This window comes from Berghia stephanieae, chromosome 3, assembly GCF_034508935.2.
Source record: "Berghia stephanieae isolate SIO BIC M18660-M18661 chromosome 3, UCSD_Bste_1.3, whole genome shotgun sequence".
NCBI classification, from domain to species: domain Eukaryota; kingdom Metazoa; phylum Mollusca; class Gastropoda; order Nudibranchia; family Aeolidiidae; genus Berghia; species Berghia stephanieae.
The window spans coordinates 67205822-67263321 of NC_088362.1; the positions used below are offsets into that span (position 1 = coordinate 67205822).

Here is a 57500-nt window from a genome sequence, read left to right on the forward strand (position 1 = left end):
CATTTTAATACAAAAAATGTTTTTTACCCAGACACAATATAACAGTACCTGATTCTCTTCAGAACTCGTCAGGTTAACGTAATAATTTTTTTTAATAACACTGACTTTGATTCACTTTTTTTAAAGGTTTGATTATGAAAGTATTTAATTTGTCTTGAACTGATTGAAGGGAGCATTTAAAGAATCTGTACTATTGTGTCTGGGTAACTAATTTTTAGTGATCTTTATTTTCACTCGGGTATGGAAGATACCGCTGAACTAAACGCACTAAGTATGCCTGTGAAGAAAGTCAGTTTAAAGGTGCTTTAATCAATTATAAAACTTTTATTAAAGTTAACCATTGCCTCCTCTTTTACCATGGTCATCATGTTCACTTGAATTCTTTACTGTTCTGTCATTTTAAAATCAAATATCTATCCCCGAAGGCAATATATTCAAATGATTTGTGCTCAAGCAAATATTGACATATCAAGACCAATCTCAATGAAGGCAATAAAAGACGGCTGGTTTCTCCCATGACCCGATATTTGTCCAAAACTTGCTATGGAATATGTGCCAAACTGGTATTGACTCACATAGCCTATACAGCCTATACAAATAATTTAAAAAAAAAAAAAGAAAATAAAGTCAGACTTATGGCCATCCCACACTTTTTGACATACTGTGTTACTGATACAAACTGACCTCTGCCTCTACTCTCATCGGACGATGAGAGTAACGTTATTCTACAAAAAGGCTCCTTAGACTCATGACATTCACAAATTTACGCCCTTAACTCCCATTCAGGTGAAAAAAAAATAATGCCCCCACCCACGACACACATACAATTCAAAATCATAACAGAAAAATTGATTAATTCTTTGCAAATAGAGCAGACTCAATATGTTAAACAACAGATCACGATTCAATTAACAACAGTACTATAAATGTGTCACTATAGTATTATCATTCGCCATAAACAACACACTGAAATTAATTTCATTTCTATCTCCACCAGCTACAAAACACCACAAACAACCATCCTTCAACATTGCCCTATGAGACATATTTAACCAGTTAACTGTCGTACTCTAGAAAGACACATTTTTAACAACTTAGCCAGAAGACGCATCCTTTAAATATCGATCGATTTAATTAAACCTCATCTTGGCAAATACTCACAACCCTGGGACCTCGTGAGATCCCAAGTTTGAGAGTTTTTGCCAAGATGAGGGCAAATGAAGTCGATCGATATTTGAAAGACGAGTTTTCTGGTCAAATGTTTAAATGCGTGTCTTTCCAGAATATAGCATTTAAGTAGTTAATAGTTCATAATGTGGAAACGATCATAAAAACACAGCTTTACTCCGCCTGATAAATGTATGTCTGTCAAGCATTAAGGATGTAAATAAAAGATTTCTTCTTTCAAAACTGACTTGCCGTCGACCTATAAAAATGTACGAATGTTTCATAAAAAGCATGCACAAGTCCATCAAAAAGCAATTTATATTTATGATGATCGATGACCTTGAGAATGAAGGACGTGATTTAAACTTGTCTGTCATTTTGATGGACCATCCAATAATGCGTTACAATAACAAACAACTTTTTTGTTCTTTGAGACCAGAAGATGACATGATGAGATTACCCCTATTCTTATGAATGAGAAATTCCGATGAGGTGAAAGACATCAATCCGAAAATATTTTATCCACGTTATATTTCTTTTTCAAAATCTAAAGCCCCCCCCCCCCCCCCAACCACACACACACACACACAAAAGAGGCTTTTAAACATTTGAAAAACTATGGAAATAAACTTGTCAATAAAAATAACTAAATCACTTAAAGAGGCGGTTTAGTGATATATTTCACTTGTAGACAAATTTTGGATTTAGCGCAAGTCACAGAAATTCGAAAGATTTCGCATAATATTCGCTAGTTATCGGCGTGTCTATCATTCTTAACCAGTTAGCTGCCGCAATTTAGAAAGACACGTATCTAAAAAATTGGCTAGAAAACTCGTCCTTCAAATATCGATCGATTTAAAGGACCCACACCTTGGCAAAACTCTAAAACCTGGGACTTGGCGAAGCATTCTGGTATTTTTAGATACGTGTCTTTATAGTACGGCAATTAATTGGTTAAGCTGTCTCTCTGAAATCATTAAAAGTGAAATAAGGATTAGGAATTGTGCTAGAATAGTAAAACACAATACGGATTAAAGGTCTTGAAAAGTACAAGGGTAAGGTCTCGGTAAAACGTATACAGCCATGCCATTCACTATCATTTTTATATGATACATTAGCCGTGTAAAATCCCAAGGGAAGGGGGGGGGGGGGGGCAATTCTTTCGATATAATATAAGGTGGTAAGGCGGTAAGGCCATTGGGATTGTCAAGAAATTGCAGATTATGACAAAAGGAAAAAGTATCGATAGCATTTTGAAATGATGTCTTCCGTTTAAATCTTGTTTTAGATTAACCGCTTTCGATATACTCGATTTTAACAGTAAAACTAGACGTTTTGAAACTGCGCCCATCATGTAAGCGTTCGAACACGCCTTAAATAGGCGTCTTGTTGTGCCAAGCTGACAGATAAATGGCAGTTAACATTCCAGGTTACCTGCTAACAGTGGTGGATAAGACGGGGATCATGACAGATGAACAAGGCCAGTTAATGTGCTGTCATTAGCGTCATCATCTCGCCATGTTCGGATGAGACATAGCTTGAACGTTAACAAGATTAACATTTTGCCTGTTCATTTTATTTTTTAGAAGCTTTATAACACCACGAGTAACAAGGAAATAAAGGAATGTATAAACGATTATACATCTATAAACAACAAGGGGAACAAGCGGTCCAAATACAGATTGAACGAATCTATTTGTTTGATTACCCAGTAAAGAAAGTGAGTGTAATCAAAGACATTAATGGTGACATCGAGTGGGGAGGGAACGTTAATCAAACATCCCTGGTCTTGACATTCTGTTCTTTGAAAAATGAATGAGACACCCAAGTCTTGACAAACGGGTGGACGGGAGAGAGTGACGGACAGACTTTTAGAACAAAACGGTACGAAATGGAAATTTGCTATCACTCTACCTGCTGAAGTATTATAGACGGCAGAGTAAAGCGCATTGAGCATTGCAATGAGATGCCTCAGTCAGTGTACCGTGCGTGAGCAATCAGTATATCTTCAGCTGATCGAGCTGTCCATTGTGGTATGGAGGGGTAATAGAAAAAAAAAAAAAAAAACTCAATAAAAGTTGACATATCATAGAATATCGCGTGCCAGTCAAAAAGCCAATGGGCCCCCGAAAACAAATATATCTAAATAATAATCATAATTAAATAACGAAAGCGTGAAGTCACGAAAACGACGGTTGGCAATTCTGTCAAAATTGACCAAACTTTTTGCTTACATTTTGGCCAGAAAATGTTTAACTCAAATATCGATCGATGAGATGACTCCCCAACTTGTCAACAAATCTCAGGGTTTGAGATTTTTGACAAGAGGGGGAGGAATGGGGGTGGGGGCAACTTAATCGATCAATATTCGAAGTAAAAGTTGCTAGCTAAACTGATAACAACATTATGCCTTTTGTTAGAGTGTGCACAATGTGAGAAAAGTAGTTCAAATGCAAACATCGCAAACAGCTGTTACTTACAGTGGGTGGTAGGTGAATGAGTGAAAAGAGAATGGGATAAAACCAGAACGTTCATCAGTCTCCATATAAATATAATATATAATGCATTTCATTTGTTCGAAGATATTTCTCATTAAAGCAATTAATTGTCAAAATAACCCACATCATGAAAAATATTTTACACTACTCAAATCCATCAATACAATTATGGAGTTCGTCATTCTAAATTCTAAAAGGTCATAGGTTCTCAAGCAAGAAAATGGAAACGGTTGCCACAACAGATGGCATGAGTTTAAGTAAACACAAATTCTGCCCGCCAGATCTATTATACCGACACAGAAAACTATGTGTAATTATTAGTGAGAATTCAACACCCAAATGGGTGTCTAAAACCAATGACAAACATCATAGTAGCGTCATCCTCGTCCAAGCCGTGTGTGCCTCCCAGCACCGAGAGAACCATCCACAAAGCCCATAATGGGACAGCGTGGCTCATCGGTACGGACTTTGCTTGGTACCCGAAAGGCACCAAGTTAGAATACCCGCCGTGCTGTGTGGCCTTGAGCAAGTCATCGCGCCCTAACTCAGCTTACGCTTGAGCTGTTCCAGTCTTCCCTTGGAGTTGACCCTAAAAACAAATTTCCCCTATGGATGATGAATAATGGGAATTTTATTTATTTATTTATTTTTATTAATAAAAATCACGAGACGAGTGACCTATATAATTCAAAAGAAGTAGAAGAGGAGGAGGAGGAGGAGGAGGAGGAGGAGGAGGAGGAGGAGGAGGAGGAGGAGGAGGAGGAGGAGGAAGAGTAGCAGCAGCGGCTGGAGAAAAAGCAGAAGACAAAGAAGCACTCCATTACAATCTACAAAACAAACCAAAAAAAAGTACAAATTAAATGGCGTTGTAAATCAGTACCAAACGATCATTATTATTATTATTATTATTATTATTATTATTATTATTATTATTATTATTATTATTATTATCATCATCATCATTATTATTGTCACACATTATTATGACAAAGATCTTAAAAGAAGTCCATAACTAGGGGTTATAATACCGAAAGCCTTATTATGAAAGTATTTGAAATATTTATGAATTATGAAGAGAAACTGAACGATAACGATAAGCTCCGTGTAGTATGTCCTTAAAGGCATCGTAAGCCGGTCGTGGTGTGTGTACACAGCAATAAATAAAGGGAGGATCAAACTAACAATGGTGATCCATAATGGCATTCTTGAGACTTAAAGCCCTTTGGATAGCATGTTGACAAGTGACAATCCGTTTAAGACCGTAACTTGATACGAGGGTAGGGGGGACGGAGATGTATCCCACCAAAGATGTTGGATGTCAGATCTAAATGAATACGAAATAAACATGAAAATGTATCTCTGCTATACCAAATTATCTTCACGGCGATTACTAACAAAAGGTATACGATAATATATAAACGATTTAAAAATCAAAGTGAACATTTTGGCCACAGATCACACAGTATCTAGGCAACCAATAAACGCAGAGAACCGTTTTTCTGTTGGAGAAGGGATATGGATCCCCCCTCCGATGGTTCAGCAAGCGACTCTCAGAGCTATGGGATTGATATTGGTCTCCGATGCAGTCGTTATTTCTTTTTTTATATGACCCTAGAGCTGGATGTAGCCGAAGTTTGTTTGTTTGTTGGGGGGGGGGGGGGGGGGTTGTTGTTTTTTTCTTCTGATCATACCGCCTATCCAGCAAAAATTGAGTAGATGAAACTGTTACACCTGGTGGAAAGTAATTTGCAAAGAATGGTAGTGAGTTATTGTTGAGATAAATTACAGGTTAATGCACCTCGTGGCTCCAAAGAATGTGTATAAAATAAAACCGTGTCTTGGACACTGTCAACACAACAATAAATTCTTTGGTAAAAGTATAGTACGTTGTTCTGAAAAATAAAAAGGACTGCGACGAATTGCTTAGTATTTTTTAATTAAATGTTGATGAAAGCAGAACTGGCAGCACACGCCATTCTGAGGCACACACGGATGAATCGCATGTGTGTGTGAGAGAGAGAGAGAGAGAGAGAGAGAGAGAGAGATAGAGAGAGAGAGAGAGAGAGAGAGAGAGAGAGAGAGAGAGAGAGAGAGAGAGAGAGAGAGAGAGAGAGAGAGAGAGAGAGAACTTAATTTGACGCACAGGAAATGATGTGTAGCCTGTGAGGCGCTAGTACAATTCCAGATGAAGTAAACGTTGCTTTATAATGGAGTGATATACAAATCCAACGTCCGTTTCCTTAAAAGAAGGAAAAATAAATGTGTGCAAAACGGCTGAGTCGCGTCTAAAACCGCAGAGCTCCACGTCGTAGTGACACCACGAACTGGAAGAAATTGCAATAAAGTAGACCTAGTGCAATGAATTGCAATTAGGCGAAGCAATGAGAACGCTGTCCTTTATCAAGAGGCAACAGCTTCCAATGGCCTCATACGATGATCTATCCAGGCAGAAAATCGTTGCCGCACACATCCCGGTAGCCTCGTCACGACAGAACGTTTAACTAAATGCTCTACGGTGCGAATTACCGGAGGGAGAAAGGCGGAATGAGGAAAAAGTAAAAGCAAACGGCAACTACCGCACTACCATTACGTCAAACACTACCGAAGAACCTCTGATGGTATGAATAGGAAATAGCCAAGATGATGGGTCACAGTGAGGCGCTTGATAAGGCGGTGGCCAGTGTCAAATTGTGACGGAATGGCGCAATGAAACCCATCAAAACTGGACACCACTGCCACAGTCAGCTGTCATCGCCATACATCATAATCAACCATTCGGCCAGGTAATAGAAATACAGCCGCACATGGACATAAAAAAAATCTTTCTTCCTCTCTCTCATTTTAGCTAAACTCTAGAGATCAATGATCCCACAAAATGTCAAAAGGTGCTAGGAAATATCTGAGGTCTCTGGTTTGAGACTCTTTGACAAGATATCTTACTAATTTATGGAGATATTAACTTTAAAAAAGCTAATTGTACCAGCTCATATCAGGAAAAAGGATGTTTTGTCAGAGAACGCTATCACTATAGCAGTATTACTGTAATATAATGTGGACAATTAGTTAAGGAGACACAGCAAGACAGATGAAATACTACTTAATTCATTATGAATATGAAAACAAAATAAAAGTTGCGATTCAAAAAGAAGCATCTGATCTATCCCTTAGCCTGTGTCGGAATCAGTCTCATATTGAGCTCAGGAAAATGGCTTCTAGTTGACTCACAAATTTAAGATTGACCTTCCTTCCAGACATAAATTACATTTACATTTGTCGGCATATGTGTCTCTCGACAATCATCCTTTCTCCCTTAATTATGAGCCAACTTTGAAGGGTCTACTTTCATTGCCTTAACTAATGGTTACTTAAAGTCAGTTATCTAAAATGAAACTGATACAAATTTAGGATTTCCACGTAAATTCATGTTAAACTCTTGCATTATCATAAAAAAACTAAATTTAATTCGCATTATATTGATCCAATATAATTATCCCCAACTTGCCTAAATATCACAATGAAAAATGTAGACGACTTGAGGATCATCTCGTTCTAAATGATCGATATTCGAAATAAAATTTCCCTGTCCAAATGTATATTATATTAAAAAGTGTTTTGTCAGAATTCCCTAAACATGTCATGCAGCACAGTTAATTTAATTAAATTACAAACTTTATCAAGTGTATTTTCGTATCCCTTCCCACACAGCAAGTCCCCCCCCCCCCCCCCCCCCCCCCCCCACACACACACACACATTGTGGCGACAAACAGTCAAGTCTCTAGCTTAATTAAAACAAGGCAGACGACAAATGGTATTGCAAACCATTTTTTTTTAAAAGGTGAAAGAGTTCCAATTTATGAGTTGAGTAAAATTAGGGCAAACATTTAAGAGCTCTATTAGTGCTGGTGTATATATAAACATTTGTGCAAAAATTAATTTTAAAAAAAAAAACAAAAAACGAATGCACATTCATGACCAGCTCTCTTTATTATAGCTTCTGATTCAGAGGACCTCCAAGTTTCAAATTTATGTAACAGAACAAATTTGACATCAGAATTCAATATGCAGAGCTGTGTGGAGTTTGACGTGACTGTCGATCTCCAAACAAGGGTTAAAGGTTATTAAGTAATTTGTAATTTAAGCGCTTAGAGTCTGGTGTCTCGGAGTTATAGCGCTATATAAGTTTTCAGCATTATTATTATTATTATTATTATTATTATTATTATTATTATTATTATTATTATTATTATTATTATTATTATTATTATTAAAGGTAGCAAAAGATTGGTGAAATAAAATAATATTTTTAAAAAAAGAGCCTAATTTCAAAATATCAGTGAAAATAATCAAAATCAAACTTGAACTGAGAACATTGGATGGGCATGATGTGTTTGCCATGTAATTTATTTGAAATTCCATGGAATTCAGCAGTCTGGTATCTTTTTAACTCCTCTCATTCAATGTATTTATAAAATCTATACATGCAGAGATCAGTTGACATTCACATGATCTTTTGCAGTGGAAATCATGAAGTATAAAAATCAATAAATTAAATCTATCCAAGTGATTATCATTTAAATTTAAAAGTACAAAGAGTTGCAGGAATTAAAAAGTTATTGATATCACTGACACAGCCTTGTAATTAATATTCGGCATTCAGCATTGTTATTGTCTCCACTCTTAAAGATTGGTGTGATGTTGGCATCTCTCCAGTCTGTCTGAATTTCGCTTTGGTCTAGGGATATTTGATTAGAGCAAATTCTTTGTAAATTTAAGTATATGTTTAACAGAAAATACTTTCTGATCCCACAGCATTATTTTCCTACAGATTAAATGCAGCAAAGCCCACTTATAACAACATCTTCACTATAATGACATGGAGTTCCCATTTTTTTTGCCTATGTAATAAAAAACTCACAATAACGACATTATACAAAACACCTTGGATAGCGACATCAATATGGGTTAAAATAATCACCAATTTCAAATTGACAATCAATGCAAGATCTCTAATCCAATGAAAATGCATGCTTTCCAACTAAAGGAATCCCGTAGTTATAGCCAATGAAAATGCTTCATTGGCCGACCAATGCTATCCGGTCCCTTCTAAGCCAATTGACGTGGCTATTTTCCATAAAAGTGAGACCAAAAAAAAAAAAACCAAGATAACCTGGCACTTTGAATTGCACAAAAGTTCACTGGTTGGTCGATGACGTGTCACAAACCAGCACCAAGACAGTCGAAGTCATTATTAACTCCCCTTTCATTTTTTTGGAAGGACTGATATATCGACATTTTGCCTCACAGTCCTGATGTGTCGATATTCCATGTCGATATACACAATATACAGAATGGAAGTGTCAATTGCCAAGGAGTCAAACTGGAACTCTTCAGCTGAATGCAGTGATTCAAGTTGAGACTCGATTTGCGCATAAATGCAAATCACTAATCCCGTCATTTTCTTCCAATCATTCATTCCTTGTCAATCATTGTGGAAAGTTTTCAGTCTACACTCGTTGGCATTTGTTTTTAATTTTTATAAGTCTTTTCACAAATTCTAAGAAGAGTTAAAATCATATCAAAACAAAAATGATTGTTGTTTTCTGATTCGGCTGAAAAAAAATAGAAGGACGAAGTGGCAACTCCCTGCCAAGTATTAGTAATGCTCCATAGATAAAAAATAAAGGTAGGATTTCCTTTGTTTTAAAGGAAAATATACTGCACATTGTCATAATAAGAAAATTTCACGTAAATATTTATGCAACAAGATCAATCCGCGGCCGTTAATAGTAAATAGTTGGCGATTTACCAACTGAAACTGGCGAGGTTCATGACAAAAAGTGGAAAAATGAATATGAGAGAGAGGGAGAGAGAGAAGAAAAGGAGAAAATGAATAAATGAAACCGAGATGGAGAGATAGAGGAAAAATCTGATAGTACCAATATTAATATGAAATTATCACTCCATACTCCAAGACAGTTAAGTGTTGCCGATTTACCAACTGGCATGGTCTGAGGCAAAAAGAGGAAATGAGAGAGAGAAAAGAGAAAATAAAAGAAAGAAAGAAAAAGAGAGAAAGAGAAGTGAAAATGAGAGTAAATACTAATTGATGACACTCTGTGGCAATTAATAGAGTAGATAGTTGACGATTTACCATCTGGCACGGTCCCTGGCTAAAAGGGGAAATGAGTGAGAGAGAGAAAGAAGAAAATGGAAAAAAGAAAGAAAGAAAAGAGAAAACGAGAGCATTATTAATTTTAATAACAGTGAGAAAAAAGGAGAAAAAGACAAGAGAAACACACAGATAGAGAAGAAAATGACAGAGATAGTGAGAGAGAGAGAGAGAGAGAGAGAGAGAGAGAGAGAGAGAGAGAGAGAGAGAGAGAGAGAGAGAGAAAAGAGAAAATGACACACAGAGAGAGTGAGAGACAAAAGTGATAAAAATAAAAGAGAAATGACAGAGAGATAGAGAAAAGAGAAAATGACAGAGAGAGATAACGAAAAAGAAGAGAAATAGAAAGAGAAGAGAAAATAATAAGAGTATTAATATCAAGGAAGTGTCTAGGGAAACCAAAATCTTCGTCTCCCTAGCCAAAATGGACAATACAATGGTCCATTTTGTCTAGAGGGAAACCAAGGTTTTGGCTTCCCAGCATAAAACCGTATTTACGTTTATGAAACTGTTTCTTTCTGTTTAAGAGAAGTTTTTTCTTCTATTTATTCATTGCTTGATTGTTTTTTTCTTAAAAGCTTTGACATATTATTATCATGCCTCCCCCCCCCCCCCCCCCCCCCACACACACACAACCACCATCCCCCCAATTGTCAAAGTCCTTGGCAATTGACGCTATCCGTCTTCTTATACTGTAATTTAATTTTTTTGTTTTTGTTTTGTTTTAATGTAAAAAATAAGTCCTTTGCTTTTTTGAGAGAACATCTATTTGAGGCCCACCTCTCTAGTACTAGAACTCTACTAATGGCAATGGCCACTCAAATTTAAAAACTTTTGAGAATGAAATTGAAAATGTTTTTTATTTTCATTTATCGTCAGCTCATGTTTTTTAAACAGTTTCCCTCCTCCCAAACCCCCTACTAGAACACTATAAAAAAAAAAAGAAAGAAAAAGAATACTGGGGATGTAGGAGCTTTAACTTTAACTTTAACTTTAGGAAGGCCTCCCTCAATGTTTCTTTGGGTTATTTTCATTGTGCTGAAATTTACAAACTTAGACTTTTTTTTATATAAAAGGCAAAACATGTAAACACTTACCGCGATTCAGATTATTAATCCCAACTTTACGAAGACGTGCCTTTCCAAGTTCCATGTTTCATCAACTGTCAACAGTAGTGACTGACCACTGACAGTACAGTCGTAACATTCAATTACAATTATGTCGAGTTCGAGAACACACTCTCACTCACCACACTAACAACGATCGAAATCCAAAAGCAAGAAAACGGATCGAAAACATCAGGACCACCTTTGTCATAGCAAACAAAACAAATTTGAGGAGTTTTCAATTAAAATTGTTGCTGACGAGTAGATACATCAAACACTCTGCTCTCTGACCAAATTGAAACTGGACGACAACCGACAGGCGACAGTCCAGAAGCAGGAAAACGAAACAAGCTCGAGAGCGAGTTGGACGGGTTCGACTGTCAACTGTCAACTGTTGACCAACTGTTGGTTGTGTTGTTGTGATATTTCGTAGTGTGAAACATCGAAAAGGTTTATATCGAATCGGTTAGATATTGGTTGTGGCGTTTGAAAATATTCAAATTTCAATTTGATATAAGATAAAAATTAAATTCCCCACTTAGAAGTGTAATTTCATTAATATTGTTATTTGCCATTTTAAGTCGAATAAGTATGTTTTAAAAATAAATATTTATCAATATTAAATATATCGATATTCATATTCAGTAGATTTCAAACAAACATTGTATTGTAGTAATTAGCAGTAAACACATTTTAGCCATTCCGTATCATTATTCTTTAGAGTTTTTATTTTTATTTATTTTTTTAAAGATACATTTGGAACAACATCATCATCATCATCATCATCATCATCATCATTATCATCATCATTATCATCATCATCATCCATAGCAACAGCAACCCATTTCCACAAGTTGCAAAAACATCTACCCTATTCTTCTCAGTATAATCATCCGTTCAAGTGTAGAAAAATATGAAGAACAGGGCTTCTATATTTTCTATTTTCAATTGAATCAAGTTAAGATTAAAACAATGGCATCCTATAGATGCAAACTTGAATGAAAATACTGCGATTCGTGTGAAATATTGATTATAAGGATTGCATGACATTTCGTAACAATAATCCTTCTATCACACTTGCAACTCTGATAATCCATATTATAGTATGTATGTAATAAATATTTCATCTTTGTCGATATATATATATATATATATTTATATATATTATATATATATATATATATATATATATATATATATATATATATGTATGTATATATATTTATGTGTATATCTCGTATATATATATATATATATATATAAGTATCAATCCACTATTAAGGTGACCACTGTGAAATGCACCAATTGGTGGACCAAGCATATGTCTTGTTCAAATTGATTAAACTGTTCAATCTTTGTTCAAATGAGTATAGTTTGATGCCCTACAATGATTTATGAACACAATTCTGATGCTTGATGATCACAATGGTATATAGAAAATTACTCGGTCCCCTACTGTTTTACTAAGTGTTTCTGTAGCTTTAAGGAGACATTTGGTAAAAACATGTTTTTAGGGAGACCACATTAAAAAACCCTTTTAGGGAGCCCAGTATATGTTTATATATGTGTATACCTAAGAGTGCATTTTCAAGTGAGCTACCACCAAATTGTCTAAAATAAAGTAAGTCCTTAAGATTAAGAGCTTCATGGCCATAGTGTCGAAGCTTATCCCAGTGTGCGTAGAGTGAAATGGCCGAGCAACGCATTTACTAACTCCTGGGAAGGTCCATCCCTCAGAAGGGGCGCTCAGGGAAATAACCTGGGACTCAAACACGGCAAAAAATATTCCCAGTTGCTCCGTGCGCCATTGTTTTTGCAGTCCCCGACCCCTTTAGAAACCTGACGACCCAGGTTAAGATCAGAGATAGAAGGGACCAGGCAGAGGAGTTTATTTGTTGTTGTTGTATACCACTGAATGGACTTGGTTTGTTTTGTTTTGTTTTTAAGGGTTTTACGGCGCTTGCAACACATTAAGGTCATATCAGCGCCAGTAAAAAGGAAGAAAATGGGATAGTAAAAAGTTCTAGAACTACAATTAGAGCACCCAAGAAAAAGTAAGGCAAAGGGGATTTGTTTCAAATAGGAAACAGTAGATTCCAAGAGCCCACTATCAAAGTACTTAGTTTGAGATCACCTAAAAGTCTCATTCAGACACAAGCACAGGTCCCAACAAAGAGGGATACACTCAAATGTTTACAAAGCATAAATAATATGTAAACAAAACAATAAAGAGCATAACAGACAGATGATTTACAAGGGAAAAATATAATCTCCCAAAACTCGAACTATACATTTGACTGTTTCCCTCCTAGCCAGGTCCTGGACAAAACCAAGTAATCCCATCCCGAGACAAAGACAGAAAACAAGTTGGAAAACAGACATAGGGGGATAGAAGACGCAACGAGTACGTCCCTGCCCATTATGGGAAGTCGGGAACCCCACCCAGTGAATGGAGTTGGATGGATAGGACAGCAGATCTGATGGACACAATGAACGGCTTCAATCAACATCTCATTCACTTTAACTTGCACAATGCTTGCTTTGGTTTCGTGGTAGACAGTTCGTCTGACGCCCGAGTTGCCAGGGTTCGAATTCATATTTGTGGCGATGCAGAGTCATTGTAAAAGTCTCATTTACAGTCTCACTTGTGTTAATTGGAGTACGTTACTGAATTGTAACAACGTTGTTCGTGTCCATATAAATGTACTACCACTACCAGCTGCACGTTGAGCTCATTGTGGGTTTTATGATACATCAAGCTCGTGTAAAATTACATTTACATTTGACCGAAAAATGATACATAACGATAGAAGTCTACAAATCATATTGCAGGTTTATTTCAGTTCCAAAAGCCATCACAAACATTCATCCACTGTATCACATAAGTCTTTGGTCACCAAATAAAAGCATGAAGTTTGTTGTTTGTTTTGTTTTTAAGGGTTTTACGGCGCTTGCAACACATTTAGGTTATATCAGCGCCAGTAAAAAGGAAGAAAATGGGATAGTAAAAAGTTCTGAAATTACAATTAAAGCACCCAAGAAAAAGTAAGACAAAAGGGGAGCTAGGAACAAATAGGGATCAGATGTAGAATCCAAGAGCATACCACCAATGTACTTAGTTTGAGATCACCTATAAGTTTCATCCGGACACAAGCACAAAATCCCAAAAAGAGGAATACACTCAAATGCTTACATTATACATTTAAAATAAATACAATGATACATAACAGAGAGATGATTTACAAGGAAAAAAATATCATCTCCCAAAACAATAACTATGCATTTGACTGTTTCCCTCCCAGCCAGGATTCCGGCCAGTGCCAGGACAAAACCAAGTAATCTCGTTCCAAGACAAAGGCAGAAAGCATGTTGAAAAACAGATATAAGGGGATAGAAGACACAATAAGTACCTCCCTGCCCACTATGGGAGGTAGGATCCCCACCCAGATGAAGTTTGTTATGTGTACAGTGCAACATAAAAGGATAGAAACAGTTTTACTGATAAAACCCTCAAATGATAACAAACCAATATGTTGTTGCTGGTAAGTTGCTTAATTGCATTTGTTAAAAAGCATAAACTGTGAAGCAAAAGTGTTGAAAATCGTTTGAATAAAGTTTAATGCAAAAAAAAAAATTCTTAAGCACTTTATGCCGTTCTAAGCTGTCGTTGCTGCATTTTTTTTTTTTCATTATTAATTATTATTATTCTGATTAAGGAGGATGAGGGGATAAAGAAAGAATGAAATTAAATGCACAGAGGTGTCATTTCTTGACAGTCACCTCTAAAGATTGCAACTCTTAAAATTATCATAAAAAGAATAGTGAAATTTTACATTAGGTATCTAGACAATGCTGAACATAAAGCTACATTGGCCAATTAAGTTAGGGTTAGTAGAAAGACTTTTTATTCTGCCATATCTGATTCTTTCAGATAGTTCTACATAGCTGCCAACTTTTCAAAAATAAAATAAGGAACGCTCATTTGGCCCGGGATGAGGGGCGATGTGTGCCGAAGCCCCCCCCCCCCCCCCCCCCCCCTTCATCGAATCGCAACATATAAAAGTCAGCCTTTTTAATTACTATTACTAACACTAACAAGTTTGAGATGACAGAGGCTAGTCCAAATGTTGCTCAATTATCGGGTTTAGTACCAGCACATTTGAATCGTTAAAATGACACTTTCCACAATGATTGTTGTTTTGTTTTTAAGGGTTTTACGGCGCTTGCAACACATTTAGGTTATATCAGCACCAGTAAAAAGGAAGAAAATTGGATAGTAAAAAGTTCTAGAATTACAGTTGAAGCATCCAAGAGAAAGTAAGACATAGGGGAACTGAGGGATCAGATGTAGATTCCAAGAGCGTATCACCAATGTACTTAGTTTGAGATCACCTATAAGTCTTATCCGGACACAAGAACAAAATCCAACAAAGAGGAACACACTCAAATGCTTACATTATACATTAAAAAATAACAAATATAGTAATAATACATAACAGAGAGATGATTTACAAGGAAAAAAATATCATCTCCCAAAACAATAAATATGCATTTGACTGCTTCCCTCCCAGCTAGGACTCCGGCGAGGGCCAGGAAAAAAACAAGTAATCTCATTCCAAGACAAAGACTGAAAGCATGTTGGAAAACAGATATAAGGGGATAGAAGACACAGTGTGTACCTCCCTGCCCGCTATGGGAGCTTTCCACAACGAGATCAAAATTCAGAACGGACAATATAAAGAAAGAATTCAACTGCCTCAACTTTGATAAGGACCAATACACAAGAAGCACAATTGTAAAATAAATGAAATAACTTAAGATGGTTAGAAATGCATAACTACCAACCTGGTACATCACTTGAGAGGGCGTTTTGGGGTAAAAATTAGGTGAGTTCAGATAAAAAGTAGACGATAGCATATATGTTTTCTTTCATGCAACATAATGGTCTTTAAGTAGTATACTATAATAGTAGTTATAGTAAAATGCACCTCTAAATATTAGAGAATTCCTACTTCTTTACTTTGACAAGATAAACACACCTAAAAATGGAGTATACTTATTTTTCTTGAACCTAAACCGTTACAAAAGCTTGCTTGAAAAAAAAAATTAAAATCAGATGAAGATGTTTTTAAAGGGATTAAATTTATATATTTCATAAATTAATAAAGGGAAATAATCATTGTCATCTTTAATCAATATAAGCAATTGATTTTCTTATTGAATACCTTCCAATCAAAAAGGTGGATTTAATTTTATTCTTAATTAAAATAATATTTGTAACAAATAGTGAAAGTATCAATACTGTCTTAGAATATTCAAAGTATATCGAGGCTAACATCCATATCCTATGCAAATCTCCAATACATTATGAAAGGTTTGATTAAAATACAGGCGTCATATAAACGAATGGAACTTTTTTAATTGTTGAAAATCATTTATGATAGAGGCATAATTCAAATTAAAGAGCTACACAAATGGAGATTATGCTCTCACTAGACACCAATAATAATGATAATAATAATAACAACAATAGTAGTAGTAGTAATAGTAATAATAATGGATCAATAATAATAATTCATTAGGCTCACATGGCTTTTTTACCACAAATTAGTCAAAAATTACAAAATACGGATTTTGAACTAAAAATAAGCACTTACGGACTCAGGAAGTCAAATACGGAACAAATCCGTTTTTAACAGAACGGTTGGCAGCTATGGTTCTACAAAGCATTTGTCTCTCAAGCTGAGCAAATGAATGTTCATATAATATAAAAAAGGATATTGCAATGATGAACAGATTGTACTATATAAAGATAAAACGTTTTTGTAAACCCCAAAATATGTCAATAACACTATACAAAACAATGAATGTAATACAAATCAAATTCATGATTGTCATTACACCGATTGAAACGCTCTTTCCCTTCTATATTTATTTCTTTCATTAAAAATCTTTGTCTTCACCAAACTAATTAGTGTACCTTCAGGGATTCCTTTTTGTGAAAATACCCTGTGGTGTTTTAAGAACAGAATAATTTCAGACTTTCTAGGTAATGATCCCCTTGAACCATGTGCTGAAACATCTTCGACAAAGTTTTTAAAATATGACTTGACTCTATCTGTATCCTCATCTGACCATGACATGTATCTCCGATTTTTGCTTGAATTCCTCTTGGGTTCAGTTTGTTTTGAAGAACACGTAAGCTGATTTGGCACTCCTGCTTCACCATCAAATATTTCTTCTTGATTTGCAGCTGTTACTATGGATGTTCCAAAATTTGCATTTGAGTCTCTATTCACTACAGAGTCATTTGTTTCAATGTTACAATTTCCTTCCCCAGTGACCGATGCTGAGTTATCAATTTGACCCAAAAAATGACCAACTTCTGTTATTTCTCGTATTGCAAGTGGACACTGATAAATGTTTTGATTGATTGATTCACTGTGTCCCATATGTCGATAGAAGACATCTCTCTCGTGTTGTGGGACATCAAGTAAGGCAAATAATGTCGAAGCTCGGTGCCTGAATTTATCAGCTATTAACAACTGGGGTTTCTCTAAATCCTTTACTAAGGAAGTGACATATTTGATGGCAATGTAACCACTTACATGATCTTTGGATATTCCTGTATTTGGAAAAAGAAATGGGTTGTCTGAAATATCAACAGCTTTACGCTCCTGTGCAAGTTTCCTTAAAGGCTGAATTGTGTCATTGGGTATCAACACAGGGACCAACATCTTGCTTCCCTTTCCAGACTGATAGGCCAGCTTATACTTCTCAAGTAACGCTTTTTCCAGAGGATCAGTGACATGTTGTACAAGCTGGGGATCAACCCATACACCTGAATCTGCATCATTCCAGTCTTTTAACAACATCCTTGCGGGTTCTCCGCCTCTCCTCGCATTAAACATTGTAAGCCTAGCTACGATGACATTGCGAAGCCTAACAAACATATGTGAATCAAATAATTGATAATCATCCTCACAAATACAGACCATCTCTTCAGTAATAAATTGCCGTAGCTTCTTTATATCATTCTCTAATGGCATCTCTTTGGGTTTTCTCAAATTTGTTCTCTTTGCTTCACATTGAACTCTGGCTGTAAAAAAAATACTATCCCAATTATAATCCAGGACAGCTTTGAACAAATCTATCTCTGCGGATTCTTCCATTTTGTTTTGCATTATATATTCCCCTTTTAAGAAATTAATTAACTTTTTCAATATAAATCCAATTGAAAGCTTCAAGCCTGCTTTCAATGTCCCATCCTCTTTCAAAGTCATTTCAGAAATGGTTTGCGATATTTCATTAAAGTTACAACGCTTCACCACGTCCTCTCCAGAGAAAGAAGGTTGATTTGTTCTCTTCCTAGTTTTTAAAATCAAATTTCCTAAGATGCGTAAATCACTCATTATAACTTTTCTCTCCTTCTTTGAACTTTTACTCCACAATTTTGTTCCTAACAATACTATAGCTTTGTCAGATCGACACAAATTTCCCACTTCATCATTCCGAAATTTGTCAAGAATATTCTCCTTTATTTCTTTACTTGCATTGGGAGCCACGGGATAAAATTTTACAACCCCAGTACACAGAGCATGCTCAGTACTACATTTCTTTTTGTGTTCATAAACCCTTCGTCCAGAGTAAAACCCCTTACAGCCAGCACACATAACAACTTCATGTGACCCTTGTGCTCTCTCACGCATAACTATTGAATTGTTTCTAGTGTTTGAATAAAAAATGCCCTTTTTCTTGAGATAATCCATTGTTCTATCCCTTTCCTTTACAGGCTGTTTCATGGCCTCTGTAACTTCTGTCTCATCTTTGTGTTTCCTCATCAAATGCCTTGAGAGTTTTGTTTGCAACTGTCCACAGTATGGACAGGGTCTCCTTGGCTTTTTGTATTTCTCTGGAAAAAAAAAGAAGAAAATAAAGCACATCATGCTATGAACTATGAAAATAAATCAATAGACAGATCGTATGCACATCAGCTACATGACAGCGATAGAGAGGAATAGCATTCCAAATATTTAAGGCCTGGACAAGTAACTGTCATAATTCCTTCTTGTTATATACTTTTCTACCATCTATTCCTTTGGAAGAGGTATGTTAGATTTGTGGAGACCTCTGCCACATAACAAATCCAGTGAAAAGACGCCATATTTTTGTTTTGAAATAGAAATAAATAGATCAATCCACCCACTTCACTGGGTTCAGGGTTCCCTCTTCATTATAATCAAAATATGAACATAAATCGGAATAGTAACACATTGAAGTCTCATCTGAATACATAGATTGTCCTTTGTTGTTTCAGCGAATAATCAGACAGAATGTCAAAAGAATTTTAGGTTTTTCCCCAACCACCCCTTGGAGGTATCAGTATCAGCGGAATGTTTTTTACGTTGAGCAACAAAATTTACTCCAAATGCTTCACTCGACCCAGGCGGAAAAGCAATCAAGAATAGACCCAAGTCCTATCCAAAGACTAACATTTCATTTAAGTTTATTGTAGGCCCTTGGTCCAATCGACAAAATTCAATTCACATAAATTATTTACAACAATCAGAAATTAATTATATCAATAATAGTAATAGAATGCAATGAAGGCAATATCATAATAATAATAATAATAATAATAATAATAATAATAATAATAATAATAATAATAATAATAATAATAATAAATAATAATAACAGTAGCGGCAATAAGTAACAATTAATATAGTAACAAAAGTAATAATAGACTATAGTTCATAGTCATAACAATGACTTTCTTTGTCATTGAGGGAGTGAGAAAACATCACCGGCTGGCAGAACAAACAGCCGACATCAATCAAACGTCCTCCAGACCGGTTGAGCATCGGCTTCATTAATTCCTTAAAGACTTCCCCCAACTGCCTGAACGATGCTGATGCCCAGACAACTTAATCCTGATTTATATTTTGTGGGAATGAAATATGACATGTATATGCCGGAAATATTTCAATAACAAACACACTGTTCAGATAGAAAATATTTGAGTCTTGCCTTTGTTAATTGACACAGGTAAGTTAGGAAAATAAATGCTAGTAAAAACGATCAGCAAGTTCGTGAACACTGCTTCTCAACTCGAACATATGTTTTCATCAAATCTACACACATCATGTTGTGAGCTGAATTTTAATGATCTCAGTTGTCATTGAAAGGAAACCCAAGAATTTTAGAATAAAGAAAAATATTGAACCTGGAAGTCAAAAGGGTTTGTAGCACAGCAGACATTATCAAAGTATAATTTTAGTACCGACAAATTAAAAAGAAAATGTGCTTTTCTTTAAATGCTCCCAATCATCATATACTGTTTAGGTTGCAAGATTAATAAAAATGTTATCTACTCTGATTCTCGTTAAGTTTCCAGCTGGTCTGTGAAAAAAAGCCTTAAGCATCATAGAAATACAAAGAAACAGTTTTAATATATAGATGGGTTGTAACAAAAAAACCATTTTAACACTTACAATACAAACAATTTAAGTCTATTACAGACAAAAAAAACCCCAATAAAATAAACATGAACATTTTTATGGCTGGTTTCACTGATATCACTCACACATTGGGGTTTCAGATTCTAAGATGTCCACCCTATCAAATTTGGATTTGTGCTTGTTATGTAAATGGTAGCGTATTTTGCGACGCAGCACTGCCAAAACAGAAAAAAATGCAATAACACAAATGCAGCACCATGGAGGGGGTGGAAGTTTTCTTTTAAAAGGAATGGGTAAATTAAAATTGATCCCACAAATATCAAAGGAGAAGAATGACAAAAAAATGACTCACCATTGCACGTAACACGTTGGTTTGCAAGTGTATAGCATTCGGGTTGAACCTGGGTCCCAGACTGGCAACGAGGTTCAGTCTGTGATAGTTGTGGATGAGGCTCTGACTGAGTTGGGGAATGAGCACTAGGTTCCAAAGACAATGATGTACTCAGCATTGGGTACCTCACAGAGTACGTAGAGGAATCAGACTCGGAGTCAGCAACAAAATCGGGACCCTGTATATTTTGTGGAAAAGATGACAGATCAATCAATTTATTCATGTTGACAATAAACATGAAGAGCCATTGTTTAATAATCCAACTAAACAATTAGCTGGTTAATAATGCAAGTATAATAAAAAAGAGTTGAGAAAGGCAGACATATTGTCTAAGTATTTAATATGTTCAACTGTGCTTGGATAAATATAGATACACCAACCAGGGTTTCAGTAAACCGTTTTTAACCAACTCTTTAAATCCTACACCAGGACCAACAACTACAAAACAATTTTTTATATCACTACGATTCTGGACATATAAACGGTTGTCATTGCAACAATATGAACTTCCTAACCTTGCAACTGCAATATAGTTAACAAAAAAAGTTGATAAACATTACGATGCAAGAGAATTTGGACAAAATGCGAGATCAACAGTATAATCCCAACAGAAGCTATTTTAATTTTTCCTGGAAACGCATCATTTTCACATTTTGTCAAATAAAAAACAAACGACTTCAAATGTGAATGGCTCATCAATGAATATCACTTCAAAATATAACGAGGAAGGTTTAAAATAGTGTTATTGTTGGCGAAGTCCACTGCAAAGAAAAATTTTTAACAACAAAAAACTAGGAGATCTCACTGGTGTAAAACAGTGTTGTCCTTGTCCTGAAATATTGTATTGCGCCTAACAGACTGCAGGTCTCATCTTTTGTGGCAAATGTGTTTTGTCCACCACAAAATATGGTGATGTGAAGCATTTTGAGCATGGTGCCAACTGTGGATAAACGCTATACAAATGTTATGATTTTATTTTAATGTACAAACTTACCACAAATGAATCATGTGATATGGAACTTTGTTCTGCATCACTTTCAGGCTCTGAGTTGGAGTCTATATAGAAAATAAAAACAACAAAAAAAAGCTGAAGACTATCATGTGCAAGTTTTTCTCTAAACTCTTAAACAAAAAATCATGCCATCTTGTGCTGTAAAAGGATTTTTTAAAATTATTTACCTTATGACTATTGTCCTTTGGAAAAAAAAGAAAATTAAGTCCGAAACCTTCTGGCTATTTTCTTTTAAATTTCAAGAACGTCAGAGTTGGCAAGGGAGGACGGAAATATAATTCCAGAAACCAATCTGTCTATAATCATATCCATATGATAGTTTTTCGTTCAAGATTCAGGTACAGTCCACTTAGGATAATCGCAATACCTTGGGATCATCGAAAATGTTGGGATTAACCGAAATTCAGTTTCCTGTCCACTATTTCAACATTTTACACATTTATTGTCAACTCAAACCAGTAAATAATATTCTTAGTCCACCACATACAGAGCAATTTGATTGAAACAAAAACCATATGGCAGCCCCGTGTAGATTTGTCAACCAAAAGCAGCTATGAAGCAAGCCGACATCTTATTCAGATTGGAAGAAGTTTCAATCTTTTTTCTCAACAATTCAACATTTGTCAGAGTTAAAGAGATTAGCCTTAATGAGAGACAATAAGCTCTCACCAAACTCGTTGGTCACAATGCACAGTTGTTAATCCTAAAACAAAGGATATCGCTCAGTCTCTCTTTATAACTGTCATTTATAACCTGTTGTCAAGATTATGACCAGCCCCACCCCTCTTCTATTTAATGGCCACCGATGACGTCACAAACCCATACTGCAGAGCCCCGCCCTCTTTCGACTCTAACAGAGTGGTGACACACTACTGTAGCATTAAATCCTGCTCACTCTCGATTCTTCAACCTGTCACGATTTCATCCATGATGAAATTTAATCATGATATACTGTTTGATTTCTTGAATTTACCACTTTTTAAAAAACCGAAGTTTGTTGCAATTAACCAGTGACTTTTATATAGAATTATTTCCATTGCTTAGGAAATATTGTGATTAACCGAAAGTTGCGATTAAACGAGTTGCAATTATCCGGAGTGGACTGTAATAGTATTAAACATCATGACTCAAAAAAAAAAAAAAAAAAAGCAAACTATGTGTACCTAAATGTTATTCATTTCCTCATCAAATTACATTCTTACCATTAACATCATAGATCACATCAAAAGGGTTGTCTGGATTGACAGCAAGACATTTTTCAGGATTTTTAAAGCTCAAATCTCTCTGATCTGAAGTTACAAAAGAAATAGCATATTCTCAACATTAAACTATGATTTTGTGATATGGCATACTGTATGCATAAAGCAAGATGCAAAGACAGGTTTAAGTTTAAATTATTTTTTATATTCTTTTCAAAAATCCATTCTAGTTTTGCCAAAATAAAATAAACACGAGAAGTGTTGAGTTGGATAGCGCTAAAACTAAAAGTAGTAGTGGTAGTAGTAGTAGTAGTAGTAAACGACAGATCTTACTAGTGTGAATCTACAGTCTACAGAAGTTCCCGAATTATCTGACTCCACTTCCAAATGACTGACTGACAAGTGACAATCATCAATCGGTGTGTGTGTGATTAGGTACTTTGGTAAACGTCCATTTGGCCCTCCAGCAGGGAGCCGATAAATGGCCTAGTGGCTGTGACCCGATTTTTTGGACTTTTGAGTGATGGGTCTCAGAAAAAGTTCCATAGATTTTTTGTTTATGGATGGATTTTAATGATTTATGTCTTATTTTCTTCAGGAGAAATTACTCTATCGTTTGGTGTAGTTTATTTTAAAATCAATGACAATTTAGTATAACTTTTGATTATGGATAAAATAGGGTATAATTTAGCTTTGGATAATTAAAAGATTAGAACTTGGTAAATCAAAATTTCATGCTGGCACGTTTATTTAACATCTTAACTTTTTTATAAAATTAAATTCAGGGCAAAGTTGTATACCGCATCCATGAAATTCGTTCCAGTAAAATCCTTACTCAAATCTTAGCGGTCATTTTAGACCAGTTTTGAAATCCAAATGGCGGTTACTACCGGAAATGCAACAATTTTCAGGTCACAAAGTCCGTCAGTAAATAACAAAGGCAAATAGAAGACCATTTGTCAGCCTTTAAACTAACACAACTTTTTTTCTGCTTATCTGATTTTCACAATTTTGGTATCATTAGAATCGTGTTGAAAAGCACTTTAAAATGATATAGGTTTCATTGAGCTCAATCCAATTTGAATTTTTTACCAAAGTACCTAGTGTGATGTCTACCCTATTGAAAATCTTAAATCAACAGTGATGTAATAAGAATGGCCAATAACTTACCATTTAAATTATCTCGGTGTCTCTTCAATGATGCCTCCAGCATCAATTTACCCCACGATGCCATAGACGTCTAGTTTGGAACTCAGCAAGTGACGAAAAAATACTTGCGGCTATAGAGAGGACGTCCGTCGGCCACTCTCTTCGCAAGTCAGTTGTCAGTGGTTATCAGATAATCATTGGTTCTTGAAAAATATAGAAACACAGCGGTTCATTTAAAAAGACTCTTTTGTAGATCAAGATATAATGTTAGGTATTGCACTTTAAAATCTCTTCAGACATAGAACGGGTCAACTTGACGTCTAGACCAAATCATTTCGAAGATCGATATGGCAACAGCAACGCCTGGAATGGAGGATTTAAATGCGGCATCTGACGATTCTACTGCTATGACAGAAGATGCTCCATTTCACGACGTCGAGATGGCTTCAACTGGCATCAGGCATCAACATGCTACTCAATAATGGGTTTGATGAAGCGTTTGACTAAGAATTAAAGCTGATAACTGATAACCACCTACTACTGACTTGCGGAGTGAGTGAGTGCCGAGTGCCTCTTTATGCGCGAAATTGACTAAACATACGTTTCACGAAAAAAGAGTTACTATGTTTGCTTGTCTCTTGTCACCAAGATAAGAATCCGGACCAAGATTCGATAAATCTGTTTCTAAAAATAGATTATAATTCGTATATCTTGTTCATTCCTCAGTTCATCAACTTTCACACAATTTTATATTAGGTTTTCATTACTATAAAAATCCATATAATGCTCTAGAATTTTAGAGAAAATTTCGGAAAGATATATTGCCTCACTATTGAAATATATCGATGAAAACACTGGTACCCCTATTGTACTTTTTTCAGGCGGTCACCTTATTGACCAACGTGAAAATTTAGGCATAACTCTTCTTACTGTGGTGTTTAACAAATAACTTCAATACTATGATTTACAATTATATATCCTTGACGGTTGGGTTGACAACCTTAAACTAAAATCAGAAAAGTGAATGTGCTAGAGGTCAAATCAATAGGGGGACCGGATTTTGGTCTCCCTATTGGTAAAGGTGAATTTTTAATTCAGAAAAGTGAGTGGAGCAGGCACTTATGTTGGTAACAACAAGATATGAAGTGAATAGAAAAGTGCCAGAAGACAATAGAGAATAAAAAATTTTTCGCGGCGGTGGTGGGGTTTGAACCTGCGACCTTATTGGTACGACAACTCCGCCTGGCAGGTGAGAGTGTGGCTCTACCGTGTGAGCTATCCACGAACACAAAATATTCGTTTCAAACTCAAAGTCATTACTAGATCCCTCTCTCACCCACTTCTTGAGACCGCCGATTCGTTCGTACACCACCATCGCGAATAATTTTGACCAGCAGTTAAGCTTAATAGCCAATATTCTCAACACAAACATATAACATAGAAACGATTAAGACATTGAGTATGCTCCGGTGTATGGGGTGAATTTTTAATTCAGAAAAGTGAGTGGAGCAGGCACTTATGTTGGTAACAACAAGATATGAAGTGAATAGAAAAGTGCCAGAAGACAATAGAGAATAAAAAATTTTTCGCGGCGGTGGTGGGGTTTGAACCTGCGACCTTATTGGTACGACAACTCCGCCTGGCAGGTGAGAGTGTGGCTCTATCGTGTGAGCTATCCACGAACACAAAATATTCGTTTCAAACTCAAAGTCATTACTAGATCCCTCTCTCACCCACTTCTTGAGACCGCCGATTCGTTCGTACACCACCATCGCGAATAATTTTGACCAGCAGTTAAGCTTAATAGCCAATATTCTCAACACAAACATATAACATAGAAACGATTAAGACATTGAGTATGCTCCGGTGTATGGGGTGAATTTTTAATTCAGAAAAGTGAGTGGAGCAGGCACTTATGTTGGTAACAACAAGATATGAAGTGAATAGAAAAGTGCCAGAAGACAATAGAGAATAAAAAATTTTTCGCGGCGGTGGTGGGGTTTGAACCTGCGACCTTATTGGTACGACAACTCCGCCTGGCAGGTGAGAGTGTGGCTCTACCGTGTGAGCTATCCACGAACACAAAATATTCGTTTCAAACTCAAAGTCATTACTAGATCCCTCTCTCACCCACTTCTTGAGACCGCCGATTCGTTCGTACACCACCATCGCGAATAATTTTGACCAGCAGTTAAGCTTAATAGCCAATATTCTCAACACAAACATATAACATAGAAACGATTAAGACATTGAGTATGCTCCGGTGTATGGGGTGAATTTTTAATTCAGAAAAGTGAGTGGAGCAGGCACTTATGTTGGTAACAACAAGATATGAAGTGAATAGAAAAGTGCCAGAAGACAATAGAGAATAAAAAATTTTTCGCGGCGGTGGTGGGGTTTGAACCTGCGACCTTATTGGTACGACAACTCCGCCTGGCAGGTGAGAGTGTGGCTCTACCGTGTGAGCTATCCACGAACACAAAATATTCGTTTCAAACTCAAAGTCATTACTAGATCCCTCTCTCACCCACTTCTTGAGACCGCCGATTCGTTCGTACACCACCATCGCGAATAATTTTGACCAGCAGTTAAGCTTAATAGCCAATATTCTCAACACAAACATATAACATAGAAACGATTAAGACATTGAGTATGCTCCGGTGTATGGGGTGAATTTTTAATTCAGAAAAGTGAGTGGAGCAGGCACTTATGTTGGTAACAACAAGATATGAAGTGAATAGAAAAGTGCCAGAAGACAATAGAGAATAAAAAATTTTTCGCGGCGGTGGTGGGGTTTGAACCTGCGACCTTATTGGTACGACAACTCCGCCTGGCAGGTGAGAGTGTGGCTCTACCGTGTGAGCTATCCACGAACACAAAATATTCGTTTCAAACTCAAAGTCATTACTAGATCCCTCTCTCACCCACTTCTTGAGACCGCCGATTCGTTCGTACACCACCATCGCGAATAATTTTGACCAGCAGTTAAGCTTAATAGCCAATATTCTCAACACAAACATATAACATAGAAACGATTAAGACATTGAGTATGCTCCGGTGTATGGGGTGAATTTTTAATTCAGAAAAGTGAGTGGAGCAGGCACTTATGTTGGTAACAACAAGATATGAAGTGAATAGAAAAGTGCCAGAAGACAATAGAGAATAAAAAATTTTTCGCGGCGGTGGTGGGGTTTGAACCTGCGACCTTATTGGTACGACAACTCCGCCTGGCAGGTGAGAGTGTGGCTCTACCGTGTGAGCTATCCACGAACACAAAATATTCGTTTCAAACTCAAAGTCATTACTAGATCCCTCTCTCACCCACTTCTTGAGACCGCCGATTCGTTCGTACACCACCATCGCGAATAATTTTGACCAGCAGTTAAGCTTAATAGCCAATATTCTCAACACAAACATATAACATAGAAACGATTAAGACATTGAGTATGCTCCGGTGTATGGGGTGAATTTTTAATTCAGAAAAGTGAGTGGAGCAGGCACTTATGTTGGTAACAACAAGATATGAAGTGAATAGAAAAGTGCCAGAAGACAATAGAGAATAAAAAATTTTTCGCGGCGGTGGTGGGGTTTGAACCTGCGACCTTATTGGTACGACAACTCCGCCTGGCAGGTGAGAGTGTGGCTCTACCGTGTGAGCTATCCACGAACACAAAATATTCGTTTCAAACTCAAAGTCATTACTAGATCCCTCTCTCACCCACTTCTTGAGACCGCCGATTCGTTCGTACACCACCATCGCGAATAATTTTGACCAGCAGTTAAGCTTAATAGCCAATATTCTCAACACAAACATATAACATAGAAACGATTAAGACATTGAGTATGCTCCGGTGTATGGGGTGAATTTTTAATTCAGAAAAGTGAGTGGAGCAGGCACTTATGTTGGTAACAACAAGATATGAAGTGAATAGAAAAGTGCCAGAAGACAATAGAGAATAAAAAATTTTTTCGCGGCGGTGGTGGGGTTTGAACCTGCGACCTTATTGGTACGACAACTCCGCCTGGCAGGTGAGAGTGTGGCTCTACCGTGTGAGCTATCCACGAACACAAAATATTCGTTTCAAACTCAAAGTCATTACTAGATCCCTCTCTCACCCACTTCTTGAGACCGCCGATTCGTTCGTACACCACCATCGCGAATAATTTTGACCAGCAGTTAAGCTTAATAGCCAATATTCTCAACACAAACATATAACATAGAAACGATTTTATTCTCTATTGTCTTCTGGCACTTTTCTATTCACTTCATATCTTGTTGTTACCAACATAAGTGCCTGCTCCACTCACTTTTCTGAATTAAAAATTCACCCATACACCGGAGCATACTCAATGTCTTAATCGTTTCTATGTTATATGTTTGTGTTGAGAATATTGGCTATTAAGCTTAACTGCTGGTCAAAATTATTCGCGATGGTGGTGTACGAACGAATCGGCGGTCTCAAGAAGTGGGTGAGAGAGGGATCTAGTAATGACTTTGAGTTTGAAACGAATATTTTGTGTTCGTGGATAGCTCACACGGTAGAGCCACACTCTCACCTGCCAGGCGGAGTTGTCGTACCAATAAGGTCGCAGGTTCAAACCCCACCACCGCCGCGAAAAATTTTTTATTCTCTATTGTCTTCTGGCACTTTTCTATTCACTTCATATCCTATTGGTAAAGTACTGTAAAATGAACTAATAGGTGTACCAAAAGTCTCCCTATCCGGTATTAATACATATATATATATATATATATATATATATATATATATATTATATATATATATATATATATATGTGTGTGTGTGTGTGTGTATGTGTGTGTGTGTATGTGTATGAGAGAGCGAGAGAGAGAGAGAGAGAGAGAGAGAGAGAGAGAGAGAGAGAGAGAGAGAGAGAGAGAGAGAGAGAGAGAGAGAGAGAGAGTATGGTATTCCCGAGTTGAAGTCTATATATTGAAAAGAGCGATCACCAGAAGATTTTAGCTTGCTTTTTGGTACATTTAATAGAGTGGTGTTGTATGATAACCGAAGGCTTCTGGTTAAGGTTTATTTGTTCAGAATCATAAAGATGGGTTAAATTGATAGGCATTTGAAGATTAATAAATCAATTTTGTAATATTTTATTTTGCGAACAATTAGTCATTGCAAATTTTCCAAATGGTCGAATTTTCTTTTCTTTCTTTCTTTCTTTTGTTTATTTTTCTTTTATATGTTATGTGGGATGCTAAATTTTGTACACGTTGCAATTTACCAATTATAATAAGTGGGAGTCCTATGGTCCTTTCCAAGTCCCGTGCGCACTAAATAATATGGCAAATTCCGCCAAATTTACGTGACGTGCACAAATCCATCAACACACTTATCGAAGACAAGTTGGTGCCCAACAACTCCAAGATATTAACTCTGGCACCCAGCGAAATCGGCAATCTCTGTTTCTACATTATGCTCCCTAAAATACATACACAAAATGAAAAATGCCACGGATTTGCCCCTTGGAAGACCCATCGTTTCGGCCGTTTCCTGCCCCACAGAAAAAAATATCTCTCTTCCTTGACAACATCATCAAAAAATCGTCATCAATCTTCCCACATATATTAAAGATACCAATCACGCCCTTCATCTACTCCGCGACATCAGCTTCACACAACCCGACAATAAATTCATATTTACGATGGACGTCCATGGCCTCTATACCTCCATTCCCCATCAAGACGGATTACAAGCCATCCGATACTTCATCGACAAACACCCATTACCCGAATTTAACGCTGAGGCTATCATTCGACTTACAGAGTTAGTCTTGACTCTCAACTCTTTTGAATTCAACGGCCAATTTTTCCATCAGATCTTGGGAGTGGCCATGGGCACCAAAATGGGACCATCGTACGCCAATTTATTCATGGGCCACCTCGAGTTTAAATTTTTCTCCCAATACGACGGCCACCAACCAGCTTTTTATAAAAGATACATCGACGATTGCATCGGCGTTACCAACATGACTAAAATGCAACTCAACAAATTCATCACTGCCCTCAACAACTTCCATCCGGCAATAAAGTACACTCATCAGATATCCACCACTCACGTAGCCTTCCTGGACATCGCAGTTTCCCTCACCCAAAGTGGACTCAAGACGTCTATCCACTACAAGGAAACGGACAGTCACAGCTACCTTCTCTACCCGTCCTCACATCCCACCAAATGCAAGGATTCAAATCCATTTTTACAGCTACTAAGACTAAGACGTATCTGCCAGGATGATGAGGACTTCACGGTAGAAAAGGATAAAATGCATGACTTTTCCGCAACGGCCATTATCCTGAATCCATATTAAAACAAGCGGTTGACAAAATCCAGAACATCTCCAGGGAAGCTGCCATGAAACCAGTTGACAACAGTGACAGCAAAACAGACAGACCCATCCTAGTCATCACCAATCATCCACACAACAAGGAAGTCATCAAAATCTTAAAAACCAACTACCGTCATATTCTTCAGGAGCATGTAGAAACGAGGGATGTATTCAACAAACCGCCGTTGATCGCCTACAGACGGGACCGTAATTTGAGGGACATACTAGTTAGGAGCCGCTTGACAATGGATATGGCCGGTAATCAACGTAAGACGGAGCCTTGTGGACGTTGCAGATGCAGGACATGCCCATACTTATTCGTGGAAAATTCCATCAAATTCCCGGATAAAGTGTGGTACATCCGACACGCGTTCACCTGCACGGATCGTAACCTAATTTACGCTATAATTTGCAAACGTTGCCACAAGACATAAGTGGGAGAAACTGGCAAGAGACTAAGCGACAGGTTTGGACAACATCTGCGGTCTATTGAAAACGACGAGGACAAACCTGTCGCCCACCACTTCAATGGGTCCAGTCATCGAGGATTGCACGACATCCAAGTTGCCGTCCTTCAGTTCTGTCACACCACTAAACAACATAGAAAATATAGGGAGGCAGAACTGATACTAAAACTGAACACCCTTTCACCTCAATGCATGAACTCGAGACTGGACCTAATTTAAATTTTATACTACCTTTGTCTCGAACCCATGAATTTCCGATCCGAAACCGATTGTCATACCACAAGACCACATAGCCGCAAAATGCCGAAGTCCTTCGACCTTTTCATCGTTTGCAATAAAACATGACTCAAATTTTAACATGTTTACAATAATGATGTATTGGATTTTCTTTCCCGTGGGGAAAATGATCGTAAAAAAGTTGCATCCAATGGCGTTGTTTGGCAAATAATATTGGGTTGTTTCAAATAGTGTAATAATAGTAGATATGATTTAAATAGTTGAAGAAAGGCTAACGGCTTATATAATTAATCTCTTCCCAGGTGGACAATGAACATATAATATATTGGACGCCACAAGCACCCCGCTCGTTGCTGATACATTTTTCGGACAATGACAATGCTATAAAAAAAAAAAACAGGAGGGATCCTCCGAATTTCACTCCGTCTCCGATAGGACGAGGGAAGTTGTGTGAAATGCCTTTCACAAAGACAGAACACCCGACCAACTGTTGAGCAAGAAAATTCACAAAGTTCGCACAAGACATGTCACAGAAACCCACTGGGTGTGTAGTTCTGACGGAGAGTACAGCCGTGCTCGAGGCCAGTGGTCGATGTCAAAAGTGGCCAAAAATAGATCCTGACTTGGGCAAACAATACTAAAACTCTGATTTCTTTGGAAAACAATATTCTCTGTGTGGCCAATTTGGCCAAATTGGCCAAGCTCATGGCCATCTTGCAGCCGGTAAGAATCTCATCAATAATTGATATATTATCGGAACTGAGAATTGAAATCTATTTCAGGGGATTTCGTACAACTCTCAATCAAGACTTCCAGAGAGTAATTAAAACGCTGTAAATGATATATGATAAAGCCGTTGAATTGCCATAAATTAAATCGATTAAGGTAACAAGTATAGACGATTTTTGGTCCCTTTAAAATTTATTTCCGGTGTTCTGAATACACGCGTGTGTTTTTGGTCCACTGGTGTACGGAATACACAGGTCCCATACACAGGTCCTTCATATGCATAGAGAATAGAACAGTAAAGTTTGCTGCCCCAAACGTAAACAATGGTCGAGAAGCACATGGCAAACCACATGTTCCTGTCTTGACAGCTCACGTTCCAATGTAAATAATAGAAAGAAAATAACCTTTAAAATTTGGCTGTTAGGCGGCAAAAGAAACACATATTCATAAATACTCGATCATGCATCAAATAATGTCTAGATATGGATATTTTATGGAACAAAAGGTAAAATTTATCAAAAGTTACGTCTATCTATTTTTAGACCAGAGCAAATTATTGCGCTGGTATGAACAAAACGAGAATTATTCGGAGCCTGATTTTCAGAATAATTTAGTCTTATATTATTATTTCTGCAACTGTTAGATTTTATGTAAACATATTTTCAATACTGAAAGTGTATTGCCTACAACTCAAACTACAAAATTGGGAGACCTATATTGTGCGTAAATTATTCCGGTCCCTAACGGAAATCACTAGCAACTTGTTATTATTTACGTTTGGGGCAGCAAACTTTACTGTTCTATACGGGACGAGAGTAGGGGAGGGCATCCGGATCACCAAAAGGTCACCGATGCTTTTGGTTTTGAGAAGTCAGGTCATCGAGTATTGAGAAGGTCCCGACCTCGACTTAGTTCTCGATGCTTTTCTCGTCTCGAGAATCTTGGTCATCGATGCTTCTCGTATTGAGTCCCGAGTCCCGAGTCTCGAGACTATACTGCGCGAGCGACGCACGCGTTTCTAACAATGTGTACTATCTGCATTGTTCACCCCTCTCTCGTCGGCGTTGATTCCAGCGAAGCTCGAGACTTTTGTGCGTCTCGATGCTTTTTTGAGTCTCGAGACTCAAAAAAGTCTCGAGCATCGCTCTAGTCATCGGTGCTTTCATTCAATACCTAGTCATTGGTATTGGGTATTGACGTTATATCATATTTTAAACAGCTAACAAAACACAAACGTCGTAAATAGATCAAAATGGTTATAGGTATCAATGTTTTATTATTATACAAAGTGAATTTATTTAATGTATTTTAAGTTTTAATACAAAAAAAGCCATCCAAAGCTCAGTTGAAGTGCTACTTCTCGGGAATTCCCGACTTTTCCTTGGTCATCGAGTTCGGGAAGTTTTGAGTGTTGGTGGCCGATGACTTGAGGTATCATCGAGACTTCCGCTCGACACTAATTACCAGGAAAAGGAAAGAGCAAGCAGCAAGCGTTCTAATATCTATAGCAATTCCAAGGAAAACAAACGTATACCCAGCGAGATATATCTAGGTAAGGAACTGATTTACCAATATTCATCTTAGTCAAAATCATATTCATATTAATCATCACATATTATTGGGAGGCAACCCCAACGACGTTTAGATTTTATCTTTTAAACTTTAACATTAACATAGTCAGATCTCTTCTTAAGTCTTTGCCCAACTCTAGAAGTAAAATAGTAGATACTTCAAGATACTTCTTCTTCTTCTTCTTCTTCTTCTTCTTCTTCTTCTTCTTCTTCTTCTTCTTCTTCTTCTTCTTCTTCTTCTTCTTCTTCTTCTTCTTCTCTTCTTCTTCTTCTTCTTCTTCTTCTTCTTCTTCTTCTTCTTCTTCTTCTTCTTCTTCTTCTTCTTCTTCTTCTTCTTCTTCTTCTTCTTCTTCTTCTTCTTCTTCTTCTTCTTCTTCTTCTTCTTCTTCTTCTTCTTCTTCTTCTTCTTCTTCTTCTCTTCTTCTTCTTCTTCTTCTTCTTCTTCTTCTTCTTCTCTTCTTCTTCTTCTTCTTCTTCTTCTTCTTCTTTCTTCTTCTTCTTCTTCTTCTTCTTTTAATTAATTAATTATTATTATTATTATATTATTATTATTATTATTATATTATTATTATTATTATTATTACTATTGTTATTATTATTATTATTATTATTATTATTATTATTATTATTATTATTATTATGATCATATGCTTCAACTATAATGTTTGTTCTTTTTAACTGTCATTCAATTAATATGAATATGGAACATGACACTTATAATTAGGTTTTCAATTAATTTTGCCTATCTCTAGATATTTCCGAATTACATACCACATTGCACTAAATAATCAATGAATCTGTAAAGCTTGTTTTATGCAAAAATGAATGCAAATGTTATGTCTGATTGGAGAAAGCAAAGAGTGGTGATTATCCTGTGAATATTTATAAAAGACTTTTATTGCAATGCTACAGTTCATTCCAGCAATGTGAGAAGGTGGCTCTTTGTGACCGTATCCTCTGTGGGAGACAGAAACCAGCAACAAGGATGGAGTAGCAATGTCATGTTGAATTAATCAAAGGGACTCGACGAATCTCACAGTGTGAAATTTCACAAACAGTATTTCTACATCTACCACATCATTAACAACTTATTAAGTCTGTGGTAGTTGGGTTCTATGAATGCTCTCAGAAAAAAGATGAAACATGGAAAGAAAGGGTATTTGTAAAGAACTTTTAAGGCTGTATCATAGAGAAGGTGAAGATTTTTTTGCGCCAAATCACATTACACAATGTGAAAGCTGGGTACATGATATTAGCCAGAGAAAAAAACTTCAATCCAAGGAATTAAAACACTTGGATTCACATCTCCCAAGAAAGTCAACCTGGCAACATTTCTGAACAGGTTATGTTAAACGTTTTCTTACAGTTTGCTGGTATAATTCACACAGAATTTTCACCAAAGGATGTCAACATCATTTTGGATTATAAAAAAGGGACATTACAATTCTTAATGCACTTATAAAAAGATTAAAGCCTTACAACGCATCCATTCCTCCTGACAGTCTGTGCCCACACACAAGTGTAAAAACCCAAAACGCACTTGAAAAATTATGTTTCAATGAAGTTTTGCCACAGCCCCATTATAGTCTTGACCTTGCTCCCAGTGATTTTTTTATTTTATTTGCAAGACTTGTGAGAAAACAGTTGTGCCAATGATGATGAAATTAGTTCAGCAGTGGCTTCCTTGGCTCAGGTCGAAGTCCTCTGATTTATTTGCCAACAGAATGCGACAACTATCTAAGCATTGGTGATATGCATAGACATGAATTGGGATACTTTTGAAAGTGAATAAATATTGTGAAGCTCAAATCCTGAACTTTCATTTGGTATATGACACGTATGAGTAGGTACTGCCTTTCATTGTTCATACATTTTTAAAAAGATATATTGAACAACATAATTGATTTTCAAATTATTTATCTCTGTATTTCAGATTCTTCTTAACTATCATGCCTAACAATTTAGTGTTCCATTAAACCTGCTATTGACTGCAAATACATCATTATGAATTACAACAGAGAATGGCATGAATTTCCATCAAATGCGTCAAAGGCTATCAAGAAGTTTATGAAACACGGTATTGCTTCAAAAGTCACCAGAGATGAACTTTTCTACAAATATAGCTCTGTTTTGCCCAGCTCTCAGAAGGAGACACCAAGTTGGAATTATGTTGTTGATACTGATAAAACTGCAGAATTGGAAAGGCTTGGACTTTTGAACTGGTGGCAAATGGCAACAAAATTACACGTAATCAAAATACCACGTGAGTCAAAATTTTCAGCAGTTTTTTGTATTTTTCTTAATCTATGAGATAAGTTTTAGATAGTTTATATATATTCTGTAATTTGCATTATAGAAGGGTCATAAAGCATGTTAAAAAAAAAATTAATATGGATTTTGTCCAAATAATTATGACTGTCATTAGAATTTAAATATATATGTGTGCTGTCGATTGCTATAATTATAGTAAGATATGATTAACAAACAGAGAAGACATATGCACCAATGACAGACTATGAACAAGAATAGTATCATACTGTCATCACATTGGCCATTCAACTGCAAATGAATGTCTATAATTTTCAAAAGTAGTCTTTCAGAGTTCTAAGACCTTTGTAGCTGTAGTTGGTCCCCACCTCTGTTACATTAAATGGATCTAGCAGTTGCCTGCACTCTTTATTAAGGATACTAGCCTATTACAAATTAATTTCTAACTGGCCCAGCCACCCAATCATTGTTAGGTTGACAGGTGGGGGAAGAGAAAGTCCAACATCATTCATTGGCTTTGAAATTATGGAGATATGGAATATGAAACAAAGCACAGATTCTTTTATAATAATTCTATTCATTCCAACTAGACGATGGGAAATTGTTGAGACATCCCAACACTGTTAGAATAATTTTCAATAATGCCATAAAATAATAAATTTGCTCTTTCTTGTCTCGTTATTTTTTTGAATATGAGTTTAGAACTGAAATCAGCAAAAAACTGGTGTGGGCTGAATGAGCAAACAAAAACTGTACTGACCAATAGGTGCCAGCAGTACTGACCAATATCCCTGGCCTTTAAATATTACACAATCTTTATCTCTTTCCCCTCTGACAATTATCACTACCACAGCTACTACTACTACTACTACTACTACTACTACTACTACTACTACTACTACTACTACTACTACTACTGCCACCACTACTTCTACAGACCTGCTGTTCATACCGATTTTAAAGACCATTTTAATGTGTTTACATGCCGATCAGACCGATTTCCCCAAGTGATTATCCTCCTCCACCCCTCTTCCCAGGAAAGACATTAGCACATCATGTCATCATAATTGTAGCAGAATTGGGTGAATAACCCAACCAGCAGCAGGGTCCCCAGTCGGGAACAAATGTAATATTTTGGAAGTAATATTTGGTTGATTGGAGCCAGTTTGTGATTAGCCAACTTAAGTTGATTTTTGATAATTTCTATATAAGATGTCACTTGTATATATGACACCCTTTTTTTAGTAATACGTTTCATAAGATTATGCATGTAAGCGTGGAATATATTTTACTTGTTCTCATATCTTTTTCATCATCATCATCATCATCATTGTCTTTTTCACCCTGGGTCAGGGTATAGGCCACAGACAAACAGTTTCCATCCTTCTCTATCCCGAGCTAACTTTTTGATCTCATTCCAGGTCTTACCACTTCTCTGTATATCAGCTTCTTTAATTCTTCTCCATGTTCCTCGTGGCCTTCCCCTTGATCTTCTGCCCTGAGGGTTCCAGTCCAATACTTTCTTTGTTATAGTGGAGTCATTTTTAAGCGTGTGTCCAATCCACCTCCATCGTCTTCTTCCTATTTCCTCTCCCACTGGTTTCTGCTGTGTTTTTTTCCATACTTCTTCATTTTTTATTCTATCCATCCATTTTATTCGGAGTAGCTTACGCATGCACCTGTTTACAAAAAATCTGTACTCTCTTTATACATGCCTGTGATGCATTCCAAGTTTCACATCCATACAGTAAGACAGACTTCACGTTTGAGTTGAAAAGTGTCTTAGCTTTAGTCGAAGGGAGATATCTTTAGTTCTCCAAACTCTGTTCAAAGATGTGAATACAGCCTGTGCCTTTCCTATTCGTGCTTTCACCTCTGCTTCCGTGCCTCCATCCTTGTCAATTATACTTCCGAGATAACAGAAAGTGTCTATATCTTCGAGTTCCTGATCTTTTACTTTGATCTGCTCCCTTTGATGCGTACCTATCCTCAAGACCTTTGACTTTGCAGGGTGAATTCTTAGACAAATTGATTCCGAGAGGCTGTTTATAATTGTGGTTTTTGCTTGCATCTGTTCCTGGGTGTGGGACAAAAGAGCCAGATCATCTGCAAAATCCAGATCATCCAACTGTGTCCAGGGGGTCCACTGTATGCCATTTCTTCGCCCTTTGGAGGTTTCCTTCATTAGCCAATCAATGGCAAGGATGAACAGGAATGGTGAAAGCAAGCATCCCTGCTTGACACCAGTCTTAATTTCAAAGCTGTCAGTAAGCTGATCTTCATGTACAACCCTGCAACTTGATCCTTCATACATTTTCTTAATGAGGTTTACTATCTTTTCAGGAGTCCATAATGTGCCAGAATTTTCCACAATGTTGCTCTGTCAATACTGTCGAAAGCCTTCTCGTAATCCAGAAAGTTGACAATAAGAGGAGAGTTCCATTCTATAGACTGTTCCACTATGACTCGCAGAGAGGCAATCTGGTCGGTGGTTGAACGGTTTTTCCGAAAACCTACCTGTTCGTCCTGCAGTTTAGCATCTGTTGCATTCTTAATTCTCTCTAAAATAATACGGTTGAAAACTTTTCCTGGGATAGAAAAAAGAGTGATTCCTCGATAATTATTACAATTACTGAGGTCCCCTTTCTTTGGAAGCTTGATAAGATGTCCTTCCTTCCAATCCTTTGGGAATATCCCGTCATTCCAGATTCTCTCAAATAGTGGGTGCAGGGCCTCAGCATTTCTTTCAGCATCAACTTTTAGAGCCTCTGGTGGAATCTGGTCTGGTCCAGCAGCTTTCCCCCTTTTCATCTTGTTAATGGCACCCACAATCTCTGCTATTGATGGTGGATCACAGCTAATTGGTAGCTCATTCCTTGCAGGCAAAATTTCTAGCTGGTTGTCTGGTGGTGGTCTGTTCAGAAGGCAGTTGAAATGTTCCCTCCATCGTTCAGATTGAGCCTCTTTTCCAAAAATAGTTTTCCCATCTTTGTCTTTGACTGGTACCTCTGGTTTCCCATATTTTCCAGCAAGTGTCTTGGTAGTTTGATAAAGGATCCTCATGTGTCCTCCTGTCGCTGCTGCTTCTGCTTTCTCTGCAAGTCTGTTCATGAATGCTTCCGTGTCTTTCTTCACAGGTCTTTTGACTTCCTTAGCTATGGCTCGGTACTGCTCTTGTGCATCCAGTCTTGAAGCCCTTGTTCGGCTTGCATTCATTTCTTCCTTCCTTGTCCTCTTTTCAAGGTGGTTGGACTTATCCATAAAAAAAAAAAAGGAAAATTCTTTTTAATTTTTTTTTTTATTTGTTAAAATGAACATTTCGTCTGGTAATCAGTTTCAATTTTAGGAGTTGACCTTTTTGTTTTGTTTTATTTTGTTTTTGTTTTTTAGTTGGATGACAAGACCTAACTCATAATTTTTGCAGGATTTTTGTTTTTGGCTGACATTTGTAACACTTAAAAAGAAAGCAGATTGTGGTCTTAAAGAAGAGAAAAGTAGAGTTATTGGAAAATGCTACCTATTTAAGGAAGGAAATGAAAAAAATCTGATAAAGCAGAGAAAGTCACTGGGCTTTATTCACCTCTGCAAATGCCTTAAGAAAATGAGCAAAGGAAAAGGAGGATTATATTTCCTCAATTTCTAATCAAATTAAGGAGAGAGAGAGGCCTCTTTGAAATCATTGTAATTGCAATGTCTTCGTGTTATAAATTGAAGCTTACAATTCAATACTTATCTTTTTTTTTTTCCTTCGAGCTTCAAGCAGCAACATTTTAATTATTTCATCATTTATTTATGGTAAAATGCACATTCCGCGAAAAGAGGCGAAATAGTCCTCCTTTTTAAATATTCTGACTTGAGATCAATGCCATGATGTACACAAAAATTAAAACGAAACAAAACAAACAAAAAAGAAAAAACCCATCAAAACTATGACAATAACAATTTAGTGCGGCTATCTGGTCTTGTGGTATGCCACTTTCCTTCTGATCTGAAGGTCCATGGTTTGAGTCTCTCTCAAAGCTGCACATATTTGAGTCCAGTCATTGAAAAAGGCTTTTTACTCCCATTCTCTCATTATACTCAGGTGAAAGATGAGTTCATGGCCATTAACAGCATTGTATCGGTTAACAGGCACCATGCCTCGTCCTACATGTTAGAAATTGCTGTTGGCTAGGGACCGCTTGTAAAGCACTTTGAGCATGTTTAGTGGATATTGTGCTAAATAGAAATGCTAAGTTTGTCTTTTTGGTGTTTTTTTTTCTTTTCACAGAGGACAAGTATTCATTTTTCAATTCTGTTTCTGTATCTCTGTGGGGAGTACCAGACAGCAAAGGCTTGGTGTTCTTCTTGATTAAGTCTACTCTGAAGCTACATGGTCGAGTTTGGGCAATGAGATTCAATAAAAACACTACATATAATACAAATGTAAGTAGAAGAAATATCAACGGTCTTGTATCTCTGACTGGAACTGAAAATTTTAACATCTGAAGGTGTTTAATTTATATGAAAACCCATTCTTTACCATAAACTGTACTATTTAACACACGAAAAAAGACCCTTTTTGCCAATCAAAACTTGGGAAAAAATGTTTTTTGGGGGGTAGGGTTGGGGGGTCTTGTTTTTATTCTGTTTGTTTTTGTTGTTTCTTGCAAAAAAACTTCAAAACAACTTAATTTTAAAGGATTATATTTTCTCAGTAGATAAAAACAACATTTTGTATTCAGTATTATGAATCACAATACCGTTTTTAATAATTATTAAAACAACTTTCATGATTTTGGAGGAAAAAAATTACTTCAAATGTGAACCTCCGCCTTGAAACTGTTTTAAGTCGGATTTTTCAATTTTGGGTTTTTGGTACCCAATCATAGCTTATTTTATGCTTTAAAATTTGATACTAAATTTATACAATTCTGATTATTCATTGCCGAGATATGACCGTTTGAAGTAGGGAGAGTGTGAAAACCAAATTTTTAGAAAATCGATTTTGAAGTGAGGCACCGTTTTCACGCACAGTCAAATCAATGGGCAAAGATAACTCCTTAGATACGGGCATCGAAAATTTGACGAGAATAGTGAAATTTGACATGAGCTTAGATTATACATCTAATAATGTACATACAAATTTTTGAAACATTCCATTTATTACTTTTGTAGTTATTCATTATTATGTAAGATGTTCTTAAAACAAATAAAACACTTGAAAAAAAATGCCGACAATTGCTCACTTTTTCAAGAATTTTTGATATTTAAGTAAAGAATCAATGAAATAAGGATTATGAATGTGAATTTTTTGTCTTATTTAATAGAGAAAATATGATTTCAAAATGCCAAAAGTTAAAGGTTTTATAATTTGAAAGTACAGTTTTGAAACTATGTGAAGCCGGGTGGGTACGGAAAGAATTATCAAGAAAGAGGATTAGAGATAGAGATAGAATGAGAGAGTAAAATACACGCACGCACACACACACACACACACACACAAAAACACACACACATGTGTGAGAGAGAGAGAGAGAAAGAGAGAGAGAGAGAAAGAAAGAAAGAGAGAGATATAGAGAAAAAGAGGAGCGAGAGGGGGAGGGGAGAGAGACTGCTTGTGCATTAAGAGGACGCGAGGGAAATAGAATAAAGATTGAAACCTGTAGATGTGTGTGTGTGTGTGTGTGTGTGTGTGTGTGTGTGTGTGTGTGTGTGTGTGTGTGTGAGAGAGAAACAAAAGGGAGACGGAGAGAAGGTGGTAGACATGAAGAAAGGGAATGGAGGCGGAGCAAAGAATTGTAGATAGTTTAAAAGAAAGCATTTTGTTACAAAGAAGCAGTCAACACTATGCTCTCCTCAATCAATCTCTCGTCCTGAAACTCTATTCGACCAATTTGATATCTGCACTATTACTAAGAAATGCGCTCCCTGTCCCTCACACTCCTACTCATCTCCATTCTCTCTCTCCATTCCCTTGACTCAGATCGACACTTACGAGGGTCTTATTGTGTCCTACTTACATAAATCTGTTATGTTTTCCTTACGTTTCCCCACTTGTTGTCTAAAAGACCCCCCCCCCCCTCTTTTCCCTCTTCATATCAAGAACCGACACACATCCCTCTCCTCTCTCTCTCTCTCTCTCTCTCTCTCTCCCTCACTCCTCCCTCTCTCTCTCTCTCTCTCTCCTCTCTCCTCACCTCTCTCATCTCTCCTCTCTCCTTCTCCTCTCCCTCCTTCTCCTCTCTTCTCCTCTCTCCTCTCTCTCTCCTCTCTCTCCTCTCCTCTCTCCTCTCTTCCCTCCTCTCCTCCTCTCTCTCTCCTCTCTCTCCTCTCCTCTCTCTCTACTCCTCTCTCTCCTCTCTCTCTCTCCTTCCCTCTCTCCTCCTCTCCTCTTTCTCTCCCTCTCTCTCTCTCCCCTTCCTCTCTCCTCTCTCTCCTCTCCCTCTCTCCACTCTCTCATCTCCCACTCCCTCTCTCTCTCTCTCTCTCCTCCCCCTCCCCTCTCTCCTCTCTCCTCTCTCCTCTCCTCCTCCCTCCTCCCTCTCTCTCTCTCCTCTCTCCCTCTCTCTTCCTTCTCTCTCTCTCTCCCCTCTCCTCTCTCCCTCCTCTCCCCTCTCTCTCTCCTCTCCTCCTCTCCTTCCCTCTCTCCCTTCCTCTCCCGCCTCCCCCCTCTCTCCCCCCCCCACTCCTCCTCCTCTCCCTTCACCTTCACCTCCCCCCCTCCTCTCCTCCCTCACTCCTCCTCTCTCCCTCTCCACTCTCTCCTCTCTCCTCTCTCCCCTCTCCCTCCTCTCTCCCTTCACTCATCTCTCTTCCTCCTCTTCCCTCTCTCTCCTCTCCCTCCCCTCCTCTCTCCTCCTCTCTCTCCTCTCCTCTCCTCTCTCCTCTCTCTCTCTCCTCTCTTCCCCCCTCCTCCACTCTCCTCTCCTCTCCTCTCTCTCTCTCCTCTCCTCTCTCCTCTCCCCCTCTCCTCTCTCCTCTCCTCCTCTCTCTCCTCCTCCCTCTCTCTCCTCTCTCCTCCTCCTCTCTCCTCTCTCTCCTTCCTCTCTTCCCTCCTCTCTCTCCTCTCTCTCTCCCTCTCCCTATCTTCTCTCCCCCTCTCTCTCTCTCTCTCCTCCCCTCTCGTCTCCTCCCTTCTCTCTCCCCCTCCTCCTCTCTCCTCCTCTCTCCTCTCCCTCTCCTCTCTCCTCCCTCTCCATCTCTCTCCTCCTCTCTCCCTTCTCTCTCTCCTCCTCATCCCCCTCCCCCCCTCTCTCTTCTCTCTCCCCTCTCCTCTCTCCCTCTCTCTCTCCTCTCTCATCTCTCCTCTCCCTCCCCTCCCTCCCTCTCTCTCTCTCCTCTCTCTCTCTCTCATCTCTCCCTCTCCATCTCTCTCTCCTCTCTCTCCTCTCTCCCTCTCCTCTCTCTCCTCTCTCCTCCCTCTCCTCTCTCTCTCTCTCTCTCTCTCCCTCTCTCTCTCTCTCCCTCTCCTCTCTTCTCTCTCTCCCATCTCTCTCCTCTCCTCTCTCTCTCTCATCCCCTCTCTCTCTCTCTCTCCTCTCCCTCCCCTCTCTCTCCCTCCCTCTCTCCTCTCTCTCTCTCTCTCTCTCTCTCCTTCTCTCTCCTCTTTCTGATCTCCTGGGGGGTTCCGACCTCCCATAGGGCATTCATCTGTGTCTTCTACCCCTTATACAGTTTCCACTGCTTCTGTCTTGTCTTGTGAGATCCTGTTTGTCCTGGCTCTGCCATACCTGCTTAGAACGTCAAATGTATAGTTATTTGGAGATGATATTTTTTTTCCTTGTAAATCACTGTTATGCACTGTATTATGTATTATATGTATTTTATTTGTAAACATTTGAGTGTATTCCTCTTAGTGGGGACTGTGCCTGTGTCTGGATGAGACTTTTAGGTGATCTCAGACTAAGTACATTGGTGGTATGCTCTTGGAATCTACATCTGATCCCTATTTGTTCCCAGTTCCCCTTTGTCTTGCTTTCTCTTGGCTGCTTTAATTGTAATTCTAGAACTTCTATCCATTTCTTCCTTTTTACTGGCGCTGATATAACCTAGATGTGTTGCAAGCGCCGTTAAACCCTTAAAAACAAAACAAAACATCTTCTCTCTCTCTCTCTCTCTCTCTCTCTCTCTCTTCTCTTCTCCTATCTCTTCTCTTTTCCTCTCTCTCTCTCTTTCTTTCTCTCTCTCCCCTCTTCATCTATCCATCTATCTATCTATCTATCTATCTATCTATCTATCTATCTATCTATCTATCTACCTACCTATTTATCCATTAATAGGTTTGTCTTTCTGTCTGTTTCCTTCCATTTCATTTTTATTACACTATATTTCCATCTCGAGAGTTCATTAATATTTATCAGGCTCTATATTTATTATTCACTTTTTTTGTACTTAAAATTAAATGTTTATCCTACAACAATCTCTGTAAGTGTAAGATTAGGCAACTGTTGTCCTATATAGTCTTAGCATGTCCTATAATTTCATGAATAAAAAAAGAGGGACAAAGGAGGACCCTCACCTCGATCACCAATGCAGCTAGACAAAGAAATAATAGCACGTGGTGTGTATCAAAATGCACAAACACACACACATATGTAACACACTCATGCTGACGTCATGAAGCACCGCCCGAGCATTATGGCCTACAGCCACAGCACATGTGATGAGCGTTGACCAATCAGAATCATTCATTTGTAAGGTTGTCAGGGAAAAACCTAGACTTGTTTACAGTTTTTAAAGTTCATTATTGGTTGAACCATGAAATTGTGGAAACAGTCATGCTTTCTCTGAGATTGATAAAGACGCGCCCTTTGCTGTGATATCTTGCATCTTATTGGTGGAGAAAAAGACTATGTATTACTAAGCCTTGGAAAGGGTGGCTATCTGAGAGAATGTCAACTCTCGTTTTGAATGTTTCACTGATAGTTGCATTTTTAAACTTGAAATTTATATAACTTATCGTCAATATAATTTATGTTGAATTATTATGTTTTCATGTAGAAAAATGATTGTTGTTTCTGAAACAACCAAAAATTGAAATTTGATCATTTTGACCGTTTTCTTCGTTTTCCAAATCCCGACTTAATACCGCTTCGAGGCGGAGGGTCACAAATTATACAAGAATTCAGATGATTCTGACATTAATTAGTTTTTGGAGTCTTTGGTTTCAGAATTGGTAACAAGGTGATGGTCATATTGAATTATTGATATTTGAAGCCAAAGTTTTCCCTCCAAATAGAAGAAAATGGTTTATTAATATGTTATAGAGCATAGGCCAGGGAAAGTTTATAATTAGATCCACTCCTATCTTATCTTATATGTATTCCAATATCTGCTACTAAAATATATTTCATGCAAGCCATGCAGATTTTAAAAAGTAAAAGACTTAAAATAATTTTTTCCCCAATTAATGTAGCTCATTTCCATATTTTTACTATGCTCATTGCGCTTCAGAATTCTTTAATTCTTCCTCCAGATGACCATCTGAAACCAAATTTTCGTTTTCATACAGTGCAAGTCACTGGTGTGGTGTACTTTTTGTGATAACTTTTTACATTATCCATCTCTGCCTTTGGCATGGTTTTCATTAAGACCTGATTGGAGTGGGATAATATGTGTAAGCAAGGAGGTGATGCTTGGGCTGAGTTTCCCCAATCATTGTCACTCTTCCAGTTACTGAACATTCTCACAATTACTTGATTTTGTTTCAAGACAAGACATTGTACCACTGAGTCACTGGCACCATTGTCATAGTCCAGTTTTAGTACCTTCAGGTTTGGATTTATTCACAATGCGTAGTTTTTTTTTATTTCAGTAGCTATGACTTGAACATCTTAGAAAATCCATATTTAAAGATAGATTTCCTGCAAAAGAAATTTGTTTTGATAAAATAATCAGAATAGTTTTTCTAACATTTTTTTAGTATAGCTATTCTGATTATTTTGTCAGGAAAATTGTTCTTGAAGATTTAAGTATACCATGTCCAAAAATAATATATACGCTGACTAAATGCCTTTTTAACTATGACCAGACAATTTTTTAACCTAAAGAATACCTTCAACTTTTCAAATATTTTTGATTGCCGTCTCAAGTTAAACATTTTCTGACAATTTGAAGAACGTCTTAATTTTATCAGTAACCTGATTAGCTGGAGTAGATCAAAAACTTTTTAGTGTCAAATACAAGACTTTTTTTTTCTGAATCCTCTAATTTGAATGACGTTTCCAAAGCAAGCCTCAACAATGAAGGCAAAGAAGAGCTATACAATAATGACTTAAGAACGAGAGTCAGAAAAAAAATTGTATCTCCTTTTTCCTCAAGGTCGAATAATAATTTTTTTTTGTTGAAGTTTCCTGTCAAACACATTCTGATCAAGAGAACGTAACAAATATTGAGTCAAAAATTTGTGTTAGTCCAGCTTGTAAGGAGAAGGTTTGCAATGATGACAGAAACAACATAATCTTAATGATTTTGAAGTGTTATTCAATCTTCAGGAGGGTAGATTGTTGACCTCTAAAGTTAATTATAACGGCTACAATTTTTATATCCTAAAACTTATGAATTTTTAGATTTTCAAGTAGGCAGGTCTGGGTTTGTTATCGTGAGTTACTTTAGTGGTAAATGTATCAAATTCCTGCAGTTCACTAATTAACAAACAGCAGCAAATCTTCTTGTGATTCAGTCCATGATGTAAAAATTCACCCCAAATATTATCAAAGTAAAATGAATAAAAAAGAAATTATTGAAGGTAAAAATGTTTGATAGCGGAAAGGGAGCAGGGCATTTAGTCAGTATACACACAGAACAACAATGTTGTAAAATCTACACAACTCTTACGAGTGATAACACCCTGAGTTTCATATCACTTAAAAACATATTCAATGAAATGTGTCTAGTGCATAATTTATGCCACTTGCAGATGATTTTATAATCATTTTGGAAGCAAGCATGAAATACATTTGCTCTGAAAGTCACAAGGTGTACAATAAAATGGTAAAATGATTTTGGATAGTTAAATATATGAAGTATATCAGTTTTGCCACAGATCCTTAGATTCTACTGCTCTCATCTATATCCAAGATCGATTGCTTCCATATGAACCATTCCACTCATTCAGATCACAACATTCAAAACTACTTATGATCCCAAAAAGGCATCTAAAACCTTTTGGTCATATATTTTACGGCAAATTTGAACATCAGTTTGTGAGGCTTTTTGCCAGTTTTAAGAGTTTAAAAAGAACTTTGAAAACACATTTATTTAAAAAATACTTGAGTTAGGTTTGTGTGTGTGTGTTTGTTTATGTATGCATCCTTTTGCAAACAAGTGATCTTCTCGAGCATGTAATCCCTAAATATTGGGTTACTTTTACTAAAACACATATACACACATTATATATATATATATATATATATATATATATATATATATATATATATATATATATATATATATATATATATATATATATATATATATATATATATATATATATATATATTGGTGTGTTATTTGACACCCAAAACTCACTCAGGTGTATCTTGTCACCAGATTATTCAACACCAGAGTCGCGCATGTCTAGAATTAGCTACCGTCAACAACTTCCGTCGTGTGAATTTTCAGCATGATGGTATGGCTAAATGGTTGCCTGAAGGCAGGGACTAATCAAAATTCTTAGGGATGAAATGATGCAAACAATGAACAATTCGACTGAAAACCCTTTGTCTGCATAACAAAACAAAGAAACTGTCTAATAAACAGAATATAGTGTTCGCTCCCTGTTGAATGAAGTCTGAATGAAATGAAAGCCATAGACTTACAACAGTTAAGCATACGACCTTCGTGGTGTGCCAAGAGAAAGGTGTGATACTACATACTTATTTGTAGGTCTGATGTTATGAGCTCATTGTTGCACTGGAAATATTTTCAATCCAAAGCAAAATATTACCACTTACTTACAACAATGTTTTTTTTCAAATCCCACAACTATTTAAGGTTATCAGACCTGCTAATAAGACTGTTTGGGGTAATTCAGTGTGCAGAGAGATGAAAAATTTCAAGAAATGATTAGATTAGATTATATTAATTCTATGCGTACATGTAGATGTACAAGCATGATTGAGTTGTATGTTTTTATGATTGAGAGAGAAGGGAGGGGGGGGGAGTGTAGGTTTATGTGGAGAGAGAGAGAGAGAGAGAGAGAGAGAGAGAGAGAGAGAGAGAGAGAGAGGAGAGAGAGAGAGAGAGAGAGAGAGAGAGAGAGAGAGAGAGAGAGTGGTGTTCATGTGAACTGTTGACAGTATATGTGAGTGTGGGAGACAAACAGAGAGTGATAGAAATTGCGAGTTTGTGTTTTTGATGTTTTGGGTGTCGAATTATCTGGTGACAAAATATACTGAGTTTTGGGTTTCAAATTACGCTCCCTTTATATACATATTGTAAAAGCGCATTGAGGCCCAGGAAAAAGATGCTATATAAATCTGCTGCTAATAAAAGCAAATATGGAAATAGAATCATAATAATGTACTGAAATGGACTAAGGTAACACATTTTCCATCATGAGTCTTCTATCAAAACCAACTATTCAAGTTTTTTTATATCTGAAGAAATTGCAGGCTTTTTACAATTTATTTTGATGATAAAGGAAATTCCTTGTTTCCTATTCATATGCCAAGCAATTCCATGTTTGGATGCCTTTTCGATTAAACTGGATTTTGGATCCATTTTCCTCTATAATAATAATAATAATAATGATGATAATAATAATAATAATAATAATAATAATAATAATAATAATAATAATAATAATAATAATAATAATAATAATGATAATAATAATAATAATAATAATAATAATAATAATAATTATTATTATAATAATTATAATAATAATAATAATAATAATAATAATAATAATAATAATAATAATAATAATAATAATAATAATAATAATAATTATAAAAATGATACTAATAATAATAATGATAATAATGGACTCTTATAGAGTTGAAGTATTCTCAACACTGAGGCTCTTGGCGCTTTACATCAATACAAAATAATATTAAAGACAATTATGGTGTCAAAAAAGAAACGTTTTTCAAGGATTTCTTGAACACAGACAATGATTTCTCCCGAATGCTCTATGGAATGGTGTTCCATACAGACGGACCAAAATGAGAAGGGAACTTTGCTCCTGTCAGTGTACAAATGCTTGGGATAGCCACCCAAAGTATTTTATGCGATTGGCCAGCATAAATGTTCTGAGGAAAAGACTATCAAATGTCCCTTAGATGTTTAAAATTGAAAAACTTATAAATCTTATTGCATTTTATCTTATTCTACCTCTGTCACAGTTGCTCATTCATTTATTTCTTTTTATCTCTCTCTTGCAGATTGAAGGGCTGAAATTAAACTCAGAGAGATTGTTGCCTGATCACATATTTGTTCTTTGTAATGTCATTCAAAGGCCAATAATTATTATCTCGAATGAGAATAAAAGCATGCGCCCTGACATGAATGAAGACATTGCTACTTTTGGTGGTATTTATTTACCATCAATGTCCAAACCTATAGATTGTTCTAAAACACCCATTTTTCTTGCATATCACAATGGTCTCTTTTCACCCCTTGTAACTGAAGTGTCTGTGGATGTTTCAATAAGTTCCTTGCAAGAGAAATATTCAATATGTTTTCCACTTGTCAAAAGTGATTTTAGCATGTTTCATGTTATGTTTTTACTGGATAGCGAGGAAATAAAAGCTGGAGAAATTTTGCAAGACTACATGATCGTGAAAGATGCAAAAGTCACTTCAGGTGACGAATTGTCAAGACTTCTTTTTACAAAAACTGAATGTTACACTCTGCCTGAAGATAAAAATGTAATTTTAAATTTTATGAAAACATTTGTCCAGCAACCTTACAATGAAAAAGTTTATAGTCATCCAAAATTGTTTAAAAATCTCAAGATTTCAATGCAATCCACAATCAAGAATGGTGTAAACAATCTTGGTATTCATGCAAATAGCAATTTGAAAAATTTTCGGACACCAGGAGATAATTTTTTGCCAGGCAAGCAGGAATTAAAAGATTCAGGATTCTACAGTCAAATGGATACAATGGTGGGGTCATCTTCTTCCCAATATGGAATATTACATCATGCAGATTTACTGCCTCGAGTGGAACCAAATGCCCCTGAAATGCCTGAGGATCCTCAGGAGCCTATGTCTATGACGAGTGAAAGATGCGTTTCATGCAAAAACTACAGGAGTTCAACCAAGACTTTCCCTTTTTGTCATGAATGTTTTGACCAAAGGAATAAATTGATTAAGAATGAATCGCCAAAGGAAAATTTTGCAATGGCATCCCAATTAAACAATACCACTATTCATACATCAGTCTTTAATCAGCAGGAAAAGATAAACAACGTTTCAGTAGCAAAACCAAAATCGTTTACTGGGTCCTCTTATTTGAATAATGTTCACAAAGCAAGCATCAACGATAATGACATAAGAACAGGAGTCAGAAATTTTCCATTATCTACCCTTCCCCCAAGGCTGGATAATTATTCTGTTGAAGTTTCCTGTCAAACATATTCTGATCAAGAGAATATAACAAATAATGAGTCAAAAATCTGCGCTAGTCCAGTTTGTAAGGAGAAGGCATCTTATCCAGAGTTACTTTGTGATAAGTGTATCAAAATCCTGAAAGTTCACATGTTATCAAACTGCAGCAAAGATTGTTGTCGTGGTTTAGTCCCTGATGTGAACGTTCCTTCCAAATATTGCCATAGCGACATAAGTAGAGATGAAAATATTGAAATGATTGCAAGTAATACAACCACTCCTTTGCCAAGAAAAATGGTGTCAGAAGTGGAGAATAATTCCACAGACTCGAAGTCTGACAATATTTTGAGTTGTAAATGTGGTATAAATAGATCCAATTCTTTGCCAGATTCCCCCAGTAAAATCAAATCTATCATGCCAAGACGCTTTTCTGCACCTTTATCATCTATTCAGAAAGATTTTAGCTTTCAAAGATTTTCTCCTGTATCAGAATCCCCCAATGAAGATGAAAGGCCAACTTCTACTGTTGTAACAGAAAACGAAGAGCATAACTTGGGAAATAAGCCAAGGTCTTTAATGGTCACAAGTCTTACTTCAGTTGATGAAACAAATCACATGTTGAATATTTTCTCAGGACACAATGGGGCTTTTGAAAATAATCGTCTGCAATCAGACCCGGAGGAAACAATTGTTATTCAAACTAACGGCACGAGGCGCAATTCTACTGGTTCATATTTTTATACAAAATCGAGCAGTCATAAGGAGGAAACAAAAGGACATAACTTCATACCTGCACAAGAGAACAATGACTCTAAACAGGATAAATATTATCAGACAATGGAAAACCTTGAAAACAATTTAAGGAAAAATGCAAGACGGTGTAAATCAGATTGGTGTTCCAATTATGGAAGTAGTGAAAAAGATGATTATTGTAATAGATGTTACAATGATCGTCAAAGAAAGAATTTCCATCATCATGACTATGATATTTATGAAGATGATCAATGTGACGGGGAGCACCCACCAATGGACAAAGAAGATAGACTTCATGATGAAGATGAGGTGGATGGATATTATATTGTTGATGACTCCATTGGCTATCACACAATGCAAAAAGAATCAACATCGGACAGTTCGGATTTTTTCTTATCTGATTCAGATTTGGAAGATGCGATATAAATCCCTGACAGTTCAAATAACCTTAATTTTTGGCAGGTATAGAGACAAGTCTATACCTTCTCAGTACATCATACATAATTATTTTTATTTGTAAGAATATTGTCATTTTTAACATTATATATTATATATATATATATATATATATATATATATATATATATATATATATAATATATATATATTATATATATATATATATATGGAGGATATATATATAATATTGTGATATTTTTCATAGCGATTCTTTTGTTTATAAGATGTGTTTATCCTATGGGCTAGGTGCACATGTTTGCAGGTCGGATATCCGACCTCAATTATGGGTTGATTTGACATTGATATAATTATAATGGACATTTTATTTTGCATTGGTTTGAGAGTATTTCAATTACAAAAATGAGCCCATAACAATTTGGGTATCAGACCTGTATATATGGGTGTGTATATAATGGGATTTGTACAAAGAATTATCATTGTATGCACTATATTTTATTTATGAAATTGGTTTCATATATAAATTAACAAGTTGTTACTATTATGATTACAAAATAGATTGTTGTTGTACTAACAAGCAGTATCTCTGGGTGGGATTTTTTGGCCTCCATGGTGGACAGGGGGTCACTTCCAGTGTCTTCTTTCCCCCTATACCTGTTTTCTGAGTTGCTGTCTTTGTCTCGGAATGGTATTACTTGGCTTTTTCCCTGCACTGGCTGAAGTCCTTGTCTGAGAGGGAAACAGACAAATGTGAAGAATTAGCTTTGGGAGATGATATTTTTTCCTTCTAAATTCTCTCTCTGTTATGTACTGTAACATTTTTTGTTTTGTTTTGATTATTATGTTATGTAAGCATTGGAGTCTGTTCCTCTTGGTGGGTACTTATACTTGTGTCTTGATGGGACTTTAAAATGATCTCAAACTAAGCACTTTGACAGTTTGCAGTTGGAATCAACTTCTGTTCCCTATGTCAACCTACCAGTCTCTTTTGCTTTTGTTTTTCTCATGCTTTTGATTGTAAATCTAGTATTTTTAAATCTGATCTCACTTTTGTATTTTTGAAAATTAATTCTAGATCCTATGTTGATATGCTCCAGATGGAGTTAAAAGGCATAATGATGATGTTGATAGATATTTACAGTTTTCATTTATAAATGAGTTAAAATGTCATTGCGCGAACCACTGATTAAGTTTCTGGAATCAGTTTGAAGCAATACAACAAGAACTATATTTTTTTCTCCCGCATCATGAAGCATCTTTTAATGGAAATTCACACACAGTTTGATTCATTTGTGTTAATAATACATGAAAATGTGAGGTCATATCCCATTGGCCGTATCCACAAGGTAGGTTAATAGACGATATTTGGGCCATCATTTACTAGGACATTTAAAATATCATTTTGCTATGAAACTTTGCATAATCTATCCATAGACTATGCTCCATCAAAATCTCAAATATATTTCAGGTTTGGTGGATTTAAATGACGTAGGCAGTCTCTCAAAGACCTGTTATTGAAAAATCAATGCCTGCCACAAAAGCTTTGAGAATGATGCACATACAAAATACCATGAGTATTCCTTGGCCATTTCATTACCAAGTGTTTGAAAGGTATTGCACGAATGTCTCCTTATCCACAAGGTGTCAACTCGGTGGATGGTACATCAACTCGTGGTTGAATAAAAACAAGTTGAATGTTGCTCTACTACCCTTCAATCATTTTATTAAGGTCCGTCTAAAAATGTGAAAAACATTGTGACAGGGATGAAACGTGACTTTATATGTCCTACCCTGAAATAAAGCACCAATCTAGAGTTTGGCTCTTTCCTCTGAAATTCTAGCAATCCTGCAACGCAGGAAAGTAGGTGGTGGCAAGCTTTTTCAAATTACTCTCTCCTTTCCCACCATTTTCAAGATTATTCCCGAAATGCCATACACAACACAAAACTATATATTTTTACATTCAATTCTAAAGCAATAAGTGCATACCATTTGTAATTTCTTCAGCAAAACAGCATTAAGTCCTTATGATTATAACAAATATTTTTCTTCTCAGTTTGTGATGAACAAAACAAATCTGAATAAGAAAAATGTTCATTCCAAGACAGATACACAGTCACCTCAGATTTTATGTTTACCATGGTATACTGACAATTTTAGAGAAGTTGAGAAAATGTAATCATAAAGACAGACGCAAGGGGCTTGCCATCTCACCATGACAATGTTCCTGCTGACACAGCCATTGCAAATAGTACAATTCATGAATGAAAACCACGTTCAAATCCTGACACAACAGCTGTATTCCCCTTGACTTGGCACCATGCAACCTCTTTTTGTTCCCATTTGATTTGTCAAGGAAAAACTCAACAAGATTAAATTTCAGATATCCGAAAATGCAATTAGGGTATTTTAAGATGACATTTCAGACTTACCACTGTAAATATTTAAAAACTGCTTTGATTATTGGTGTAAGCAGACGATACTATGCATCCAAGCTCACCTAGAGTTCTTTGTGAAATTTTGATGTTAATGCCATTATTCCCTCTGCCCAATTCTTGGCACAAATTTAGCGACCTTCACATTACCATTATAACATTGACTGATTTCAATCAATTTTCACTCCATATTTGTATATTACTACAGGTAAACTATTGTAAGCTTTTTTGTTTGAATTATTATGTGATATATTAAAAGTTATTGTGGAACTGGTCTTGACAGGGGTTCTGGACCTCCCATGGTGGGCAGGGAGGCACTTAATGTGTCTTCTATTTTGTCTCCCGGATACCCTGCTGAGAGAAACAGTAAAATGTATGGTTAGTTTTGGGAGATGATATTTTTTTCCTTGTAAATCACCTATCTGTTATGCACTGTATTATGTTTTGTTTACGTATGATTTGATATATGATTTGTAAATATTTGAGTGTATTCCTCTTCTTTGGGACCTGTGCATTTGTCTGGATGAGACTTTTAGGTGATCTCAAATTAAGTACTTTGATAGTGTGCTAGGAATCTACATCTGTTTCCTATTGAACCAAATTCCCCTTTGTCTTACCTTTTATTGGGTGCTTTAATTGTAATTCTAGAACTTTTTACTACCCTATTTTCTTCCTTTTCAATGGCGCTGATATGACAATGTGTTAGAAGCGCCGTAAAACCCTTAAAAACAAAAACATGACACATGTGAGATACGTATATGGGGCTCAATTATGGGGGAGGGTGGAGGGGGGGGGGGCGATCATTTACTGTGTCTTCTTTCCCCCTATGTCTGCTTTCTGTCTTTGTCATGCATGGACTGGGATTACTGGGTTTTGTCCTGGCTTTTGCTTAGAGGATACTTTTTTCCAAGTAAATCATCTCTCTTTTTTGTTTTGAACATATCTTGTAAACATCCTTATATTTGGATCCAGTGCTGGTGTCTGGATGAGACCTTGAGGTGAGCTCAAACTAAGCACATTAATGATATGCTCTTGGAATCTACACGTGTTCCATATTTCAACGAATTCCCCTTTGTCTTAGTTTTTCTTGAGTGCTTTAATTGTAATTCTAGATTATTTTTTTATTATTATCCAATTTTCTTCATTTTTACTGGCGCTGATATGACATAAATGTGTCGCAACCGCCGTGAAACCCTTAGGAACAAACAACGTACTCAATTTGTATGTGCTTTTCTTGGAATGAGGTTACTTAGTTTTGTTCTGGCCCTTGCCAGAGTCCTTGGCTGAGAGGGAAACAGTCAAATGTAAAGTGTTAGTTTTGGGGATGTTATTTTTCCTTGTAAATCATCTCTCTGTTATGTACTGATTGTTATATTTCTTGTTTTGAAATTATCTTGTAGATATTTGAGTGTATTCGTCGTTGTGGGATCCTGGGTGAGACTTTTAGGTGATCTAAATCTAAAACACTAAGTACACTGATGCTATGCTCTTGGAATCTACAAATGTTCCCTATTTGAACCAATTCCCCTTTGTCTTACTCTTACTTTGTCTTTTGTGCTTTAATTGAAATTATATAATTTTCTGACTATCCCATTTTCTTCCTTTTTACTGGCGCTGATATGACCCATTTGTTATGCAACCGCCGTAAAATTAAAACTTTTAAAAACAAACAACTAGCTCACTTTACAGCACTGCACTGTGACTAACACCTGGTTTAGTCCAGTCTTCCCTGCCCTTGAATTAAATCATAAAGACAAATTTCCCCCTGGAATTGATTTCATTCTATTTTTTTTTAAAATTTAGAGCTGAAGTTATCTATCGGCTATGTGATATAGAGAGTATTTAAGTTATCATTATGTCCTCCCATTTTGGGCTGATTAGGTCTTTTGTTGTGCCTTTTATCACTATATATTCTTTTCCATTTTGTGGTCTCGTGGTATGGTTTGATTTGCTTTGATATTCTAGCTGTTGCATTGTATCCAAATGAAGATAATTTTGATGTGTCTGAGTTTAAAAAAAGGCCATGACTTTTTGAAGAAGAAAATAAGTTTGGTTTAAATGTATAGAAATCAAGGAATTAATTTCTGCATCAATTTACACCTACAGGCATTTGAGACAAATGTAATGTCGTAACTGGCATTTTAAAAATCTGTTAATGAAGTTAAAGGTTGAGTGAAGACGTTTTTATGAAGCATTTTAGCCTCTTTAACCTTCCTGCTTCATATATATTTAATGTGTCAATGATTATAAAACTTGTTATCCTTAGCTGTGCTCTTTTCAAAATTTTAACCATTGGTTCAATCTGGTACTATGTTGGAAATATACAGATAACCAAACAACATTTTTTTAAAGGAGTGAAAAGTGATTTTAAAAAAAAAATAGTATTTTGCCATTCAAAAAAACAAACGTAACGTTTACTATTTTTAACCTTAGATATAATATGTACGTTTAATATCTGTTTTAACGGACATAACATCAGTTTGAGGCGAGGATCACACTCAGTACCTTTGCCCATTTCAAATGTAATAGGAAGACAATCCCTGCTGACTTTAAGGACGTCAACAAAGCATGGATTATCTCCTCTGATATCTGTATACATTGTTCAACTATTGAGTACACTGATGATCCGTGCTTCTTTGACTGGTTACCTATCAATGCTACTGCCTTCAAAGTGAATTAACTAATTTTTTTTATCAATGCTGACAACAGACACTTCAAATGCTATTGTTTCTTCATGATTTATATTGCTTGTGAATTATATGAAATGAAAATGGGTGGGGTTCCTACCTCCCATAGCGGGCAGGGAGGTACTTGCTGTGTCTTCTATCCCCTCTTATCTGTTTTCCAACTTGCTTTCTGTCTTTGTCTTGGAATGAGATTACTTGGTTTTGTCCTGGCCCTGGCCGGAGTCCTAGCTGTGAGGGAAACAGTCAAATGCATAGTTATTGTTTTGGGAGATTATATTTTTTCCTTGTAAATCATCTCTCTGTTATGTATTATTATGTGTTATTTTGAATTTATAATGTAAACATTTGAGTGGATTTGTTGGATTTTGTGCTTGTGTCCGGATGAGAGTTATAGGTGGTCTCAAACTAAGTACTTTGATAGTGTGCTCTTGAAATCTACATCTGATCCCTATTTGTTCCCAGTTCCCCTATGTCTTACTTTTTCTTGGGTGGTTTAATTGTAATTCTAGAACTTTTTACTATCCCATTTTCTTCCTTTTTACTGGCGCTGATATAACCTAATTGTGTTGCAAGCGCCGTAAAACCCTTAAAAACAAACAAACTAATCACCAGTAAATAAAATATTCAGAACATACTATTTGAGTTTCTAATTTGAATTCTCTAGGTTCATTCTTAAGCAAAGTGTTGTATTGTGTATGTGTGTGTGTGTGTGTGTGAGAGAGAGAGAGAGAGAGAGAGAGAGAGAGAGAGAGAGAGAGAGAGAGAGAGAGAGAGAGAGAGAGAGAGAGAGAGAGAGAGAGAGAGAGAGAGATTATATGTGTGTGTGTGTGTGTGTTAATTAAGTGTAACCCGAATGGAAAGTCAGAAGGAAGGGCTTTTGGCATGG

At 36.5% G+C, this 57500-nt stretch overlaps 4 protein-coding genes across 5 annotated transcripts in view; 2 read left to right on the forward strand and 2 right to left on the reverse strand.

Annotated features, from left to right (window-relative positions):
* The window catches only part of LOC144968259 (uncharacterized), a 55853-nt gene extending 44319 nt beyond the window's left edge, over positions 1-11534 (reverse strand). The window contains exon 1 of one of the 2 annotated variants that reach the window (XM_078906436.1): positions 10933-11534. In XM_078906436.1, coding sequence (XP_078762562.1) covers positions 10933-10987 — 55 coding nt within the window. In that variant the 5' untranslated portion in view covers positions 10988-11534. The remainder of the gene's footprint in view (positions 1-10932) is intronic. The other variant, XM_078906435.1, reaches the window with a different exon arrangement.
* Positions 11535-14970: 3436 nt separating this feature from the next.
* Positions 14971-20911, reverse strand: LOC144969326 (uncharacterized). Its single transcript, XM_078908435.1, has 2 exons — positions 20755-20911; positions 14971-18853 (listed from the first exon to the last, which is right to left on the reverse strand). Exons 1-2 carry the CDS (start codon positions 20909-20911, stop codon positions 16839-16841), a joined length of 2172 nt encoding a protein of 723 aa, XP_078764561.1. The 3' UTR covers positions 14971-16838.
* An 8915-nt stretch (positions 20912-29826) lies between these two features.
* LOC144969327 (uncharacterized) lies at positions 29827-30489 on the forward strand. The gene has a single exon (XM_078908436.1). The coding sequence runs from the start codon at positions 29827-29829 to the stop codon at positions 30487-30489; it is 663 nt and encodes a 220-aa protein (XP_078764562.1).
* A 2871-nt stretch (positions 30490-33360) lies between these two features.
* LOC144968260 (uncharacterized) lies at positions 33361-51593 on the forward strand. Its single transcript, XM_078906440.1, has 4 exons — positions 33361-33492; positions 35445-35774; positions 40050-40204; positions 49153-51593. The coding sequence occupies exons 2-4, from the start codon at positions 35516-35518 to the stop codon at positions 51499-51501; spliced, it is 2763 nt and encodes a 920-aa protein (XP_078762566.1). The 5' UTR covers positions 33361-33492; positions 35445-35515; the 3' UTR covers positions 51502-51593.
* Positions 51594-57500: the final 5907 nt, after the last annotated feature.

Bases quoted from the DNA above. Each gene is read 5' to 3' on its own strand.
- LOC144969326 (XM_078908435.1), bottom strand. From the start codon at position 20,911: ATGCTGAGTACATCATTGTCTTTGGAACCTAGTGCTCATTCCCCAACT. The intron at 18,854-20,754 runs GTGAGTCATTTT...TTTTTTTTCCAG, and splicing joins CCAACGTGTTACGTGCAATG to AGAAATACAAAAAGCCAAGG.
- LOC144969327 (XM_078908436.1), top strand. From the start codon at position 29,827: ATGGACGTCCATGGCCTCTATACCTCCATTCCCCATCAAGACGGATTA.
- LOC144968260 (XM_078906440.1), top strand. From the start codon at position 35,516: ATGAATTACAACAGAGAATGGCATGAATTTCCATCAAATGCGTCAAAG. The intron at 35,775-40,049 runs GTGAGTCAAAAT...TTCTTTTCACAG, and splicing joins ACACGTAATCAAAATACCAC to AGGACAAGTATTCATTTTTC. The intron at 40,205-49,152 runs GTAAGTAGAAGA...TCTCTCTTGCAG, and splicing joins ACACTACATATAATACAAAT to ATTGAAGGGCTGAAATTAAA.